Source organism: Poecile atricapillus, chromosome 1 (genome assembly GCF_030490865.1).
Source record: "Poecile atricapillus isolate bPoeAtr1 chromosome 1, bPoeAtr1.hap1, whole genome shotgun sequence".
Taxonomy (NCBI): Eukaryota; Metazoa; Chordata; class Aves; order Passeriformes; family Paridae; genus Poecile; species Poecile atricapillus.
In genome coordinates, this window is record NC_081249.1 from 148,999,842 (window position 1) to 149,056,120 (window position 56,279).

Genomic DNA, 56,279 nt, shown 5'->3' on the forward strand with positions numbered 1-56,279 from the left:
ATTTACTGTAGGTATTTGTGAATTTATTTGGAAAATATTTTCACTACATGAATGTGACCAGTTTGTTGTGAATATTTATTATCTGACATCTACATTAATTCAGTGTTGATTAGTCATTTGACAGTTTCTCTACTGAGTTACTTTGCATCTTACAAAGACATTTCACATTCAAAGTATTGTGAAAAATCAGACTCAACATACATTTTGCTGCTACTTAAGCTTTTGCTTAAATTCTCTATGGCAAATGAAAGTAAACCTTGATTATTTCAGAGCTCAGATAAACACCAGTGGCACTTTTCTTATTGCTCAGGCAGCTCAAGTAATTGCAATCTTCTGACCCAGATTCTCCTGCAGACTCAGGTCAGTACAACCTTCTTCACTTGGTCTTTTACACTGCTGTGTAAAGTCCCCATGGGCTGTGAAGGACTTGTCACAGTCCACTCCAGAAATGGCTTCATTGCAACAAAACACATTTATTAAATCCTATGGGGTCTTTCCATGTAGCGCCTCGAGAGGTAAGAATTCTTTCACATTCTTTGTAACTAAAGAACACAGTCAACCACTATTAATCCTAAGAAGGTATTACTTGAAATCAGGTATTTACATATGATACATACAGTTAAAGATAATAGCTTTATTTGTCTATCTTTGTGTGACCTTCTGGTTTCCGTAAAGCCAGTGACAGACATTAACACTTACTAAATTAAATAGGCCTTCAAATTGTTGTATTTAATCATTCATGCTTGATAATTTTGGCTCATCTTGTCAGTGCTTCTGTGTTTTCCAAACTGTAAACACTACAATTCTTTCATTACAAGGTGGTGTGAGGGTCATGTAATTGTTTAGAAAATACTTTTAGATAATAAAATGAAAGACAATTACAGAAGTGCAAGACATTTTTAATGTGATTCCTCTAAATGTTGGTCATGGAGAGAGACTATGCTATAATAATAATTTTTCATGGACAATTTCTTGAATAAACTTTAATTGAATGTACTTTGAATTTTAATTTAGTTGTTCATATCTGAAAAAAAGTTTGTATTGAGGGACTGTAGATGGGATATCCAGTGGTGGTATCCAGATAGCTGTGAAGGATTTCCCCTGAAGATAGAACAACAGACTGTGTAGGGATGATCCTCCTTGTTTCCAAGGTGGCCACAGTCCTTACTGCCAGCCAGCACTGCTGGCTTATTGCTGTGCAGTTAAGAAACCTTTCTCTTGGAACATGAATGTGAAATCAGGAATGCCTTGGGGTTGCTTTCTAGATGTCAGAGGAATCAATAGGGAGGGCCGAGTAAGGAATTAGGCAGCAAGGGGAGGGAGCAGAGTACTGAAGGAGAACACTCTGGTGTTTGCATTTTCAGTGGAAGGCTTCCAGAAAAGAATAACTGAGAGAGACAAAGGCATCTTGGCTTTCGAAGTCCGAAGTATCTCAGGATACCAAAGGGCGCTCAGGCACCCTGAAAACAAATTGTCTACAAACAAAATGAAATCTGGAGCTATTGATTACTTAATTTCTGAAATTTTGTCAGCACGAGCATCAGAGAATAAATATATCAGTGCTCTTGTAAAGTCACTAAATGTTTTGTATTTATGAATGAAATCTCTTCTTCTGATGTTCTCAGTTGATATATTCACTGCCTTTCATTGTCATATCGGAAGATTATGCTATTTTGATGAAAAGAACATTTATGAATCAATCTGCATATCGTACATCTGCAGGGCATCAGAGCATCTCACTGAGATTATTTTCACACACAGGCAAACATGTGATTTCACTTGTTTTAGTTGTTTTACTATTTTTTACACAGCTACAGCAGCAATTGTTCCCTCTGACTTACTTTTTATCTATAACCACTGGGTATTCTCCTCCTGGATAATGCTGCTGCTTTGTTTTAATAGTCTTTACAAGTCAGAAGAGGGACTGAAGAAGATACCAGAGCAACTTATGTTCTCTTGGCAGATTTTTTTCTGTGTGAGGATATCTATGGCCGTTTTAGAAGCTATTCAGGTGACTCATTTTATTTAGTAGACAAAGAATAATGTGGCAGAAAATTTTACTGAAATTTTAAATTTTAATTAAACCTTAATGTACATTTGCATATTAAGACTTTCACTGGGAGTCTTTCTGTGACCCTGCAGTCGTTTACGCTCAGATTGTCCCCATATATTTCTTCATGCCCTTGAGTCTGAATGTGTCCAGTGTTGGGGGGATTTTCATAGGACATTCTCATGAGGAACTGACATCCAGAAGTTGACTCTCCAGTTATTAAACATTAATACACAATGTTCAATACATTTATAGCTCACTTATATAGCATTTGTATACCTCTTCTCATGGATACTTTATGCAATACCACTCCCACACCACCACTTCCAGTGCTGCCTCAAATCCAGTTTTGGTTGCCAGTCCCAGACAATATACTGCCTTTGAGAATGAACACAAAGATGTGTAGTTGTCAGTGTTTGATGACTTTTCCTTATACACACCTCTGTTTCCATCTTGTTTTTCCCCATGCAGTTTAGTTCCCTTATTACAAATACCAGTTTTTCCCAGCCTTTTTGTTTCTCCACATACAGAAACTCAGAAGAACTGCAGCAGACTCCTAGAACATTTTGTCCTGGGTCAGTTTCATCCAAGCACTTGATATTGCTGGGCAGTTTGGAGGTGTAATTTGAGAGGACCACCCTCAAATTTCTTGAGTGGATGAGGAGACATGAGACATTCCCATCTGCCTCTGTGTGAGAGACAAACTCAGATCAGAAAAAAAAAAGCTGGCAGTTAGTGTGTCTTGTCAAGTTACCCTATTGGAGCCTATCAGTGTCAGCTTGTGCACAGAAATAGAAGCCACTTGGTAAACTAAATCTGTTAAAACAAAACAGATAAAAAGTAAGGGGCAAAATTAAGCTCCTAAACCCACTATTCCTCAATTTTAGCTCTAGTCTATTTTGGACCAAGCATTGTTTTTCAATGTTTCCATTAATTGAACAGCTGTGTAGTTTATTAAGCTAAGAAATGTAGTTGAGGATTTAAACAGTTTAAAAGCTGCAAGTAGTGGAAACATTGCAAACTGGGAAAAGCAGAAGAGAAAAACCAAAAAGAAATTAAATGGAAACAAGACACGTATACCACACATTTTCTGCTTCTATACTGAATAGCTTTCCCTTATTGCTTTCTTTTTGTTTGAAGAATTGCAGTCCATCTGGCAGAGAGGTGCATCTTCTCTTTTTGTGGCTGATGTAGTATGAAAAACAATTCTAAGCCAACATCAATATTTTATGAAGTTGAGCTAAGACAGCGTGTGCCCCCATGGCTTCAACTCTTGTTGCTTTTACCAGGATATGTGTAACATATTTTAGAATGTTTTATGGCCAGTGATTTTATTTAAATAAAAGCCTGTGCAGTTATTGATGCTTGGCCTGAGCTGTTTTTTTGGGAGTTGTGCTCACTGAAGGGGAGAGAAGACCAATAGGCAGCTATTGGCAAGGAAACAGAAACAAGGAATCCTACTCAGGTTGTTATTGAAAAGGACGCACACTTGGGCCTCTGGAGGCTGTGCCCAGCTGACCACACTGGGGATAGAGACAGCAGCTATATATAGGTGTGGCCTGGGGCTGCAGGGGACCACACACAGGCACAGTGGGGCTCCTCAGAAGCCAAATAAAGCTGCTGCTGCCTGTGTGAATCAGCTGGTGAGTCAGCAAAGCCTTTGCCAGGAGAGCAGCAGGCACAGAAAAAGGGATGCTAACTGGGTTTCCTGAGTAATAGTTTTTTGTTGTGCCTTTTGGGTTGCAGAAAGTGAAGAAATGTACATAGTCTGCTGTTTCACAGAGTGATTTCACATTTAACCTGGAAAGTTCTTCAAAACATGAGAAAAAAGAAATGACTGAGAAATGTTGCAGAGCTATTAGGAATGTCTGAAGGTATTTGAATAGTGCCAGACATGCAAGGTTAGATGTGTTTGGTTTTTGAAATTCGGAAACTCTTGTCAGAGAGACATAGGAGAATTGACTGGAGTGTTCTGGAAGTATTTACATCCAGGGCAGACGAAAAAAGCTGACAGCTAAGAACAGATTTAGGGGAGAAAGTTGGTTTTGGGGAAAGCAGCATTTTTCCCCAAGGCAGATGGTCATGATGCTGTTTTTTCTCTATGGTCAACTGGTCATTGCAGAAGGCCAGTAGTGCTCTCCATGTAGTTGTGCCTGGGTTTGGCAGGCGCAGAAGAGGAGGAGCTTGCCTTGATACATGCGAGGTAAAGAGGAAGCAAGGCCAGGTATGTGGGGCATAGCAGCTTCTGAATCCTGGGTGTGAAGAACAGGAGGTGCACATCTCACTGGGGAGTACAGTCTCCTGGAGCCAGGGGAAGGGTGGGCAAGCAAGCAAGCCTACTGATCTGAAGCAGGATTATGACCAAAACTGATAAATACTGATGTGAATGAGTGGGTTCTTAAATATGTCTGTGAGAGTAGGGAACACCGTTTCACTCTCTCTCATGCACACATCTTCCCAAAGTATCCCATGCACATCTCTGCATGGAATAAAAACATACCCAAGACAAATCAGAAGAGCACTATGCATCTTCTTAACTGTGCTTGCTCAGTCTTCTGATTTGATGGCATGTATGCGGCTCCTTTGCAATATAACTTAGAACCTTTGTTCTTTTTGATTTAGCAATACTGAAATAATTTCCCAGCTTACACTACCTCAGCTGCTGAGAGGTGGAAGTGATGTTGGTAACCAGTATTCACCTCCTCAGAGACAACCAAAAGACCATAAAAGTAGAGCCACTCCTTATGCAAACATCTGCTGCCCTAGCAGACCTCTCATCTATTTTGTTCTCACAGCTTTGATTCTAACAGGAACTCAGAAATTAATAAAAAAATAAATTATTCATTTTCATGGTGATCCACAAAAATAATAAGAAAAAGAAGAGCTGTGCTTTTGTACTTAAATGTTTGACCACAACAGCTGTCCTGCCAACCTGAGGGAGCTAGTCTAGATTCCATGGCTGTAAACAGCAGTGATTCCCCTGGCCCTTGATCCCCTTTTTCCTCTTTGCTGCTCCTGGGAAAGCAGCTAGAGAGCAGGCAATCATGGCTGGCAGCAGTCACATGTTCTCAGCTATTACTTTGCCAGTAAAAGAAATTGGCCAGGAGACAAGACTCCTGCTTGTACACCTTTATTAGGATTCACCTCCTGGGGTGGGGAGGCCCACAGATTTGCTTGCACCATGGCTGTTCCCACACTGGCAGCTCCAAGGAGGAGGCATAATTCAGCTTCGTAGCACACACTGCAAAGCTGGGTCTTCTGTCCTTATGAAAATAGTCAGGCAGCCTGTTGTTCTGGCTTGTTGTCTAGGGGGGGTCAGTCCTTTCCAGTCCTCTGTAGGTCATGGTGATGCAAGAAAATGGTTTCTAAGCAGGTTTAGGTGATGCAGGGAGATGATCTTCCATCATAGCTTGCTAGAATATGTTTCTTTGTCTTTTTATTCCTCTGTTAGCTCGTTGGTTTTGTGTCTTGCATGCCTTAGTTTGCATATTACTCAGTTGCACAGCTTCATGGGAGTTGCTTTGTTAGGTGGCCCAGCCCCCATGGGAGCAGCTTTGTTACATAGTAGCAGGGAAGTAAGGGAAAGGGTTACAGGAATGTCTCATAAGAACTCTTAGAACACTTCAAAAACTGGTTAGTAATTAACATTGCTAATAACCATCGGAGTAAACAAGGGGTACAACAAAAAAGGTTTACAAATGGGATAAGACCATTAACTGTACATAACTAAACACAGTATTTTAACCGGGGTGGATTTCTTGAGAGATTTTATCCATGACACCAGGATGCCCATCTGCTTCCCCTAGCTCACAGGACCCACTGTGAATGAGCAGCGTAACACATGGGCACAGCTTGTCTTCTGCCTCCTCAATCAGAGTGGCAAATAATAGCCCACAAAGGACAGAGAATCACAAAACCTCCTCTCTCACCTCTTTTCCTTGGTCTGGGCAGAGAGGGTTCACTGAGGACATACACAGTAACGGGCAAAAGCACCAAAAGCAGTGGACAGAGTCCCCATGTACCTCTACCCCATGGTAGAGGCAGCCAGCATGCATGAGGTACATGGCCCTGGATCCTCCTGGACAGATACACACAGTTTAACAGAAAGCTAATTATTTTGCTCTTCCTGTGGCAGTGGTTGCAGACAGATAGAATTGTCCTGCTTATGAGTCGTGTCATTAGCAAGTATTTGAGTGTTAGCAGCCATGTACTGAGAACCTTTGCAACCTCATTAAAATAGACCTAGGACTTGCATCAACATTTGGGTTTACTGGAAGCACAAGAGCTTTAGTTGGCTGCAAAGTGGTAAATTAATTCAAAGCTACACCACCTTTCAGCTGCACAGTGTCATTCACAAACAATATTGTAAATAACACTCTTCCTATGTTCTTTATGAGCAAATGTGTGATATTATTTTAACTGAAAATTTGGGAAGCCTGCCCAACATGAAGCAGCAAACCATTTCTGTCTGAAATAGATTATTCTTTAAAGCTCTGAAGATTGAAAAGAGATTTCTTTTCTCTTGAACAGCTGGTACTAACAACATAGATGGCAAAAAATTACTTCTTTATTTTTAGAAGAAAATTATTACTAAATAGTCTATAGGCTTGAAAAAATAGAACCGAGGTCTCCAAATATTTGAATTCTCTGACCTGAATTATATAACTTTTCTTAATTCTGGTAAATGCTTTAATAGCATTATTATTACTTAAACAAAATTCTTAATATTTTGAGGTTTTCTGCCTGCTGACTTGTAAAAGGGATGATGTTTTATTTGGCTTTGAGATTTTAAAGAACACAACAAAAGCCTTGGACAAATTCTGCAGAGCAGTTCTTGATTCCTAAGCCTGAGTTGGAAAAGGTGTGGGAAGTGGATGACAGTTGAACAAACAGCTCTTAAATTGTTATTTTGCATGAGGAAGTAGAAAAGAGCAGTTAAAGGTGGCAGGGGTTTGCAGCTGAAATTGTGAGGTAGGAGAGGTCTGAGACAATGGACACAGATATGGGAATACTGACAATGGATTCACACTGTTCGTTGTCCTTGGACTAGAAATCCAGTTGTCAGCTGTCTATGGACAGTCTACCTGAACTGCTGTTTAAACTGGAGATTCAGAGGTGCCACAGCTGTTTGCAAGCAGAGCCGGCCCAGGTCCCCAGGGTGGGTTAGCTCCCACCAGCACCACATAAGCACCACACAGCTGTGGTCCATGCTCTGGGGTTTGATGAATATCACTTAGCGACTGCATGGCACAGATTAAATCCAGTTCTCCTGCACAATATGTATCCGCCTAACCATGGGGCTCTTATTTCTTCAGCTTACTTCCATTGCACTTTGCTTTCCCTAACAAGGCAGCCACACTGGCCCCCAGACAGTGCTTACTTTGCTATATACTGCATCATCTCCAGAGCAAAAGTGCCTGTGGAGGAAAAACTAGGCATAAATTAATTTTATACCATTTATTTTGAAGATGCATATTTACATGTTTTATGTATAGATGAAGTGAACTTTATAAGGGATTTAATCCAATTGCCCATGGTCCAGCTCTTGGAAAAAGCTGAAGTGAGTGGCTGAAGCATGCATTAAGGATCTGCATTTACGTCGTTTGCAGTTGCTGGCCTCAGTCGTATCTGAAGAAGAGCATGTGTTCCAGACACCATCAAAGGCAGCAAACTGCTGAAAAAATCCTGCCAAAGCAATGGCTGAAGCAATCAGAGCTTTCAGCTTCTTACAACTCCATTTAACTGTGTGCTTAGGAGCAACTCATTAAGTAGCAAGCAACCATGTGAGGGGATGCCAAGGATTAAAGGAATCCTGTCATGAGATAGTGGTGACATTTGCCTGCTGCTTTCCAAGTGGCAGTGCTTGCCAAGCCCGGGGGAAGCCAGTGACAGCCCACAGTAGCAGCATCAATTTAAGCAGCAGATTGGCAGGAACGGTGCCTGCTTTGAATATGAGGGCTTGAGCCATGCCCATGGTAGGTCCAATCTGTGAATCCTGTCAGGAGAAAGAGTGTTACAGAAACCAATTATCTTTTACACACATTTTCACATGTGTGTACACATCCAGGTGGATCTAGCTCAAACACATCTCTTGCTCTGATACATCAGTGCCTGCAGTGGCAGGCACAAAGTGCAGGGGCTGTTGTGCTACCATCTCAGAAGTGATCACAGGGAGCAGTTCTCTCCTGCTTCACAAGTTCCTGTTGTGACCTGTTGGAAACACAGAGCATCTCTGAATTTCCCACCTGTGGGAAGCTGGAAAGCATTCAAGACACCAGCAGACTCACCAGGACATCATCTGCCCTCTGGGTGGCTTCCCTGAGCTCTCTGAACCCCAGGAATTCCAGGCTTCACCACCTCTTCACCTGTGTGACTTTGCAGAAGCACACTGATGTCTGTGGAGTCCATTGGCAATTCTAACAGTCCTGCAGGCATGGTAATCATCTCTCATCCTGGAGGAATGAGAGCACTGAAATGGACTTCAGCACAATGACGAATATTCTGCAAGCGGTTTCTTTTTTTTGGTTTTTCTTTGGTTGGTTGGGTGATTGGTTTTTTGTTTTTGTTTTATTTCCTGAAGTACTATGCTACTACTACACAGAAAAGCCTTGCTGAATTTATGAGCAATATGCCTTACTGAGGTTTCTTAGTTAGCCTCAGGAAAGTGGAGCTTTTTTAGTGTTCTTCTTGAGATGTACTGCTCCAGAGAAACAACCTGGAAAGGCCATGAATGCTATGCAACTACTCATATCAAAGACTAAGACTTCAATTAATAAATCCTTATTAACATCTCTAATTCTAATAACTTTCCAACATTCATAGAAATCCCAAGCGTTCTCCTCCTGTTACTGTTTTTATGTACTCTCAGTTATTTTTAGAAATTTCAAATGCTCAGTCCCAAAGTCCCAACGTTGTGTAAAAAGTCCTTGTTCTTGCTTTGTGCAGCAGAAGGTATTAATTTAGCTAAGAGCAAGAAATCTTGTGAAGAACTGTAGGTTGGAAAACAAAACCAAATTGCATGGTTGCTCTGAAAAGGGTAACAAGGTCTTTGGAGATTATACTACCACCTAGAGAGTGAATGCAGCTACTTGAAATAATATCTACATACAACTAAAAACTCTATTTTTCTTCCTGGTATCTCTTTTTTCTCTAACTTCTCTATCCTGTTTCTTACATCTTTGCCTTGTATTCTCAATGTAAAGATGTGCCCAGTGATGATATGAAATTCTATAAGCTAAATTAGTTGCTAGAGAGAAAACAAGGGGAACTAGTTTCCAACTTAAACTGCTCTTTCTGTTCTGAAGCTTCTAAAGCCCTTGTTTTGTTTTTTTAGCTGGTTGATACAGATGTCTTGAGCTTTAGTTAGATTTTTCTGCATATATGAAACAGAGATAAGAAAAAAGAGCACATTTTTCCTGTAAGAGCGAGAAAGAATTTTCTCTCCCTCTGTAGCAGCATTAGCATAGATAAGTACTTGGGTTTTAAAGAAACCCCAGAGTATTGCTTTGGTTGCTCAGATAAGAATTATTTATCTTCTTATTTAATAACAAAAATCAATGTATAGTGTTAGTCTAGAGAGCACTATCTCCTGGAAGTGGGAGACAACTCATCTTCTGGGTGAAAGGCAAAACTAATGTGGCTTCCAGAGTAATAATTGCCTTTAATTTTACATAAGAGAGAAGGCAGTTTGTGATTTGTTTTTCCATTTGCCATAAATTTCATTTGATTGAGAATGGCTCATGGTCACTTGTCCCAAGCTAGCACTGAATTTGTATAGTTACTCACAACAGCACTCCAGCTGACGAATTGAAGCTGTATTTCAGCTGCACTTCAGTAGTGGCTTTTATTCCCATTCAGGAATTAAGCCCATCTGTCTTCATGCAGCACTTCAGTGAGGGCACAAGATGACTGGAGGATCAAGATAAATACCCTGTACATCCAATCTCTTTTCAAACACTTCTGAGTGCAATGGCAACACATCCCTCTTTGGTTGCAAATTCACCAACTAGGCATCTAAACACACACAATGGCAAACACATACCTTTTTTCAATGATGTTTTACTTACCTTTATTAAACACAAATTGGTCCAGCCTTGCTTTGGACTCAGGTAACATTTTATGATGAAGGCTCAGTAACATTGCTGTTCTTATTTCAACCATTTCAGGACTCTATTGACCATATTTCACAGAATCACAGAATGGTCAGTTGGAAGTGGGTCATCTGGCTCACCGGTCATCCTAAAACATATTGCACAGGATTGTATCCAGGTGGTTCTTGAATATCTCCAGTGAGGAGACTCCACATTCTCCCTGGACAATCTGTTTCAGTGCTTAATCACCCATACATGAAAGAAGTTCTTCCTCATGTTCTGGTGGAACTGCCTGTGCATCAATTTCTGCCCATTGCCTCTTGTCCTATTGCTTGGCACCACCAAGAAGAGCCTGGATCCATCCTCTGATACCCTCCCTTCAGATACTGACAGACCTTGATGAGGTCCCCTCGCAGCCATCTCTTCTTGAGGCTGAACAGGCCCAGCTCCCTCAGCCTTTCCTCCTAAGAGATGCTCCAGTCCCCTCATCATCTTCAGAGTCCTCCACTGGATCAGTTCCAGTAACTCCCTGTCTCTATGTTACTGAGGAGCCCAGAACTGGACACAGCACTCCAAGTGAGCCTCACAGGGCTGAGCAGAGGGGCAGGATCCCCTCCCTTGACCTGCTGCCAATGCTCTTCCTAAGGCAGCCCAGGATCCCATTGGCCTTCTTGGCCACCAGGGCACTGCTGGCTCAGGGACAGTTTGGTGTCCACCAGCACTCCCAGCTCCTTCTCCACAGAGCTGCTTCCCAGCAGCTCAGCCCCAGCCTGTGCTGGTGCCTGGGGTTATTCCTGCCAGGGGCAGGACCCTGCACTTGCTGCTGTTGATTTCAGACAGTTCTTCTCTGCCCATCTCTCCAGCCTGCTGAGGTTCTTCTGCGGGGCTGCACAGCCCTCTGGGGTGTCAGTCACTCCTCCCAGCTTTGTGTCCCCAGTGAACTTGCTGAGGAGGCATCTCCCCTTCATCCAAGTTATCACCGAATAAGTTAAACAATTTCCAGTAAACAGGGAAGGATTATGAGGTTTGTTATGAAGTTCATTCAGCAGTCCAAGATTGCAGTGCCTAGTGATTGCATCACACAGATTTAGAGCTGAAAATTACTCCTTAACATGAGCTTCTAAAGCCTTTTAAACTTCAAATATTCTTATAGCTCAAGTTTGTCACAGTCACAAGCTCCTGTTGTTTATAAAATTATAAAACTAATAAATATTAAATAATGCCATTTCAAGAAGAAAAAGTTACAAAAGAAAAATTTGGAGGCTAGAATTGCTTTCTAATTCTGCCTTCAGTTCAAGGAAAGAGAAATCTTTTTCCTCCTATCCTGAACAGTTTTATCTCTGATGTGAAAGTGTGCTTGTACTGAATGTACAATAGATGGGAATCCTTTCAGAAAATATCAGGAGGAGACAAAAAATGACCTGAAATTGAACTCCTCAAATAAGAAGCAAAACAATTTGTTAGATGCCAAGAAGTCTACATGGAGTCAGTAGTTCATTTGTCTCCTGTGCTTGTTTTTAAAGATAGGAAAAATGGGATCTCTTCAACCATCACTCCCACAGTATAAAAACAGATACAAAGCTAGAAGTGTTCTTAATTGCCACACAAGTGGGGGCTCTCCATCATTTATTACATCTTCACAACTCAGATATAATGGGGTCGTATTTGAAACTCATACTCATCCAAGTGTTTGATCTCATTACTTTTCATTTCTGTTATGAATGCCTAGAAAAACTCTGACAAGGAAGTTTTGCCAAGTTCTGCAATCCCAGGGCATGAGGGACTTCATGCCTAGCATCTTGAACTCTCTGCTACATCCTATAGTCGTGAATTGTGCTGCTGAGTCTGCCCCAGGCCCAGTGATCTTTGTGCCTTTTAAATATGCCCAGTTATTCATCACTTTCTAGTGTCCTACAGGTTCACACCTAACTCCGTAACTGATTTACATGCAATTTCAACATCAGATACTCAATAACTCCTCCTTGCCTCCAATTATCAAGATCCCTCTGCCTTAACGATAACAGTTGCAATTCTCATGCCAGAATTTCCCATTGCTTTTGTTATAGGTAGAATGAGTTGCATCTTGCTGTACGTACTACTTCTATCAACCTTTCTAAAAAGCTGGACTTAGATTAGCTCACCTAGCCACCAAGTATCTTACAAATACTGTCTTACACAGTCTACTCCAGTCAATTTCTCTTCCTCCTTCAACCCATATTCTTCTTCATGATTCAATACGCTTTCTTTAAAATACATGTATACATGGTACAAGCCCATGAGCACATGCAAGACTAGAATTAGCTGCAGAGCAGTACGTTTACATGTTAGTAAGCAATCATGCCTTCCATTGTGAAAAAGGACTTGGGATAAATTCAAGGTTTGATCAGATTTACAAGGTTTCATATTGATCTAGTAGCAATCTATTTTGTAGTACTAGAAATAAATTTACAGGAGAGATGCACCTTATAAAGGGGGAAATAGAATAACACAGCAATTTCATTATGAGTACAGACCAAAAGAATCCCTGTGAAATATGTTTTGAAACTTTGGTTTGGAGGTGTTTGGCTTTTGGAACCTATGAAAGGACAGTACACAGCAAAAAGCAACCATTATGGAGTCTGACCTGTCTGATGGGCAAGTTTCTGGAGGATATTCTGTTCCTGACAAGCTCAGCAATAAAGCATGGAAATGACATCAAGTCGTACCCCTGCAGATGGCAGCAGTACTTCAAATTTCAGTGCCACAGCACTGGATGTGGTAGAAGCTGAGTCAGATTCCCATAGTGAAGGTACTGTTGACTATCAGGCTCCTAAAATGGTGTGTTGCTACTCATCAGGAGGTTACTGATGATTTTTTTTGGTTGGAAGAGGAAAATTTTAATATTTGCCAAGTAGCAGAAAGATGTTCCAGAGCCTTGTGGAATCCCTCTTGGTTCCAAGCATAATCAGCTCTTACCCTTATCTCAAGTACTGCAGGTGTTATTTTAAAACCAATTTATATTCTTCAAGCTAGCAACAGCATTCGACTTTGTTGGCTTGGAGGAGCATGGCACAGTAATAACTGTATTGAAGTAATACTTCAATAATAAATTCAGCTGTAGCAAGATGTTGCTAAAAGAAATCCTTTCAGTGGAAGATAGCTAGCCCTAACAACTGCAGCATGAGGCAGGATGATCAAACAGACCAAGATATCTCTCTATTCATAGCATACAGGAAGGGTTTGAAGTGCTATAATTCAGCCACCTAGAACTTTCTGTGCTCTGCATGGATCCTAAGGGTTTGAATTTCAATGTAAACAACTCCCCCTCACATCCCCCAAGATTAATTGTTAACATTAAAGCATTGGCATTATTTTTTTTTTTAATGTTAATGAAACATTAACATGAAAGAAATTCACTCAAAGCATCTAACTAATTGGGGTTTTGAGTAATGTGAGAGGTTTGTGTAGAGCCATATCCTTATCTACTGCCAGCACAAGCAAAGGAAGACCAACAGTACATGCTGGGATATCCCTTTTAGCAAGGTCCAAAACAGGTATCTACTCTTGTGTCTGTTGGGTTGTTTGGAAAGAAGGACATGTAAAGAACTGTATTTTCCCTACAAATCTGACAAGCAGCTGCCCGAAAGCCCTCGATCTACATAAAATACTACTAGCTCGGCTCCACACCTGCATCTTCCCAGTCCAAGCCTGAAAGTTCTGCTGAACATTTAAGCCTGAGAAAAAGTCTAACTCCCAACATTCCTACTTCCCAGTGACTGGCAGAGACTTCAGCTGAATGACATAGTCTCAGCCACAGGAGTCTGTCAGGCAGAGACCCAACATCCTTGTCCATGTGCCCATCCTGGCAGCCAACAAAGAGAAAGATGCCAGCAAGTAAAAATAACACAAATTTCTGCAGCGGTTCTGGAGAACCAAGAACTCCTGTATGAATTACCTATAAGGCATGATGTGAAAAACAGTTCAAATGACCTGAAGGTACTGGTAGTTATCCATATATCCAAGCTTTCCAAGTCCCAGCAGCCTGTGAAGCACATCTTGGCAACAACCACTTCACCCGCCTAAATTGCCATTGGCAGCTTTCATGGCTGTCTGTTGCTATTAGAGAAGAAAAGGCTGTTTCAGTTGGAAGGGACTACAACAATATTAGTTTTCATTCAGCTACAGATAATGAAGGCCCTGCAGAGAAGTACAAAACAGAAGAAATTAGGCTTCAACTCTGCATCCCTGACAAAATATCCCTACTTATTTAGAATATGAAATAGTTTCCCTTCTTTTTTCCAGCTCTGTTGACCTAAGCTGACATCTTCAGCTTTTATGATTACATAGGCTCTTCTTTCCTCTGATGTGCCTCTCATTTTTCTCCTTCTGTCTTACTAGAAATAATTCAATGAAATAAATAATTTATATGTAATTATGACAGTAGATCTCTCATCATTTGAAATTTAATAAAAATTCATCTGTAGTTTTTATTCCCTACATTTACCTCTACATCATTTCTGCAGTTCCTAACACTAAATTTTAAGCTACAAACAATCCAGAAATATAATGAGCAATCAACATCATACAAGTAAACCTATTCAGGCAAGCCTACAGTTTGTTTCACAGGAGTTCCTCTAACTTTAAGGCAAGGATTAGGAGATAATTGCATTTATTATTTTATATCTATTCAAGATTTTGGCTGTAAGCTTTGGTTTTTCATCTACCTCTGCTACCACTAGCAATAAGCTATTGTTTTCACAAATGCATTGCTTTATGTTACCTGGTGTCTTTTCATTTCAAGCACAAAGTCTTTGCACAGTAAGCATGATGTCATGGCTCATTCTTGGTGGATGGTTGTCTCTTTCAACATCATTACCAGGGTCTGTGCCATTTCCCAGCTTAAATCAAAGGCAATGAACAGGAAATAATTTAATAGATGTTTAAGTAAAACATGGACTGTGAAGTCTGAACCTTAGATTGTTGTGTGGATTTCTGTAGGACAATTTCAAAATTGGATGGGATGGATTTTGTGGGTTATTTAAAAGATTTTGTATGAGGCTGTAAATTATGCCCACTGCTAAGATTTGTTCAATAAACAAATAAGCAATTGCTAGCCTAGTTTAGACTCAGCACTTCTGTGTTCCATCTCCTACCCTATACTGTTTATAACATTGCTGGGTGTTTTGTAAGACTAAGCTTCAATAGGAGGGGAAACTACCCCTGTAAAGCCTTGGGATTCATCAAATGAAAGGTGCTATGTAAGTTGCTACTGGTTTTCCTGTTTAATATACTGTGAATTGATGAAAGAAAACAAGAGAGTGATGGTTACCTCTCAACATAATATAAAATTTGCCTTAGGTTGAGACACTATTTACTGGGCACTTTTTTCACCCAAAGTGAAAAACAAATGATGGCATTTTCTGTTTTCATAACAACCCAGGAGAGCACTGACTCTGACAGGCTGCTACTCCCTGATGGCTATATAGCTAAGGAGAAGTAACATGAGAAACAACTCTGCTGAAAATAACTCCAGCCATCATCACTGAAGCACATGGACTCTTTCCTGCCATAAGTCTGTTTCCCCTACAGCAAAATCCCTCTTATTCCCCTCCCATGGTGGTACTTTGTTGCTCAGGCTCCCTTTAGCATTGTCACTTCTGGTTTTTTCTTTATTCCACTGTGTAAACCACAGGACAAAGGGGAAGGGAAGAACTGTCAAAACCAATGTGCCATTCTGCTCTGAACTAATGAGAAAAGGGGATATTAATAAAGAAAACTGAAGCTTAGGTGCTTAGGTGTTCTGGGGATTGAATTCTGAACTCTGTTTCTGGAATATTTCCATTCTGGAGTCAGTGAGAGAGAACAAGTACTGTACTGTAGCCACCTGCAGTGATGAAAAGACAGACAGAAATAAAATAAAATAAAATAAAATAAAATAAAATAAAATAAAATAAAATAAAATAAAATAAAATAAAATAAAATAAAATAAAATAAAATAAAATAAAATAAAATAAAATAAAATAAAATAAAATAATAAAATAAAATAAAATAAAATAAAATAAAATAAAATAAAATAAAATAAAATAAAATAGTCAAGAAGAGACAATAGCATTGGAGATCTACCTGGGATTAGTAGCACAACCCATGGAAGACCTCACCAAGATACATCTGCAACAGCTCATTCCAGGCAAACCTATGTCCTGTCCACACTGTCAGTCTGCAAGTATAGAACCAGATGAACTCCTGGTTATGCTAAGGAGTGGAAACTTTCTCCACACGGACACTTGGATAGTCTAGTATCAGTGAGGGTAGCTGATAGGATAATTGTTTCATAATCATCCGAACTTTAACATACACTAAAATTATTAGAACAAAAAGCAAAAGGGTTAGTATCAACAAAATGACAACAGGGTGAAGCTCTTGGTTGAGAATTCCAGTAGCTGTTGGTTACCATCCAGACAGAGTGTCCCACCATTAGTGTTCTCCATCTTTCTTCACCTGCTCCAGCACACAATATATTTCTTCCGTGTTGTGATGGACAGTAATAAAACAGGTTTTTTCTCCATTTTTTGGGGCTTGTTTTAGCAAACATCTCAGGTCCTTGTGTTATGACAGTTTCTGTAGCAGTGTAAGGTTCATACCAAGGGAAGTAGGCTATAAACCTTGAATCACAGTATAATTATTTTGAAGATACTATCAAATTTTACAGCCCAATGAAAATCACATCTTGTAATAGGCAAATCTGTAAGCACAAATACTAGAGTGATTGCTTGTATCTACAGTAATATCTACAAACACAAAACCACAAGTGTTTCTCCTGCACGTACATCCTTTACCAATATGCACAAGTATGGTTTCCAGGTTTTTATTAGGATGAAGTTAAAAATAAAAAATAATTTTTCTCAGTATCAAGGCAAATGTCTTGAGCTTTGATGGTGTTACTTTCACAACTGAATCCTTTTTGCACTCATACAATGCAAGAATTGACATCAGTAGTCTGCCATTTGGTTCCATCTTTTTGGGCCCATACTCCATGCTCCAGAGGACAATTCCATTGTGATTAATCCTAATGCAATGGTTGGCTATATTTTATATACTGAAGTATTGTGGGTTGGTAAAACAAAAACTGTGGCTGTGTTGCTGATGGGATCATAGGTTGAATAATCTAGATACCACCAGGATTGGGATTCCTTTTCAAATTGAATAATATTGTCCCAAATTACCTTTTGAATTTAAACAGGCAAGATACCTTCTTCACCTTCCCTTGTGACTGGAGTTGTCACTAACTGCATCCACAATTGAGCTTGGATACAACCAAGAGCTAAAGTAACATTTATCTGTGATAAATTGAGGATATTTTTCATTATTCCCTGACACTGAGTAAATATGGCCATTAGAAACCATTGATTAATTCCCCAAATTGAAAGGGAAGCTTGTAGATGGCGTTTCAATTTTTTTTTAGGCCACTAGTTATTGTGACAAGTTTGCTCATTAATACCTCAGAGTTTATGTCATTTAGAGCTCCCAGTCCTGTTCCCAGAATGCCAGTCACATCCATTCTGGTTTGCCTGGAAGAAGGGAGGGCTTGTTTATGCAACCATGCTGTCTGTCCTGCATTGGAGGCTTTCAGGAGCAAGTTGGTTGGACTGTGAAACATTATTCTGCATTAACAGTTCAACTTACTTGAGGGACCATGTTGGGTTGAATAACAGCTGCTGTTAACTTGTGTTTTTGATTAAGTAGGGACAAATGTTATAGATGTGAGGAGACAATTTGACAGGAGGCTGAGTTGTTAAATATGGCTCTTCAACAAGAATTTCAAATTGAAGGCCCAAGCTCATTGAAGAGCTGGGGTCTGTCCAAAGACACACCACAGGCATTGGATGGGATATTTTCAAGGTATGCCAGCACTCATGCTTAAATGAGCAGGTATGTATATTTTTTCTCCCTTTGTCACAGTTTACAACAGTTATTTCCTCAGCATAGCTTGCAACTGTTGTCAGGCATTTACTGCTACTTTGAATTAGGTATCCTATCGAGGTGATGGCACCTGTCAGTCCCTTTAGAGATGGGATGTGTTGATTTTCACTCTTACCCCTGACGATCCACTCTAGCTTATAAAAGAGGATATTATGTTGCAGTGCCATTGCAAATAAATTAGACCAGGCATAGATATGTCTACAAGCACATATTCGTCTATCAATGGCCACCCCATTGTAGATAAATTTCACAGTTTGTGTTCTACAATTAGGAAATCAAATGACAATTCTACAGCCTGTTTTCTCCATAAGCAAAATGCAAGCACACGCTGTGTAAAAGTAAAATTGTAACAGTATTTCTTATTGTTACTTGGTTTAGTAAAATCAGTGTGGTATATTTTAATTTCTGTGGGTTTTTCATGAGTAGATCCATTGATTGCTCTGCACCCAATTTTCATTTCTTCCCCAGGCATTGCTTGGAGTACTGATATTTCAGAAATACCATGGCTGTCATGAGTTCCTTTTCCATCCCACTCACTTGTGAGTTATAATTAATCTCCATGTACAACAGCAAGGTTCAGATTTGCCCTACTTTTGTGTGGAGTACCAACTCTTGCAGTGTATTTAACATCAGCTTGGGACCATGGCCATTCTGGATCTTGACAATGAGCCAAGAGGAATTGCATTGTCATATTATGAATATAATAATACAATAAATCCATTTTACTGATTTACTATCTTCAAAATTTAGGTTTCCAGATAACTATGCACAGCAAAAATAGTATTACAGCCAAAACTAATGACAGGACTCCTTGTAGACATTCAGGTTTGGTGTAGGCTAATCCAACTGCCAGCACCCATGAGGGACTCACACTAAAAGTTTATGGAATAACTCTCTGTATTAATAGAAAATTGTGACAGGTAAAGATTTGAGGATAGTCAGTGTTAGTATCTGACTGCACAAACATATTCAAAGTAATACAGGCAAGCTCTGATCCCCACTGAGAGTGTTCAGCACACACAGATGATGGATTTTATCTGATAAGCACCCCTATGGGTGAGGAGACAGGTTCAGTCTGTCAGCCAATCCCAGCAGTTACAATAGAGTCTACCCTGAAATTTTCCCATTCTCCACTTGGTATTATCCTATTTCTTTATGTTTAGGTGGAGCTTGAGTGACTCTAGTCACACATACATTTGTTACTGATTGATGTAAAATTCTGTTGCTTCTCTCCTAGAGAGTCAACAAAATATCGAGCACATGCTCAGTGAGGGGTAACTTTGGGCTGGAGATGCGTGTTAATATTGCAGTTAGGGTCTAATGAACCAAGTTCGTCTGAGGAGAGCGATTTCTTCACAGCTGTTGGCTCAGCAGCAAGACATCTTGTCTTCTCTCGCCCGGCTGACAGGTGCTATGCAGTTCATGAGTTTAAACGCACCATCCAGCTCCCCTCCCTGCAAGGCTCTCTATGGAGCCTGGCCATGGTATCACCACTATGCTCCACCCTCCGTTCCACTCCCCTCAGCAGGTGCTGTGGTTGCAGATTCTGTCTCTGGGGAATCATTATGGAATAGGTTCCAAGCATGCCAACCACATTCCATACGGAGAGTATCAATTGTATTTTATCCTACAATTTCTATACCATTGTAACTTATGGAAGGATATGAATATAGCTGCTAGACTTTCTCTGATTTTACTTCCAGTCATCTTTCCACAGCCACAAAATCCAGGACCTCCTACAAAGTAAAGCTCTGCTGTGATAAAGAAATGTAACAACAGCTGCCTGAGATGAAAAGCTGCCCCCTTTTCAGCCCACAAGAATGGATAAGGCAGACAGGGAGCTTACTTAGATTATTGGGTGGTTATTCTGCAGTAGTTATTATATTGTGAAAGTGAGAAGACCTGGGTACCAGGAGTAATAAGAAATTCCAGATGCATCAAAAAGAGCCATAAGAGGAAACCAAAATAGCCTCCACTGCCTCTGAACAAAGAGTCTCTCGGTTCTGAGAGAAAGAAAAAAGCTGGCAAGTGTGCCCAGCAGTAGTGAAAGATCTGAAGATATTCCTCTGAAACCACCTGTCAGTATGGGAAAGAGTGATTAAACACAGCTCGATCTGAGACAGGCTTTTTAAAAACCTGGGCAGTCAAATTTTGCAGACTGGTGTATATGTGGCTGTTCACAGCTATATCTGTATTACCCTGACTGCTATTCAGCATAGGTTATCTGGATGCAGCCCTAAAACGCACTGCACTCAGAGTCAAGAAATAAAGCAGAACTGGGCTATTATTCGGGGAATAACTTTCTAACTGATGTTTTCAGAGTTTTTAAAAGTGCCTCCTTATGCTCAAATTAGAGTTGCCTCTCTGCATGAATGAATGTCTGTGTTTTGCCACAGGTACTTTGAAAACTATTGATGGAAGGGAAATTGCTATACTGGTAGACTGGTTGGGGGTTGTTTTTAAATGGCTGTTAAGAATTTAAATTGCTTGGTGCAGAGACTGTATGCAAAAATTGTATTTTGGCTGATGAGTTAGCCCAGAAACTGAATTTACAGCCAAAGTATAAACCTGCTTCAGGAATAAGAAAGAAAAATCCCGTAAGTTATTTACAGTGCATATTTCCAAGCCAAGAAACACAGATGAGCCTGATACAGGCCATCTGGCATGCTACAGGAATTGTAAACATTATTACAGAAAACTGTGCACCTGGGGGACAGTCGAACAGTTTTGAAGGGGCAAATGGCTTCCCACCAAATACAGACTTAAAAATCCCATTGCTGGACTGTTTGCCTGATCCCCATCTGAATTTTCTCAAAGTTGATGGGCTAAAGGCTACAGAATGAACACATATTCATTGAAATGGGAACAGCTTTGAATCCATGTGCTTTCTAGGTGTGATAATGGTCAAAGCTGGAAATCTGATGAGGACCTAATTTGTGCTTTTGAAGCTGTTATCTGTCAAATCTGAGACAGCAGGGTGTGGCTGAACTACAGAGCTAAATTGATACTGAGTAGTCATATTTTCCATATTTTCCTTGCACCAGCACTCCTAGGATTTCTCAGAAGGAAGCAATGGGGGCACATAGGAAAGAGTGAACAGGCTGGGAAACAACTGGAGTGATGGAACAGAAATTATTTCTGAGTGAAACTACTTAGCATGCCAAAGTGACAGCTAATATTTAACTAGTCTGAAACTTATTTAAGAGAAATCTGGTGTTGGCATGGCTGTAATATCTTTGACAGAAATATGCACTTGATGGGGATTTCTTGGGGAGAAATGATTACTACACAACTAGGGGATAAATACACTTCTGCCTTGAACAAAATATAATCAAACTCATGCAAGGATATACAAATGTATTGTAAATACTGCAATTTTGCATCTTACAATCAACATGCCCATAAATAGGAAAAACTGAGAAGGTGGCCTGGTGCAGTGCAGGCACGAGTGTGCTGCTGGAGACCCACTGAGACACCCACTGTCCCACCAGGGGACAGAGTCACAGAGGGAAGACTGGAAAAGACTGGTGTTGCAGCCTGCAACCTCAGGATCTTGTCCAGGGAAGCAGCAGGGTTCTGGGGACCAGCATGAAACACCAACGAGACGGGCTCCCGTTCATGAAACCATTTATTCAGCATGAGAACAAACTCAGGTCCAGAACAGAGAGCCCCGAACAGAGGCACAGCAGGGGTTTTTGAGGGACAGAACCGAGGGTTTACACCTTTGAGGGTGGAGTTCAGGGTCAGGGACCATTAGAAACACAGCAAGGGAGAACCCCCCAGGGACTCAAACCCAATCAGAACTCCTGGGCCGCCCTTCACAAGGGGTTTGGGGTGGGACAATGTAACTCTTTGTCTCCCTGAGGCCGCTGCAACATCTGCTCCTTTTTTTTTTTTTTTTTTTTTTTTTTTATTTTCAAATTTTAATTAGGAGCTTAAAATGTTTCCAAACATACACCTTAAAATCTCACCTCTTCCACAGAGCACCCACTTTGCTTTGTGGTACACCAATAGCTCAATAACAAAACACATTAAGCAAACAGAAAAAACAAAATTGAAAACAAACACTTAAATCTCGGACTACGCCGGGCAAATTAAATGGTGATGGTACTTAATACAAACATAATGGTTTTTTAGTTCAGTCTCTTCCACTTTAGGATTCTCTCTTTGGAAGGGTGCAGCTCTTAGATCTCCTCTTACGAGGGGCAGAATTCTTCGATCTCCAGCTTCGGCTCCGGCTCCCATGTGGGCGTCACCCCTTTAGATGATCTCGGTGTAACACTGGCTTTGGGAGCTCGGTTACAGTTTCGATTTCCCCGGAGGAGGTGTTGCCCACGATGGAGAAGGCACAGCCCCCAGGGGTGGAGCACCAAACAAAGGGATGGGGCCAAGCAGGAGTTACTGGGAGGTTCAGGAAGGGAAGGTTTGGGACCGGAAAAGAAGGAGCAAGGCGGGAAACCAGGGATCCCAGGCAGCGTGGCCGGCGCCATCTTGGGATGGGGGGGGAGGCCGGGACAGGCTTTCCCGGACAGGGAACGGGGAATATGGAAAGACAGGGGTGAAGGAGGACACGGAACGGCGGGCAGACGGCAGCAACCCCGAGCCATCTTAGCTTTTTTCACCCTTTGTCCTGCCCTTAGGAACAGAGGAAAGGGGAAGGTACAGGAAGGTATACACCAAAAAAAGGAACTCCACAGAAGAAAAAAACAGTCCACCGGAAGATCCATACCGTCCATAATCGTCCATAATGTTGATATAATCGTCCATAATGTTGATATCGTCCATAATCGTCCATAGTGTTAATAGAATCGTCCATAATACGTCTCGTTGGGTGATGTTAGGTGCTTGTCCCAGCGTCTGGTCTCGGCTCCCACACCTCTGTAAGCCCCTTTCTTCCCCATGCCCGAGGCACTCGCAACCCAGTCTCCCTGCCAGGTACTCTCGAGTCCTCCTTTCCAAGGCGGGGGTCTCGCCGGCTCTCAAGCCATCAGCCGGGGACTTACGAGGTGTCCATGGAGCCGGGTCCTGCTGTTCTCCTGGTGCTTCGCTGCATGCCCGCATTCTCCACCATTTGTTGCAGCCTGCAACCTCAGGATCTTGTCCAGGGAAGCAGCAGGGTTCTGGGGACCAGCATGAAACACCAACGAGACGGGCTCCCGTTCATGAAACCATTTATTCAGCATGAGAACAAACTCAGGTCCAGAACAGAGAGCCCCGAACAGAGGCACAGCAGGGGTTTTTGAGGGACAGAACCGAGGGTTTACACCTTTGAGGGTGGAGTTCAGGGTCAGGGACCATTAGAAACACAGCAAGGGAGAACCCCCCAGGGACTCAAACCCAATCAGAACTCCTGGGCCGCCCTTCACAAGGGGTTTGGGGTGGGACAATGTAACTCTTTGTCTCCCTGAGGCCGCTGCAACAGACTGGGAGGGAATGTGGTGCTGAAAAAGCTCTGGCCAGACAGCACAGAAGACAGAAGCTGTGGGAGTCCAAGGCCCCCAGGAGTTCTGCTGCCCACAGCTCATAGCTGCTCAGCCATGCCTCAGCATGTGGCTGTCCCAAGGCTCCTTGGGAGATGCAGTAGTATTTATCACAGCTGTGGGCTCCTTCTGCTCTTTACCTTTCCCAGTTTCTCCTGTAAATTCTCTTGTTCTCCATATCCTTGCCTGGTCTAGAGATTCCCCTATCGCTGCATTTTCTTTGCTCTTATCTCTACCTGCCAGCCATTGATCTAAACTTTTTGGGAATAGAATAATAAAATATAATTTCAGCTGGAGTGGATTTCCAGAGGTCATCAGCTTTAACCTCTTGCTCAAAGCAGAGCTATTTATGGTCACGTTGCTCAAAGACTTCATCTCTAACATGGGAGATTGGACCACATGGCCAAAGAAGCAGCACAATTATTTGATCACTCTTATTGCTAAGAATATCAGAATTTCCTGTGAAATAGTTACTTTGTTTGGTATTTTTTAAAGTTGGATGAACCATTTTATAGAACCTTACATTAATTTGGACAACTTACGTATACAGTATAGGAAGCAGGGGAAAAATATGGCATATCATCGTTTTTGCAAGTTTAGCATAGTTGCTTTAAAACTTGCAGAAGATTTTAGATATAAGGTGAGGCTTCATTTAAATTCTTTTCAGAACCCTAGAAAGAGATCAGAAACATGGGAGGGTTTTTTGTCTCAAAGTGCATTCTTCAGCAGAGTATAGTGCCTTAGGCTGTGCCAGACCTTCAGTAAGGAGCAGAGATGAAAACTTCCTCCTGACCTCCTTCCTTGTCCACTAGCTAGCTACAAGAAGGCAGGGAAGATGGGCAGGTCTAATGCAAGCATGTCTGGAGACTGACAAGGATGCTAACTGCAGTGTTCTCTGGGGGATGATTATGGATTGTGATGGGAATAATGAGTGCCAATTTTAACTGACATACTAGTCCTGAAGGTTCAGGTAAAGGTTTTCACACAAAGCATTTGGAATTTGATTTTGTGGAAGCACAGGTATTCCTTCCTGGTGCTGAGAAGGGTTGGCATTTTGAAGCATGGAACTGTCCGTCACTCTATGGTGCTATGCTATGGTGAATCCTAAAAAAAAAATTCAATTCCTTGCAGGGATGTTTTTAATTTACTTGCATGTTCTTGAAGCTCAGGTCACCTATTTACATGCCACTCATGTTTCTTTTCCCATTTCAGGGATTAGCTGCCCTAGGAAATCCACACATTTTTCTCCATTTGATGAAGTTTTTAAGACAAACACCAAAGACAGTCTCAAGAAGAATTAGGTACACACAGGACAGTTTTAATCAGTCAATGAAAGCTTTCAATAAGGCTGACTTTTAAAGACCTAACAACTTTTTTTTTTACTACTGAATGGCACTGTTGCCTTAGCACAGCTCCCAGGAGGAGCTGTTCCACGATCTTCCCAGGCACAGAGCTGAGGCTGACAGGTCAGTAGCTCCCAAGGTCCTCCTTTCTACCCTTTTTTAAGATGGATGCAATGTTCCCTAAGTCACCTGGGACTTCACCTCACTGCCCTGACTTTTCCAATGCCGTGGACAGTGGTTTAGCAACTACATCAGTCAATTCCCTCAGGACTCTGGGATGCATCCCATCAGGTCCCACAGACTTATTCGTGTTCTTCAGGGGCTTTTTATTCTACTTTGAGCACTTCCCTTCACAGGTTTTAACAGATAAAGTTATCACAGGCACAAAAGTGCTGATAAAAGTAAGTTCCTTGCCACCTATCCCCAGGCTCTGGGCTTTGGTGCTGCTAAGACCTTTCTTCCCTCTAATTACCAGTTTCTGGGGTATCTAATTTATGAGATCTTCCTGGGTCCCACTCATCTGAGATCCTGATTGAGTCTATTGGTTCATCCTTTTATTACTTCATTCATTCTTCTGAAATCTGAGCTACATGCTAAAGGCCTGTGTACTTGGAAATTAGTCTGAGCTCTGCATCTTACTGCAGCTAGGTTAGAGGAGTACACAAGCGATAAATATTTAGCAGCTCATAGCTATTTCAGCTTCTGCTGTCCTCGGTGGTAGGTTGTCAGCGTTCATCCCTCAGACTCTTCCAGAGTAAGGTGACTCCCAGCAACAAGAATGCTGCAGAGATCATCCACATCAAGAAGCATTTGCTGAAGTTTCTTTCCCCTGCTAAGGGCTTGTCTGTGAGTGGAAATTTACTACGCTTGGACGTTCTGAAATGGCTCTTGGTGTGAATCTAGGCTTGCAATAGCTCTAGGCTTATACCAAAGCAGTTATTCCCTAATGCCTGTCCTGATTATTTTAAGCACAGATGAACTGTAGCAGTAGCTCAGGCAGAAGCAGCAGTGAGTGTGCTGGAGTAAACAGGCTGCAGACAGCTGCTGGTGTTTCACAGAGGAGGTCACAGAGCCCTGCTTTGAAGTTGGACTGCTTTAAATGTTAGCTGCTGCCTGGAGCACTGTTTACAGTAATGCTCCCTCCTCTGAGGTGAACTGCTGTTAGCAACAATGGAAAATTTGAGTTGAAGGAAAACTTAAATATTATTAGACACAGCTAAAGAAAAACCATTAAAGGAAATTACAGTAGCACTTTTAGAGAAACACTGTTATTTGGCAGTGATATTTGTAAAGATTAGTAACTACTTAGATTAAATTATGTGACGTCAACTATTTATTTCAAGGGCAAGGATTATTTTCCAAGTGTAGTTTAACTACATACATTGTCAAAACAATGTTTATCTGATGTAAATTGCATCTTTAATGGCTTCTCCCTAGTCTATCCCTTTTCCCCCTTTCTAGATTGATGTCTCTAAGTCCAGATGCCTCCTTGGCAAGGAAGGGCTACAAAGCAGAAGGCAAAAAACCAATATCTCTGGAGTCTGCTGAGCCTTCCTATCTCGCAGAGCTCTGAATTCAAGGGGTAGTCACTTGTCTGGGGCCCCCAAACAGCCAGCAGCTGCTAATGGGCTGTCATATGTGATATTTCAGAATTTATCTTCTTGAAATACAGGCACTGAGAATCTTCATCTTCCCCACACTCTGAGGGCTTCCCCTACAACTTAAGTACTCTCTGCCTTTTGATGCCAGACTTTGTTTGGACCCTCACACTGAATTGTAGTTCTGCTCTCCCTGATTGATTATCCCACTATTGGCTCTGCCCTCATGCTGCAGTGAATTTATACTTTCGAAGGCTTATTGCAACAAAACAGTTTTAAAGATGTGGAGTTTGAAGGTATTAAATTAAAAAGCTGCCTTCTTTCAGCTGAGCCTTCAATAAAGAAGCATACTTTAGAGATCAGAGTCAAAAGAGAAAGTTGTGCTTCTACAGGAAGGAAAGGGATGAAAGGTTATACCTGAAAACTTGGAGCAGGAAACAAAGAACTTTGAAGTCCATGAGGCAGTTTGGAGGCCACAAAAAAGTCCCATGATGGACAGTATCACCCTGCATTTGGACATAGGTTGTGACACCACAACTTGCTTTCTTACTATGAGTGTTATCCAAACAAAGGGAGATTTAAAATCCTCTTTCCCCAAGGGAGTATTCAATTTTCACCAAGTAAGACACTTAATTACAGATGAAACCCAAGTCACACTGTTATTTTTAGAATCTTTCACTATTCAGAAATACTGAACAAATTCCAGAACAAGACCTCCTAATAAACACACAATTTTGTTTGAACTTCTCACATTTCTGAAGACAGCTTAAGCAGATTCAAGCCCAGACCTACACACTTATATGTGTACAGACCCTACATACAAGCAGGGAAAAAAAAAATCAATATTCCTCTATTAGGATACTAAAAACCATATATCTTGAGAGTTTCTCCTATGTGGTGTGCTGTAAATTCTCCAGTAAGTAACACAGATGAATCCTACAGAATTATCCTAGACATGTAAAGCTTCGTTTCCATGGTTGAGCAGAGAGCTTTTCTAGAGTCAGGTAAGGAATACGTAGAAGTACAAGTGGACTACAGGTTGCTCAAGTTTAAAGTGCCCTGTGACAAAGGGCTTTGGCATCTCTTTTGCCCTTTAATTAGAGAAGGGTGGAAATGGTATTTCTGTGGCACTACAAAGCCTGGAGTTTTTTGTTAGTGCCTGGCCTGTTCTCAGCTGCTGACCCTATCTGGCAATAGAAGTTTGATGCAAATAAGCTATGCTTGTGCCAGCTCTATACTGTTTGATGATTTTGATCATCTGATCTAGCACACATTGGCTAGAATAAGTCAAATCTAAGCCAGAATGATGATTTGGAGAGGCTTATCTTCAGTGAACCAAGACTGTAGTCACAGCTCGCCCTGTTTGCAGCTGAAGCTGCTTCTACCTGCCTTTAACCACTGGCAGCTTTGCTTCCTGAGTCACAAGAACCCACTATCCCTTCTGATATGCCAAAGCCACACGTTTTCTTCCTAGCCTGATCCAGCTGGGGTGATCCAATGTTAAACACATTTGTACTAGCCCAGGTCATTTTGGCTGAAGTTGGTGAGGGGAGAGTATTATGGGTAGATACCAAAGGAAAGTATGGATAGGAAAAATAGATATAGAAGTGGTTTTGTTTATCTAAGACCTAATATGCTATTTAGAAGAAGAGCTGCTGAAACAGCAAGAAAAACAGAAAGAGTTGCTGAGTGAGTGTTCAAGGTCTAAGCTGTGTTGCACAGAAAAAAGAGCAAGACTTAATGTAACTATTACATTACCTCTACTTTTACAGTTGATAGATTATTTGCACCTTAGCTATGGAGCTTACAGGACAAAATGGAACCACTGTAATATAAGGTTACAGAAGGCAGATCTGTGACATTGCATGTTACAGAGACAGAGAAATCGTACAGTTTTTCTGGATCTCCCACTATCATCCCCTTGTACTCAGAATTCAATACAGTTATACAGAAGACAGGAGATCTTCTACCCAAACTGGCAGGACATACTACTAGAATGAGAAGAGCTATTTTGGAAGATTGACTCTGAATGAACTCAGGCATGGCATGATCTAAAGGGGACTAAAAGTAACTATGTACCACCCAACACAACTATAGTGTTGCTACTAGCACAAAACAGGCAGAAGAAAATTAAAATTTAGAATTTAAAATTTTCAGATTTTAATAATCTAATACACTTATCAAGTAGGATAAGATGCTTCTTCAATCTACCAGATAAAACTGCAACTAAGACAAAAATTAGATCAAACGCATCAGGTTCCTCTCCATGTGAATTCTTTAAATCAAGACAAGATCTTTGTGGAAGGTATACCAAGTTCTGGTAGAAGTTGTAGGCTGTCCAGAATAATTGTTTCATAAGAATCATCAGACTATCATGCATAAAGCATGACAAGATTATCACAAGTCTTCCATCTAAACAGTTTCATTGGGTGGGTTTTGGCTTATTTTTTGAAGTCCTTTAAGCCAGGGTGAGGATTTAATTGCAGAGCCACAGAAAATCTCCAAATGTCACAGCCCTGGGGACTTGCTCTATGTGATGTATGCATATCAGATAAACCAGGTACATGTCTCTGAAACAGAAGCAAGAATATTAATTGAACTAGTATAAGGAGCAAGCGTATTAATTTTCACTCTGCATCCAGTGTTTCTCTCCCTTTACAATTACCACAGGAATTAGTACAGATCAGGCCCTTTTTCAGCAAGGGATTGAAGACTTAATACAAAATTGGTATCCCATTTCCATAGCAGCAGCCCAAGTTTATTCTGATAGAGAACTCAAATCCCTTGTCAGGGAGGGGATGGCAGCAGGGCAGTAACAAACGCTTCCCCGGCCCCCAAAAGGGATACAGCCAAGCTGCATCTGAGCAAGGGCCAGGTACCCATGGCCAGCAGTAGCAGGATCACTTAAACCCCAGGACAGCACACAGACACCTCAGCAAGGTCTAAACCCCTATGCCTTGAATTGCTGCTGTAATTGCAGCTCCAGGGCCAAAGGGTGGCTGGTGGATGGGTGGGGGCCCACGTGAGGCTAACCAGGGTAATCAGAGCCTGCTGACCTGCTCAGGGCCATGTCCAAGTCACAGCCACTTCCAGCTCCTGTGGGAAGAAAAAAACACATTTAGGTCTGAAGGCAGTTAAACACCTTTAACTCAAGTTTACTCTTTAGTGCAGCTCAGGTATAAAAAACATTTCTGAGGTGTCCCTATACAGATGCACTTCTGGAGGTTATTGGTGTGCTGAACCTCACAAGTGAAGAAAAATGAGAAATTAATGCCACATTTGAAAGCTGAAAATACTTAGACATCACTTTTCTTCTACAGATTTGGTCTTCATGTACCTGTCTCCCTGGCCAAGGTTATAATCTGCCACAGACTCAAAAAGTACTGAGCACAGGGAAAAAAATGTCATCCAAAGGTAGGCAGCTGGCCCTGAGATGTCAAAGGCAAGTTTCCAGCTGCCTGGATAAGATTCTCCAGTCTTTTAAAAAGCCATCCAGCACTATGGAGCATATGTTGGTGTTTGTGCGGTGTCCAGTGCATGACAGCTTGATGGAAAAATGCTTGATGTTGGTTGAAAAAATCAGAGATTTATCTATGAGCAGTTTTATCAGTTTAGTCTTAACTTGGAAAAGGAATTATAGCTCTGTGTAAGGCACTATGTTGACTTTTCTGGTTGAGTCTTTATTGAGCGAGTGTTTTTCTGGGCTGAAATACTGCTGCATTGACAAGTTGACTTGAAACATAGCCCATCTGCCTCAGCAACCTCAAGGGAATTTGCTGTAGCTTGAAGCTAATCTTTGCTCACTTCTTTGAATGGTGAAGATGAGCTGACCCTCATTTTCTGCCTTGGAGACAGATGCTGTATAGTAGTGCTGGATAGAATTTGCTGTAGTGCATTACATAATATCTGCAACAAAAAGGTACAGCCCCTCAAGTGTATAACCAACAATTATGCTAACAATAACTGATAACAGAGAAATTATAATGAAATACAGGTAAGCCATATAGGTATGTAATCATGTATAATGCATATTTATTAATTTATCTCTGATAATATATATGGGTAATAATTATATAGATCAATGACACTATTCTATATAACAAGGTATAGATATAATTCCCATATTCCCTGTCAAGGTATATTTTATATTTAGTCAGAGAGCTAAAGATCTCTGTATCAAGAGAGATATAGATCTGTATGTACAAAAATTGTATTCGGGATCTTCTTCCGAGTAGTGGGTGGCAGCTTGCAATGAGAATGCTACAGAAGATATCCTTTATACAAGAATTTCTATCTCTTTTTGCCTGTATAAATAATCTTGTCTGTTCCTAGGAAAAGAATTAGAAATTACTCATTTTATCTGACCAAACAAATTTACACTATGGAGGTCATTCCATCTTATTTGGGCAAATCTACCACACCATCTTTTTATAAGGCCTGTATGCTGAATAAGAAAGTCAGGAGTCTGGTGGTTGGTGGGTTTCATAGATTCTAGCAGCTCATTCACTTTAGTTATACTAAATCTGGTAAAGTCACTATATGACTACATTTCTGAAGAAGAATGACATATGACACTACTCTGGCAGTTCTACCTTGGGCCATGGCAATCATAAAGGGTTTTTAAACTATCTAGAAAGTCTTGTAAAGGTTGATATGAAATTTTATGCTCTCACTGGCTTGTTTATTTCACCAAGCCAAATGATTCAAGCTAGATTTAAACCACCTTGTGCTTGCAAGGCATTCTGTCTAATAATCTAGCTGGAGGCATAACATTAACTATAAAACAACTTTGAGACAATCACAAAACATCATAAAGGATATTGGAAAGCTTCATGTAAGGACTGATACATCATCTCTGGCTATCAGAAACCTTTTGGAATTTGATAGTATAAATGGCTATGGCTCCACCTTTGGAGGAAACAGGAACATAGGAACCTCTCTCCTGCAGCATTTTGCTTGCAAAGGAGGTAATTAGATTGCAAGAAATTGGGTTGTACTAAGTCTTATTAAGACTGTCGAGAGACTGGCAAGCAAGGCAAACTTCAGTTTCTTGGGCACAGCAAGAAACATCTTGTGCTGCAAAGTCACTGACCTGATTTCAGGTGTGGATTGCTAAAAGTGAATTGGCTTTTGACAGCTCCCCTTGATGTGAGCATGGTGCGGGTTGCAGGAGGTGGAGGTGGTTGCTAATTGCCCTCTCACAGCGCTCTTGGCAAACCTGCACTGTCTCTGTGTCAGCAGAGACAGCGTCAGCTGGAGCGGCAGATTCTTGTCTCCAGCTTCGGACAGGGTTATATACAGGTGGCAGAATCCCAAAATGCTCTTTTGCCAATTTAGTAGACCAGTAAGGATTCATGGTAATGTTGTTTCTAGAAAAAGAAGATACAAGGAAAGATGGAGGACAGGCTTGCACAGGCAAATTCCTCTTTATTAATTTTTTTTTTTTCATAGTGGTAGCTCAAAGAAATCTCAGTCAAGAGAAGTAAACTCCCTTTTCAGACATGCAGGTGTACTCCTTCAGCTAGAAGCCTGAACTAAAGGTGTCAGCTGATTGATTGCCTCATGGGCTGGATATTGTGTACACAAACATATTCAGAATTTCCTTTAAAAGGAAACTTTTCAGTTACTGAAAAGATAACCTTTTAGGTATACACTCACTGCCAAGTGGCACAGAGTTCCCTTCCTAAAGCTGCAAACTAGATTAAATAGGGACTGAAAGCTGTGGATCTCTTATCCCTTATTTAGGTAATTGAATTATAGATGCATGCACCTATATCCATCTACCTCCATGTAGTAACATCATGCTCAAGTAGTAATACTGTTTAAAAATGTTACTTGTGTAGATAAAGCAAGTCTAATCTTGCTCCTTGATTTTGATTGCAGTGGGAGAATATAGCAACTTGCTACTGCAAATTGCATCATCCCTAACTAATATCAGGTAAAACAACCATTACTCTTTGGTTTAAATATTTGCTCTGAGAGAAATTCAGAAGAGGTCCCTAACAAGAACCAATTAACTAAGTACCTCTAATGAGTTTCAGTAACATCCTAAGAATTAGAAGGGCCTACTATCCCATAGGAAAGAAGACGGAGAAGAATCTTTCGGCAAAGCATAAATCTCATTTTAAATGAGATCATAAACATGCTGACTAGCTAACCTAATTTTACCCCTGCATATAATACTGTGTGTTCTTCCTTGCTTACAAAATTTAAACTCCTATTCATGTCATCAACAGCAGTATTTAGTTTATTTCTAAAGCAAGAGAAGCCATTTTTTGCTACCAGTGTTGCAAGATAATTTTGCAGGATAATATGATAATATTTAAAACAATAGGAAACTAATAAGTCTATGGAATAAACACTTCAGGGGTAAGTAAAATGTTCACAATTTAGTCAGTCAGATCTGTAAATCTGCATGGAAAACACAGATTCTAACCTGTGCTCTGAGGGAACTGGGAGGGGAGGCAAGAGAAGAGAAGTTTTAAAATTGCCAAATGAAACTGACACTTGTATGCATCTCTTCAACTCTGTTATTGTGGCCATTGGTAAACTAAAATCATGTATGATACTTAGGAAAAAACAATATTGAGTTAATTCAGTTTTTTCATTTATCAGACTCAAACTGTGGCTGCTTTTTCAAGTACTTTTAACAAGCTTAGAAATTTTGATTTTTGTGATAACATACTTTATACTTTTTCAGATTTGGCTTTTACTTATTATAATTGTTCTGCTTTCCCCCCCATGCTTCTATCTTATTTAGTCCACAAATATTATCAATCTGCCTTTCTTCCCCTACTTCCTTTTCTAAGTGTAAACAGATGCACTACATCTTAGCTTGATGATCATCTCTGCTTTTATTTTCTTCTGCTTTGAGATAGCACTTACGGGATGAATAAGAACCTGTCTGGAGAATTATGTCATTTAATTAACAAATAAGGTTACTAAATTCCTCGTGTGATTGCAAAAGACAGGGAAAGGCAGAGAAAGCAGAAATAAAAGCCTTGTATGGAGCCATGCAGCCCTTGTGAGACATTACCATCACATCTGGTGACGTGCCCTCTCGTGGTCACGCTGCTACCAGAGCAGCACCTGGCTCCAATTAACAGCAGGCTACTGTTCAGCTTGTGCTGGAGTTTGGTAAGACTGGTTTCAAAACGTGTCAGAGCCCTAAAGTATGAGCTGGCTGGACACGACAATGCTACAAGCAGAGAGGCAGTTAGGAAAAAAGTGTAGCTGTGTGTTGGACTGTCTGCACAGTTTTGGAGTACAGTTTTTGTGGCGGTATTCTGGAAATACAGATCAACTTTCCCTACTGGGAAATACAAAGAAATTGATCAGATGGTGTGATGCCCGGTGTTAGGTATTGAATCATGAAGCTCAATAAGCAGACTTGGAAGACCTAAGAAATAATGACAAGATTTAATTTATTTCCAAATGCCAGATGTCATTTCTGATCTACAGTTGAATATAGATCAGAAATCCAGATTTAGTCTGCAGGTATATATTGTTAATTAGTTCCACAATAGATTCTGATTGAAATTGTTGAGGTATTCTTGTTTTCTAGGATAAGGTACTCTGATTTAATTAGGAATATGCAAGTATGTTACACTTTGTATTTGAATAGATACTGCATTAATTTTAGAGACTGAATCAAAAATTGTCCATACAAGATGAAATAGCTACTTCCATTTAGTTTGAGCTAGGCATCACAACCCTCAGTCACTGCAATTTCTGCAGAAAGCAGCATTACAGCTGCTATTACACTACTACTTAAAATGCATTTTAATCCCCTAAAAATATCATAAAATATTTTCATTCTCTGTGCTTACACATACCAATAGAAGAAGATATACCACACAGAAGAGAGGACAGATTTATTTGCCATGTAATATCTCCAAAGGTGATCACTGTGATGTAGATAATTTCACAGAGCACCTTCCGTGCCCATTATTCAGGAACTTGGCCTCTGTGGCCAGTGCCGTCACATAAAGGAAGTTGCAGCGGTTGAAACGCAGTTGCCTTTACAGTAGAAAGTGTGCTAAAGGTTATTAAATGACAAATACACAGATACTCACAAAACACAAAGTCAAACTCTGTAACTTCATTTTTGTCCATCCCATGTGAATTTCTTCCAGGAGAACCATATAATTATTGTAAACAGTGTCCCAGTCTGGGCACAAGAGCAGTAGCCCTCCTGCAGTCTCACTCTTAGTTAAAGCAGGAAGACTTCCACTCAGTGTAAAATCCACAACAGCACAATGCCATTTTCTGCCTATTATTACCCAAGATATATGGGTAATAAGATTTATTATTATTGCTTGAGTTCTTTAGCCAATGTTTGTCTGCCAGATTTCTCTCATTTTTTTTCCCCAGAGCTTATCTCCAATCTTCAAAATTACTTTGATTTCTGATTCTTCCATCCAGTGTGGTTTTTTTTCCCCATCAGGATTTAAGCTGGGTCATTGCATCAAGCCATGTACCATCTCCACATAAATGTATATTAAATTATTCAAAAATGATCACAGTCTGGGGAACCCCTAGCCACTGCTGCTGGAGAGCATGACCTTGCTGCCTCAGTAAAGCAGTAACTCCTTGAGTCAGTCTCAGCACAGCCTTTTTTGTTCTCTTTACAAAGTGTTTTCTGCAGGCACATGCTCGCCACACGCGCACCAGTGCTGCAGCAGCCTGCTGACCCTGCAGCTTAGGGAGCCTTGTCTGTATTTGCTGCTGCCCAGTTGCCTGAAGGGCAGGAGAAAAGGGTCTAATGCATCTCTTTTTCCATGTCAGTGCCTCTGGAAAATTCCCCCAAAGCAATCCTATGGCTATTTTTAGCAGCTGTGAAGCTTCTTATGTCTTTACAGTTCAAGATAGCCAAGAAAAAATTCCTTACTTCAAGGCTGAAGTAAGAAAAATTATCCTAATATAAATTGTCTACTAAACCAAACTTGCATTTTTCACAAATATATCAGTAGAACAGCTTGCTGTCAGGGGCTGGATGACTGCAATTACTAAATACTTCTAAAGAAAAATGTCCTTCTATAGTTTCATTACTATGGATACTTTTTCAATATAGTAAAACAGTTTCGACTTACAAATCAACCAACAAGATTTAAATAGATGGATTTAAAATAAGACTGGAAGATAAGTGCATAAAATCCGGGTCATAATTCATATATCTTTGATTATGCACTTTAAAGATGGGAAGTGCTCATTGAAGCTAATGAATATTTTGGTTCTTTATCAACTTGTGGATCAGAGCCTTGATATAAACACAGCTGGTGTGTGTTCAACGACATCTTCTACTGCTTTGCCAGTTAGGATGTTATTTAATGAGATCTTCTAAGGATGTTTATCAAGTTCGCTTGAGTTTGGCAGGAGTATATTGCGTAAGCACTTTGCAACAGAAACATACACAAAATATGCCTAAAGCTTTAAAACCTCATCCCAAAAAAATGCAATTTAAACATGAAGTTGTATGTTACATATTTCATAAAACATCATCATACTTATAAATTGCACATGAAATTTGTGGGAAATGGTCCGTCTTTGTCAAAGAAGTAATTAAGATTTGTATTTAGTTTCACATCATAGTACATCTATTTGATTTGATTGTAAAATTCTCTTACTACACACTAATATTTGAGATCTATCTAAGTTGTCCATGCGTAACTTCAAAGGGAACAGTGGCCCTGCCTAAGATATTGCCATGCTGTACCATGTGCTGCAGTGAAATGGATGGCTAATCCATAAATAGTTTAGTGCTTTTTCAAAAGAAAATAAATTAACACAAATACTTACGAAATTTCTGAAAAAAGTATGGAATTTTCTGGATCTCAGGGTTAGGCAATACAACAGAAGTATGAAAAATATTTTGGATTGGGGTTTAAGTGGCTTTAGTCTGTTATTGTCACAGGGTAAATACCATTTGATATTTATTTTAGGAGCACACAAAACAAAGGATAGGGAGGTGCTGCCACTGGTAGAATCAGCTGATGAGAAGTTTCCTGTGCTTAGGGGTTTCTGGCATCCTGTACAAACTTGCTGCCTGTCACCTTGATGCTGCCTCACAAAGGCACGGATACTTATTTAGGTTAGCGATGTTAAGGTGAAGGAACTAATGCATCAAGGGTGATGAATAAAACTCTCTGAATGCTCTGACTGGGTGACCTGTGAAGAAGAAAGCTCACTGATAGCTGAGATATAAAGTGAGGAACTAAGGCCATTTCTGATGGGAGCACTAATTTTAATTAGTCTCTGAATTCTAAGCCTCATATGCTGATGTTCACATTCTTCATGTGTCTAGGTGAATTGACTAAACTCCCTGTTTAGTCCCACAGCCCTTGTAAGGCAAATAAGGAGAAGGGAGTAACAATTTTTAGGGTCAAGAGACAGTATTAAATTATTTCTAATATTACTAGTGGCAGTTAGTGTTGGTTCTATTCATCTGAATGAGAACTTTGACTTTCAGGGAAACACGGGAAGGTTGTGCTGTGTGTGTTTGAAAATCCCACCGACAGTGACTGTTCAGAGTGAGAAATTACTTATATGTGTGCTGTATCTCTGCCTCTGCATTACTCTCTTCTCTGGAAATGCAGCTCCAGTTACATTGCCTACAAATCTGGACTGGAAGTGATGTTTGTAAATTAAATTAATACCTCACCATCCACAAATAAGTCTCCCTTAAGAAAATATTGCATAGCCTCATCACGATAAAATGTAGTGTAGCTGTTCTTTCTGTTTTCAACTGGCCACTGCAACTTCTGAAAAGACACTAATGAATGGCTCAGAAAAGAGGAAAATTAAGTTTTATCATGCAAGAGGTGAAATATGGGAAACATTTCAATAAGGCAGCATTCCCTTGGCAACTTCTGAGCTTTTCTGTGTAATGTGGAGCACCAAAGTGATATTTTCAGCACATGCACAGGAAGCTATATGCGGTGGGACAGCAGACAGGCACAGATACAATCCGAGTTTAGCATCTCATAGTCATCGTTCTTATAAAGTATTAATTCCTTTATTCTCAGAGCGAATGGCTGTCTGAAGCTTGCTCGTTTGCTTCCATAATTAGGAGCTTTCTCTTCGAGACAAATCCCGGCCGAGGTTGACGTGGCGCTGAAGTTTTCCCTCTGGCCACTAGATGCTCGCACAGCCCCACAGCTCTGGATGCTCCCGGACACCAGGCAGGAGCTGGCTTTTTACATTAAAAACAAAACAAAGCAAGGGCCTTAAGCTAGATGAATACCAGAGGGAAATTTAAAAAAATAATAATCAGGAATTTCCAGAATGAAGTTGTGCTTGTATCTTGATTTGGTCCGTGTGTGCACACATGATGACACTCATTAAATTAATAATCACGATAATGCACATAAAATGTTTGTTGCTTATTTTTCTTCACTTCAGCACATATATTCTGCATTATTTATTGTATAAACCATACATGCTCTGCTTTCAATATAGAATTTTGTGCATCTCTTCTTACCAGCTTCTGCCTCATTTTCTGCCCGTGGTTAATAAACTTTTGAGCTTTCTGGATAGCACCTAGAAGGCCAGATGATCATATTCTGATCTTCTGGATAAGAAGCTGAGCCACAGAGGGTAAACCCAGCATTTCTCAGTGCAACTATTAAATCTCATATCCAGGATAAGAAATCAGTCCTACAAACTTTGGTGCTCTAGAGCACGCACCCTGTGTTCAAAGCCCGAGCTGGTTTTGGTTCCTGCAAGGGCTCGGTCCCTTTGCAGGATACATCCCGGATTTGGGATCTGGAAGGAACAGGAATGTTTATCCCTCCGTGATGCTGAACAGACAGGGTGCAATCTGTTTCTCCAGAGAAGCCCTCAGTGGTCTTGGGTAGCCGCTTCCAGCTTTTGTTGACGCCCATAGCCTGGCCTGTGTGTTCGGGTCCTTCTGCAGCCAGTGAATTATAGGGCACATTCCCGACACAAAGGCTGCTCTCCTTACCTGCTTTACAGCTCTCTCCGGACCAGGGGCATGCCAGACGGAGGAATCCGAGTGCGGTGCCAGCCCTGTGCTACACCACGGTCACAGCACCGAGGGGCACTGTTGCCTTTGCTTAAAGCACCAGCCCTGGAAACGACGGCTCGCTGTGTAAAGGATCTCTGGCTCCAGCCCTGGCCCTACTCAAACAAGCTGCCCTGATCCATCAGACTGCACTGCCCCGATTTCCAGCCATATGTCACAATTAGAGAAGTAAAGCCTGGTACCTGGGCTTTTTGCTGAGATTACCTCTTACTAACAGCTGCTAAATTGCTTCCAAGAGTTACCTGCTGGGGACTAACAGAGACCGAGCCACTTCGCGTTCAGTGGGCATGATTCAACTGATCTGAATAAAGGAAGAGGTAACAAACAACATCTCATTTCCAGGCTCTCATACATTCATTTCTCAGAGACACCAAACCTTGAATTTAAAAAAAAACCAACAACCTGTTTTATCCACATATTTTCAAACTCCTTCCATGAATGCTGCAGACAACTTCAGGAATGAGATCCTGATCTTGGTTGCTGTGATTGTAAAGTGAAAAAACCACCAGTAGCTTCAACAGATTTTTATCAGATTAGTTCCATTTGTGCTGAACTACCACAAAACTGGGAAGGTCCTGGTCACTGCACCAGAAACAAGATTACAGAAGGCTTTTCCATTTACTGGCATTTCTGCCAGTTTGTACTTCTGGTATGAATATTCTTTTAAAATAGCTCTCTGAAGGCAATTAAGGAAAACAAAAAAATAAGGAGAATAAAGAGACTGTCATTAGTAATCCAAGAAGGGTTTCATTTCTGAGAAAGGATTAACAATGAAGACAAAGAGCAGAATGAGAAGGCAATTGCTGTTGTCATTATCAGCAATTTCTTCAAATTAAGTTGGCAAGTCTTGTATTCAGTGTGCAATATTCATTGTGAATTGGCATTTGAATAGATTTATAAGATTTAAAAGTAAGTCTTTAGAGCAAAGCAGCAGCAGTATGGTCTTGGATTATGACCTTGGGTAAATTCCATCAGGACTTCAGTGCAGCTATAGCTATATAGCTATATGTAATATATGACTTGATCCTGGGGAGATCCTGTATCTTTTCACTGTTCTCCTGATCCCTCAGGGAAAAGTTAAGCACACAAAATTTTTTGCAGACCAGCCAAAACTTTGCTTTCTGTTTTGCAGATCTATGTAGAAAGAACATAGCAAACCTCTGCAAAATTAAATGAGCAGCCCGGTTTAGAGTGAAGGAAACATTAATAATAATATTAGAGTGAAAGAAATTGAGCTGGGAATTTCCTTCTTTGCAACAGTGCAGAGCTTCACCACATAACGGTGAGTTGTGATAAGGATGGCTGAAGGACCTGAGCTAATTTATATCATAATGGGATTTGCTTGGTGGGGAGCCCACTCCCATGAGAGGAAGGAAATGTCACCGAACATGTGGGATTTCTAAACAAAAAATAGTAGCCAATGGACTCTGGTGCAATATTAACCTCATTACCGTCAGCTCATATCATCAAGCAAGTATCATCAAGGAGATGGGAAATGTCAGGGTATGGCCTGCACCCATCCTTCATGATCGAAGATACTGCCCCAAAACAATGAGCTGGTGGCTCCTCAAATCTGCCTTTCCCTGGCTTTGCCAAGAATGCATTGGAATACCTTGATTTCACCTAATGCAGAATGAGAAAACTGCATAAAGCATCCCAGGCTGTGGGATTAGTTTAAATCATGTCATCAAGGGACCTGATGTCTTTGTCCCTGTCCTTTAATGTCTTCCAGCTTTGCTTAGCCAAGGCCACCGCGTTCACAAAACAAAACGAGACCTTGCTATTGTCATGCAGCCTCACACTTGCTCCTTGCAGTGCTTCTCTTGGCATTTCCCACCATTCTTTCTTGTCCTGCATCTCTGCTGCTCCTGCCTCTTTTTTCCCCTCTGCTTTCCCTGCTTTCTCTCCTGCTTTTGTCTGCTGCTCCCCACTGTGCCTGTGTTAATCCTTTTGTGGTGTCCCTCCTGTTGGTGCGAGCACCGCTCCTCCTTCAGCCTCCTGTGCTCTTCCTGCCGCCTCTGGCTGTGCATGCAGCCCCTTCCCCTCTCCTATCTGCCGCTCTGCCATGCACAGCTGCTGCTCTTCTCCCCCCTCCACCGCTCCCGCTGCCGCTGCTGCTGCTCCAAAAACAGTTCTGACCAGCCCCGCTTCCAAACAATGAGGCTTTGACCTCTTTCCCCTGGGAGAAGATTTCACAGCCAAACACGTCTCACTGGCAGGAGCTTTTCCTGATATTCAGCCTGTTTCCTTCTCCCATTGCTCCTACTTAAATCTCTTTATATTGAACTCACAGCTCATGCCCCAGGCTAGGTGTTTTACCCCTCCCGTTCTGCCTGTTGCAAAGAAGGGCTGGATACAGAGAGTGTGGCCAAAAGGAGCAGGGACACCCTCCTGATAGGCAGCGCTGTCTGTCCAAGTAAGCAAGCTCCTGTTGTACCCAGAAGGAGCAGAACAAACACTCTTACCACATGAAAAATAGGCCTTACAAAAATTCACCAAGGGCCAAAGCTTGATCGGTTTTTATTCATCTGAAGGAAAGACACTCGTACGGACAGCTGTGTCAACAGCCTGTGAGCCAGGGCTGAGTGAATCTGAGCTCCTGAAGGGGAGCAGGGATCTGAAATAGGTGAATAAGGCCCAAGCAGAGTACCTTTGGATGTGGAGGGAGAAGTTTGAACCCGGGAGGCAGAGGAGAAAAACACTGAGTGCAAAAGCAGGAGACACCGAGTTTAATTAGTGAAAGAAAAAAAAAAAGGGGGGGTGGGGGTGGGGGGAAGAAATAGAACAGACCGTATGGAAGGGAGAGGGGTGGGAGGGGGGTTCAAGCAGCTGGATGTGGGCTGAGGTGCACTAGGTGACCTGCAGTGGGATGACAAAGGTTGAGTGGGGCTAAAGGTGAACGCATCCCACACACACAGTGAGGTCAACAAATTGTGGAATGACTGAACACAACTGTGAAGAGACTTGTGGTTTAAGGGTGAAGACTGTCTTTTAACAAAGGATCAGAAAAGTGCTCAGTCAAAGAGGAGATTAAGACTGATACTAAAGCTCCACTTAGAAACTTAAGAGTTTCTATGGCAGCCAACTGATGTCTGTAAAACAGTCTCCATGGCTGGTGTGAAACAGAGGTGGTCATCTACCCACACAGCCACTGAGACTCCTCCTTGCCAGGCTCAACACACATGCCAGGGATAGAGAATGCAGTTTTACTGTGTAGAGCGTGCCAATTGAACTACTGAAGAAAGGTGGAGATTTTCTGTTCCTTCCTTCCCTCTCAGCTGCGCCTTCTGGACACTTACTGTTCACACCTTTCATCAATGGATCTCACTCACTAAACTATCACAAACATATTCGTTTCTTTTTTGTGATCAGTTTTCTGCTGGCTTAGTGAATTGGTGCATAGCAAGGGTTCAGAGAGAATGATTTTTAAAGAACAAACCACAGCTGCTTGGGAACAGGATAATGGAGATGGAGGGAAGATGGAGCATTATTTTTCCTCATCAGAGGCAAGACTGGAACCTAGCTGAGTGTACCCAGCGCTATAACCTGAGTGAGCATCTTCCTTTTCTCAGGTGTTTTAAAATGTGCCAACCGATGTGTTCCCATTAGCACGTTGCAAGGGCTGCTCATTTTCCTAGTCTAGACAGGCCTTTCAAGCAGACGTGCAGATCTGCCCTCAGGCGTTTCGTCAGGGCAATCCTCAAAAGCACCTTTCAGAGGCTCAACAGACAACTTCCAATGGCAATTTGGAATCTTATTCTTCCTGGTTAAAATAGCTTATTTTGGCCACTCCAAAAGCTAAATTATTAATACCAGATGAATTAATAGCAGTGAAAACTGCTCATTAGAAATTATAATGGCACTGAACACCATAACAGATCCCCTATAGTGTAAATCAACCTCGTCCCATTTATTTAATGAAGCTACAACTGCTTACAGCAGCCAAGGACATGCCCTAACATTTTCATGCTTTTGCATGTACCTAACATACCATTGCAAACTTCTCCTTCAATTTTTCTGCCATTCTTATAATTTTTCCCTTAGAGAGCTTCTTTAGACATAGCAAAGACTGCTTGGTAATTTTTATGTCTAGCCTTCTATTTCCCTTGCTACTCTCCCCCACAGTAATTTGTGTGAGGAAAAGGTAAATCAGAGCCACATGTTCCTTTTAAAAGCCCGAGATAAAGGACAGCAGCAATATTGTTTGCTGTGAATTCATTGGGATTAGGCAAAATGCTGTTAACTACGGAGAAGATCACAGTATCAGCACCTTCCTCTGTTTTGCATGTTATTTCTTGGGGCAAGCTCAATTTCTCCTCTCCATGTAAGAGGCAGCTGAGGGTGGTACATCATGTCCTGGACTTCCTAGGCAGTGGGCCCATCGCCCTCCAACAAGCTGGCACAATTACACATGCCATATTCAGCCAACCAAACAAGTTGTGCCTAGCCAAGGCACTAGGTGAAGGTGTGAAGTACATACAAATATTTTAAAATTCTTGGTTACTCCCATAACAAAAAGAGCTAGCCAAAATCAGAGTTTAGTTTATTAATTTAAAAAAAAAAAAAAAAAAAAAAAAAAAAAAAGAGGGGGATTACATTGTGATTTTTTTCCAAGTAAACTGTAACAGTCATATAAATATGAAAACGTGACCTTTTTCTTTTGAAATGCCACCATTGTAGTGTGTGTGTATGTTCTAATCTACTTTGTCTCTTGTAGCGGAGAGGGAGACGTGTATCACTTGCATGACTGGTTACATCGCAACAAGGGAGATACAGTCCAGTCAGTTTCTGCAGCTCTAGAACAAAGATGGGCATAATTACTGGATCAAAGGAAAAACTCCTTTATTAATAACACATCTAGGGTCTGACAGTCTGCCAGGCCACAGCACAAAGAATCATGATCTATTCCAATGAAGTCAAGAACATCACTGTGGAATTACACTTACAGGAGTGCAGACTAAAAGCCTTATTCTGTTTTATCTGTTCCCATTTACTCAAATTAGCACTTCCCTGAGGACTGATTAATCCACCTATCTCCAGTTGAAGAGTGCAAAGCTGACTATTTGAACACAAATTTAATGCTTCCCACCAGATATTTTTAGGAACTGTTCATTTCATGCCACGCTTCCTTAATTCTGCATCTATGTTGGAGTTACATATGTGCATAAAAGGTGTGTGTGTGTCCTGTGTTGACACGCATGCTGGAAATAAATTAAATCTACAGATTTTTTTAGCATTTCAGGTAATGCTCTTGCACTAAAGCTACTGGCCAATGCTTGTTTGTAACACAGTTGCTTAAAATCAGTGTTTTTCAGAGTGTTTCAATAACTAGTTATCAATAACATTTAATGAACAGTCAGCAGTCCTGGACTAGTCAACTGTACAACCTGTGGCTTGTCTTCAAAGTCTTCAGTCTTCAAAGATGACTCTTCTGCCACATTAGGAGTGTTGGAGGGCATTATTGGTACAGGTACTGGAATAATTTTGCCCAAATCAGTGCTGTTATATTAATCTCAAAGAATCAGGGGATGTTTTCTCTCACTTCATTTTGAGCTCTGAGATGTGCAGTGCTTTCCTGAAGCTTCTAGCATTGAATCTCAGCAAATGATACCTGGATGTGTTTGCTTTGAAGACAGAAGAAATTCTTACACACAGTGGGACCTCTTAATACTTCTCTAGGGCACTTCCATCACCTACCATAACTTTGCTCAGAGCCACGGTTTGCTGTAGGCCTTGTCTGATGGAAGGTGCTGTACCTGAGGTATGTAAACATGAAACTTACCAACACAAATATCCCCCTTCCAGCTGAAAACTAACCACAACTGCAGTGCAAAACCCCTGCCAATACTCCATCCAGCTTGCTGGTGTGAATGAGGATAGGGACACATCAATTCACAGCACAAACTGCTGGGCTGGGAACAGAAGGGTGCCAGCAGCAGCTGTACAGTGCTTACCTGTCCAGCAGTCACCCAGCACAACCCAACACAGATGTGAGGTGGCTGCCTTTCCTCCTCCTCCCAGGACCAGTCTCAGGTTACTCCATGCTGGCTGTGGGCAGGAGTATGTCTCTGCACTGCAAGTTTCATACGCTTTGATGATTTAATGTGTCTGTACCCTGAGGACAGGACTAGCTATTCCTGGTTTTCAGTCACAACCTCTGATCTTATTGAAACTTGGTTGCCTCTCCTTTGCTCATTTCCTTTCCACCTTGCTGGCTTAATCCAGGCTTTGGTCAGGTGAGATGGCTCTGGGAAGCTTTCCCACTGTGAGATAGCTACTCCATTACCTCTGTTACTGTACATTTGTTTAATTAATTGCTCATTTTGTTCCTGAGCTGTTGTGCTGGCCCAGTGCACTTACGGTATGCATGAGTGCCTAAAAGGTGACGAGGCTCCTAGGGATGACTCTGTCCCTTTCATTTATTTATGGAAGTTGAGCACATGATCCCTTATAAATTGCAGGCACCACTTGCTCAGCCTGACTGCAGATACAGTGCCACAGGCTTCAGCCCCACTCAGTTGGCACTGACAGCAAGCAAAGAAGGCAGCAAGGACCATGCTGCACAGAGCAGGACTGATCAGCCCAGATCAGGGAAGCAATTAAACTCTATGTGGCATTTGAACTGTGGACCTGGAGGTGCACAAAATAGCCCTTGGCCACTCTAAGATCTCTTTTTTAAGTGCTGTGACTGCTTAACAGAGGTAATTGTAAGAGCATAAATCAAGGGTTCTGTTATTCCTCAAGAGGCCAACATTTATCACAGCAGACTTTAAAATTAATTTGAAGTATAGAAATTATGAGAATTTACATAGCAAATGACTTATTGTCAACCAGCAATGTGGCAGAAGCTTCAGTAACAGCAGCTGAGAGGAGCAGCCTCATCAATATACAGGCTTATATTTAAGCACTGAACTAAGGCAGAAGTTGACAGATGTTCCTTCTGGTTGGAGTGCTGGTTAAACAGCCCAAACCAATGGTTCTTATCCCTGAGCTGCTCTTTCAGATGTGCCGTGGCCACTCAGGGTCACCATCCATCCTCACAAACAGCTACAATGAAGAAGGAGGAGGGGGTGGCACATGGTGGGAAGGAGAGGGCTTGTCTTGGGGTGACTTGATCCAGCAGTGCTTCTAAAAGCCATCCTTGTCAGACTGGGCTCCAGCAGCCTGAAGCCCTGGGATCTTTGCTTCTTTTCTGCCTAGAGACAGCTTTGAAAAGTTGCTCAGGTGTCAAACTGGGTGTTGCCAGGCACACTTCATTCACCTTCCCAATCTCTGGTGTGTGAGCAGGGAGTGTGTACAGTGGGATATTGTAGGATATGCTGCACCTGTGTAAAACATAGTCAATAAACATTTCACTAATGTATACTTGGAGGATGGGATGAGGGAAGGTGACAAGCAGTTGTCCTCCATAGCAGATCCATGTGTCAACGGAGTCCACTGAGGCATAAAACTTTCCTTGCCAGGTTACCTCAAGTCCAGTGCAGAGAATTTATTGTCCTGGATCCAGGCCCAAGGAGTGCAGCTCCGGCTCTGCTGCTATTTGAGTAGTCTGGGACCAGCAATTTACCTGTAGTTCACTTTTCACCATCTGTTAAACATCTTAAGACAATTGTGCTGAATGTCAAACATGTTGGGTTCTGTATCAGCTGGGTTATAATTAATGAGTGGCTATGATGTGGCTGTTGGAAGACTTCCACAGAAAGTGGAACTTCTTTTATCCACAACTCCACTCCCCCTATTCATTTTGTGCACTTTCCCTGTGGGTACATGTAGCTGAATCACTGAGTGCTGATCTGGATTTCCTTGTTCATAAGCACTGCTTTTTTCTAGTACAAAAAGGAGATGCAAGTTGTTGACTTCATGTAATTTCTCTGAGGTGCTCAGACACCGAGTTGCTGTGCACACTCTTGATAGATGAGATTAGATAAAGGAATGAGATCAAATAGCAGTTTTCTGTTACTACCTTCCAGACAGCTGAGATGCAGCTAATATGATGGGCATCCTGGGAACACCTAAGAAAGATAGGTCATTTGGAATCAACTAAATAGTTTTCTCCTCCTAGAGCTGCAACTATGCAGCCACTATCCCCCATCCCATTCAACTCTTCCCTCTTCCTGAGATGCAGCAGTCTGGCTCTATCAGTATAATATTTCTGGCTCTTTTTTCCTTCTCGCAGTGACTGTTGAAAAACTGGATTTAAAGAGAAGTATGTAGCAAAAAAGCAAATTTTTATTTCTGAAACTTTAAAAATACATTAGCAAAAATGCTATCCTTTTTTAAAATTAGCAAGGATGATTATTATAATTGCAAGATATTTGACTGGAGAACTAGAAAATTTGCAAAGTATACTTCTGCTATACTTCTGCATTGAACTTGACAATGTTTTGTGAACTAATCCTATGCCTTGGAAAGGCTTGGATGTATATTTTGTTCAAATTAATGGATTCCACAGAGCACAAGTTGTCAGTAGCCTGTTAGCAATAAGTAAGTTCGGAAGAGTACTGCTCTATTGGGATTTAAATCTTTATCTCATCAGTAATACTTGGCATCTAATTTTGATCAATGGTTAGAAAACCATTACTTCCAGGAAAACCTTCACAAAAGCTGTCACTGAAATTACTTTTTTTCTGAAATGCTTGGAAGCATTTTTGGGACAGATGTGAGGAAAAGATGGAGAATCTAGTGCTCCTGCATGAATACAAAATATTAGAGAAGCATTTCAAACAATTTCATCCAGAGACATCCCAGGTCATCTTCCTCCTCTTTCCTGTTCCCCCTGTGTTCCCCTTGTTCCCCAGTAAAACCCGTGACGCTGTCTCCCATGGCATTCTCCTGGATGCACTGGAGCCCATGGGTTGGAGAGGTGGGTTGAGAGCTGGCTGGATGGCCAGGCCCAGAGTGATAGTTAATGGTGCTACATCCAGCTGGTGTCTGGTAAACAGTGGTGATACCAGGGCTCAGTACCAGCCCTGTTTAGTACCTTTATCAACCACCTGAAGGAGGAGACTGAGCATCCCTTCAGTCATTTTGCAGGTGGCACCAAGTTGGGCAGTAGTGTTGATCAGTTGAAGGGTCACAGGGCCCTGCAGAGGGATCTGGACAGGCTGGATCACTGGGCTGAGACCAATGGTATGAGGTTCAACAGAGCCAAGTGCCAGGTCCTGCACTTGGGTCACAGCAACCCCAGGCGGTGCCACAGGCTGGGGGAAGAGTGCCTGGAAAGCTGCCCAGCAGAAGAGCAGCCAGCTGTGCTGGTTGATCCTCTTTGCAGAAGTGGTTGATTACAAAGGCTCCTGCTGCTTTCCTGAAGAAGGACACCCTGTGTGCCACAAACTTCTCTTGGAGTTCCTTCTTGACTGGAGTCTCTCTGATTTGCAGTTTAGCACATAATAGATGTCATGCCAGCAGCAGAGCAAAGAAACATTCCCCTGCTGAGCAAACACAGCACCAATGTCATTAGCCATTTGAAGAAATTGCCAGTCAGGGTAGCCGTACAACTCTAGACTGTGACACTTCTGAGGCTGTATTGTTGTCTCTGCCATTCAGAGCTGCAGTGCCAAAGGATAAAAATATCTCTAATATCATGTCATCCAGCCCTTTTCAGGGATGCTCAACACTGAACTGAGCAAGAGGAGATTTCTAGAGTCTCTCATCTTCTGTGGTATCACTGCTTCAGAAATCCTAGAGTCCTTTCCTCTGGAGGAAGTGTCTGGCTATCCTTAGCATCACTGAATGATCCCTTTGTGAACTTGTGTCCAGGCCTTGGACCAGTGCCTGGTTTTCAAATCCCATATACTTTCTGCTACAAGGGGTGTCCCTTTCTACCCTGGAATCTCTGTTCCACCACAGGCTGAGACTACAGAGGTTTTGGCCAGAAACTTCTCCATTACCTCTCCAGTAAGAGTCAGTTCTTCCAATGAGACCTGGTCCCCAGAAGTTCCCGATGTGGCGGTGTGCATTCCATATTCCACTTCAATTATTCACACGGGACTGCTCTGTCCTACTTGCTACTCAGACAGCCTCTCTCTCTCTCACTTTTCTTTTAAATAAGACATGCTCTCCTTTAACCACAGAGAAAGGTCTCACTCAGGAGATTACATATATTTACTCCAAGTGGGGTTCTTGATCCTACCCTTTTAAAAAGGAATTCTCCTGTATCAGCTGCAACCCCAAAGACAGTTTTAATGGAGCACACTAGGAGACATTTTCACTATTTGAATTGATTTGTCAATTAAACAAGAGCAAACCTAGAGGTCTCTGTCCCTCAGACTTTGGGGACCTTGGGGCTTGCACTTGAGCTTTGAGGCATTCATGTTCTGTATGTTTACTATACAGTGTTTTCTGTTTTAGGAACACGAGGCCCCTGTCCTTGTAAAGCTGCTTTTTGTGCTGAAGGATTTGCTGTCCTTGACCCTGAGAATCCAAACCAAGCTGTTCCAAGTCTGGTCATCAGGGAACTGCTGGTTCCTTGTGACCTGTCAGAAGCACTTTGCTCTTGTGCTCACACACCTCAGAGAAGATCAATGATTGGCATCACTGCACAGGAACCCTGAGAACAGCAGCCAGCCCTGTGCAGCACAGCTGGGCTTACTAAATGTCCAAATGGTCAGACAGAGTCTTCCTGGACTACAAAAAATTATGTGATAGACTTATTAGAGATGACATTTAGAAAGGATCTTCCATTGTAGTCCCAGAAAGTCTCAGATTTCACCTATAAAAGTGGTGCTCTGACTGGCAGCTCAAGGGCCACACTTTGCCCACAGAAAATTCCTTTGCTTTGCTGGAAATGGGGAACATCTGCTTGTACTGCCCGTATGGCCCAGCAGCTGAATGACCCCTATGGTGCCTGTACATAATCAATTATTAAGAGTCAGGGCCTGCCACTCTTGTAACCACATGACCAGCAAGACAGGTTGTGGGGAGAGGGCTGAACAGGGATTTAGCCAGGATCACCTGGAAATGCTCTATTGTCCCACCCATGGCTAGCATGTGTGGGGGAGCACACAGTTTGTTTTGCACTAGACTTCTGGGTCAGACAGGGTCAGAAAGACAGTAGATCATACAGCTTTTAACTGCCTTCAAGTCCTACAGAACTTTGTAGGAGATAGAAGAGCAGACTGGCATCAGCTGTAATAGTGCTGATAGCACTGGCTGGCTTTTTTTTTCTGTGTAGTAAGGGATTGTTTGCACTGTCTAAGAGCAGCTACTGTACATAAGCTGAAAAAAAAAGGTGCATTTTAATACACCAAGCCCAGACACAGTAAGTCCTGGTTTTGCCAAACATCTTCACAGCTGCTTTATAGGAACTCGCTTTTGAGTTCCTGAGCCCCAATTAGATAGCCAACGCCCCAGAGCAGCTGATAGCTGGAATGAGATTTACAGCAGCAGGGTGCTGAGCAGGGGAATACCGGAGGAAAGCAGGAAGGCTGGGGCGAGTGTGGAGCCTTATTGTTCCCTAAAACATAAGTATTTGAGTGGCCTTGAGTTGGGTACCTGCTGCTTACAATGGGTATTTATGGCCACTGAGTTATTTCCTAAGAGTAGTCATCCCTTTGGACACAAGTAACTGGCTCATCAGGCACGTACTTGACATTATAACCAACCTAATCACTGGAGCAAAGCACAAGATAGAGCAGCTGTAACCCCTTTCATTCAAAAGCAAGGCTGGAGGATGAGAGAGCCACATGCCTGGTGTGTCATTGCCGGCGGATAGCTACACACCAGGGAAACATCAAGAAATAAAGAGGCATCCTTGAATCCTGGTCCTTCACATCTTCACAGCTCCTGCAAACTCTGTTATGTTAAGCGTGGTGTAGCAAGCGCCTGGCAGTGACTCAGAGTGCGTGAAAGCCATCGTGCCTAGTAGGCTGTGTGAAGTCCTTATTCACATCCCTTCCAGGACACCTGTAAGTCAGTCACACTGTGAACAAAGGCACACGTAAGAAAAATGAAACTCTTGGAACAACTTTTCCTAAATTTCCATCTCCTCAAAGTCTGTGTGTACAGTCAGCCTTGCTAGGTTATACATGAGTAGCACAGACTCATTTGTAACACTCTGTACTCTTTGTAACCCTTTGTACTGCACACCTGCCTGACCACACAACCACACAACCTCCTTGCACCTCCGCTCTGGCCATCTCTGGCTGTTCCAGTTGAATCACAGCACCAGCTTTGCTAACTGTATGTTTTCACTGTGGTTGCGTGAGGGAGTATCTGTTCTAGCAATGCCAAATACCTGGCAGCCAAAAACCAAGCCACAAAAAGGGCAAGAGTTTGCTTTAAAACTACGTTTTTAAGAAGTAATAACTGTGTAGTAGGATTCATTCTACCTGACTTCTTGCATTTCAGTATTGAGACTTCCTTCCAAGCTTTTCTCCTCCATCAACGTGGTTAGAAATAATATTTTGGTCCATGCTCTGGGTGTGCCAGAAACCACTAGATATCTAGAGGCTCACAATGGATTGTTTGAATTGTCAGTGTTGTTCAGCTGTTCATAAGACTATCTGGCATTTGAACCCAGGGCATGAAAAAATCTGAGGTGGGTAGAAAATGCTGTCAGACAGGAATGGTAGCTGACTTTGCTAAGGTGTAAAGTGCAGTGAAGGATGAGTGGTGCCAGCTGCCTGCATGGTCCCTTGCCTGCCACGGATTTCCTGTGTGGCCTTGGGCAAGTCACATGGCTTCCTTGGGCTTCAGTTCCCTATCCTTGCAAAAGGTAGAGCATCTGCTCACTGCAGGGGTGCTGGGGAGACACCTATTACAAGGGAGATGTGACAAGGCAGTTCGGTTCCAGTTTATTCTACAGGGTCAAAGTAATAGAGAGCCTCCAAAGTATTGGTTAGCCTCCATTCAGAAATGGAAACTGTTTATCACGTTAAAACTGTTCCAGGAAACCAAGATAAGATACTTCCCTTCCTCCCTCTCTACCCCCACTCCCCCTCAAAAAAAAAAAAAAAAGTGCTACAACTTGATACTGCTAAAACACCTTATAAAATATCACTTGTCTTTTTCATCAGCCTTCCCTTCAGGTCTTTGCACTTCAAGGGAAACAGCTCCACAGTTCTGCAGCGCTGCCTTGATTCAGGTGAGATGTGTTAGTGATGCCTTCAAACAGTGTGCCTGGTCTCCTTGCAGAAAAGAGAGGCCAGGCTCTGCCGGTGAGACTGCCTGACAAACCCCAGCTCAGGAAGTCAGTGTCAGAACAGAGCCAGGGACCCTGTGCCTCGTACCACCCCTCTGGCTCGGGCTGCCTCGGAGCTCACCTTACCTCCTGGCAGCTTCTTTCACTTCTCCCCCTGGATCTGTAACGAAGCTGAGTAACAAACACTATAAAGATGGAGCTAAAGGAGAACAAGACCATGTTTTGTAACCAGCCCTCCAAAACTTTTGTGGGTTAACAACACGGTTCCACTTTTGACTCATCTCTAGAAATGAGCCTCCTTTCTTTCTGCCAGAAAAGGTGACCTGCCAGCCAGTCTGACGCAAGGTAATTTGTCCTGTTTATCTGATGACTTCGATAAGGCATAGAGATTACTGCTCTTCCTTCATCCTAAAGTACCAAGTTGTTTATATGCTGTAATCCCCGGCGACTTTTTTTTTTTTTACAGTGAGAGCTTGAATGTGACAATAATTTGAAGAAAAATCTTGGTTGTAAACCTAAAAAAGCACTTTCAGTATGTTCTTGGTGTATTTTCTTCCAGCTTGCACATTATCCCTAGTCCTGGCCCCTCTCAGCAGTCACGAGATAAGCTTCGAAGAAACAAGGTTGTTGATTGACGGCTCATTAGAAGTTGCAAGAGCAACAAAAGGGAGCCTGCAGCAGCCGGAGCTCACCGCCCGCCTGCCTGGGAGGACGCTGGTCAGCGCTGGCCTGAGAGGAACAAAGACCGCGGGAGACACTGGAGGAAAACAACATGAAATTTTCATGGTGTGCGAGAAAGGCCAGGTGTAATGGATCAGGGCCAAAGCCTCCCCTGCCCCCACGGCCCCGCCGCATAGATTGACTTTCTATATTTAGGCACTCACGGAGAGCATAGGTTGTGCCACACGGCACGTACACGCGTGCACAAATCCAGGCTACCCTGACTTCTCCATGCCAGACCGAATTTATCTGTCAGTCCATTCAGAAATGAAAGGCTCCAAGTACATACAGTGTTAATATCTGTACATATTAGATGTCAGGACTCCAGCCTTAGATAAGGTCACACACTGAGCCAAACTCACCCCTGCAGTGTAAGCCGGACAAGGCTCACGAGGAATGATTTTGGCTTAATGTGACTGCCTGGAGTTGTGTTTGTTTTTACAAATCTTGTTTACCCTTGGTGTAAGCGTTTCCTCATGGTTAGGAGACTTCTACCAGGCACATGCCAATCCACCTTCAACCCACAAACTGGGGTGTCTGTTTCTCTAGTTTCCCACAGGGGTTCTTCAAGCCCCCTGACTCAAGTGCTGAAGGGCACTTGCTCATCAGACATGCTGGCTGGTGACAGCCTTCCCTCAATCCTCTAAGAGCTACACAGTAGAGACATATTCATAACAAATTGATGCAAAGAAAATTACCCTTTGCCCTTTGTATACAGTGTCATCTGACAATAGTTACAAGTGAGTTTTAGTTAAAATTTTTCAGTGGAATTTTTTGCTCAAATTCCCTCTTTTCCATGTTGAAGAGAATTCTGTTTGAGGTGTAGGTATCAATGGTAGGTAATCAAGGTGTGCCTGAGGTCAAAAATCATATTTTAATTCTAGTAGGTCACTTAGACTTCTTCAGTAAGTGCTCTAAAAAGAAAAGTTATCTGTCCTATCTAATAGTTATCTAACTTCCAGATATGTGCTTTCATGAATAGTCAAATACAGGGCTTTAAATTTACCTCTTGTAAGCTTTTAAACAAGCACAAATTCACTATGCAATTGGACCAAAATGCCTGGATCGTGCTTTTTTTTTTGCATGTTAATAAATTAAATACATGCAGAAATGTTTGTAGGATACTCCTAATTGTGGAACACCCTGGAAAAACACTAGACTCAAAGAGAAAATTAGATTGTAGAGGCGGTGTGCAACAAGGTGCTGCTATATTATTTAACTTTAGAAACTTGCATGCTGCTGGAATTTAGGTAACACTTCTGGTTGTATTAAGACTTTACAGCCTGAGGAAAGCCAGTATTTTGTGAAATGGATAAAATGACACCAAGGATGCCATGGAATTTACTGATAAAACCTAAATATATTATCTCTGTTCTTCAGTGAGCATATCTTAATATCAGATTCCCTAAACTTAGTAGTGTTACATGGGATAAACACAGATATAATCTGAAGCTTGACTTTAAATTAAGAAAATTACCTTTCCTGTAAGACACAATAACAATTTTTATATCTTTAATACGCTTTCTGTTCAATTCTTGAAAAGTTATGAGGGTAATGTTTAAAACTGAATCTTTATTTTAGCAATGGAAAGTTTGAGTCCTGAGCCAGGCAAGGTGATTTGCCTAAGATTGCCTATGGATTCATTTTGAGCCATCTTTCATTCCTTTGTTCTGCCTTCTGCTCATGCCAGGTCTAATTTTGCTTTCATTTAAGAATGAATTTACTTGTAGTTGGCTCTTTGGAAAAACTTCCAAAGTGTTATCTGCTGTAAACCACAATAAATTACTAAGGATTGAAGCTCACATACAGAAATCTGCTGATTACAGTAGAAGTTTGGGGATGGGGAAAGGGAGCTCTGAGAGAATCACCTAGCACACAGCCGCAGCAGAAAGCCCGTACAAAATTGCTATCGCAGCACAAAAAGGCAGGAGATGTAACCTTTCTCCTATATTGTAACCCAGCCCTTCCCGGAGCGGCCGCAGTGAATGGAAAGGAAATATTGAGGGGGGCTGCGCATTCTTCGGGCGCGGGGCTCGCTCGGGCCCTGCGCCGCACAAAGGCGAGCGCGGCTCTGGGGGACCCCGCGCGGGACCTGCCACATCCCCCCATTGTGATGGCCCTTCCAAAACAGCCCCAAACACAATGGTGTGACTCAGCAGTTCGGAGCTGCAGGCCACACAGCCGGCTCTGTAAAGGTGGTGCTGCTTGTGAGGGAAGGAGGGAAGATCCCAGCGCTGCTTCTGGAGCTCACTCGGGGCCAGCCTCGGGCGGAGGAGTCTCCTGCCAGGACAGCCACAGACCCATCAGCCGTGGGAGATGCTGAAAGAGCAGGCGGTCAGGGAAAACGCGCAGAGAAATGACACGATTGTCAAACCTGCCCCGTGGTTTTGGAAAGCAAGCCGGCACCTCGGACTGATAGCACAAATCATTAGGCAGGCAGATGAGGCAGCTTTCTCGGCTTTGCTGTCAATAAAGTAGGTCAGGCACTGGCTCGCCTGCCTCTCAGTTACCATAACAATACTATTTGTAACACACTTCGACGACAAGAAGCACCAAAGCCAGAAACTACAGCTTGTAACTCTGGCGGTGCCGGGGGCCAGTCGCTGGTCCCCTTCCTTGGCAGGAGAGGGCAAGAGAAAGACAACTGGAAAATGAGCCCAGGTGGTGGCAGAAAGCAAAGAGACTGGCAGAGCAGCAAAGCAGATCAGAGGAAAAAAAGACGAGAGGGGAGACAACATTAACAAATAAGCAGAGAGGTTAAAAAGCAGCAGAAAACTTTTACAAAAGAAAGGGGGAAAAGAATACGAAAGTCGATTTAACCAGAAACAGTCCTTCTGGCTAGTCCCCCTCGAAGGGGAGCGACGACTTAGGTCAGAAGAGGGGCTGTGCGGCACCAGGGGGGAAGACAGGGTGCTTCCCCAGGGAGAACGAGCCAGCCCTGATGCACAGATACAGGGACGCCTGCCCGCCTGCTCACAGCCTTCCCCTGCCCCTTGCCTTGCAGCCGCTGCCAGCTGGGATCCTCGTCTCCCAGCTCCTGCCTGCCTCTGCTCACCCTGGCCTCTCCAGCCTCCGCTCCCGCCGCTCCTCTGAAGGCACCAGCGACCCTCTCTCTATGGGAAATGTTCAGGAGAGCTTTAATTGCCCCGAGCTTGCCTGATCTCTTTTCAACCATCCCATTTTTATTCCCTGCTTGTTTTCCCCCTAAGTTTGCTTCTAATCAGAACTTCAAGATTTTAAATTCTGAGGCAGTGGTAAGGTGGGACTTCTGTACCCTTACAAGGTACAGATGGACATTTGAAAAGCCAACCATTAGGGGTTTGGGACTTTTCAATAAAGCAGTCCTTTGAACCACTGTGTTATTTGTTGAATTGCAGATTGGGTTTTTTCCGTGTTTTTTTTTGTTTTTTTTTTTAAGCTATTATGTTTAAGTCTCACTTTAAAGAGCAGACAACACTTGTTGCTTCATTGTTTTCGTGGGGTTTTTTTTTTGGTTTTTTTTTTTTTTGGTTGGGTTTTTTTTTTGTTTGTTTGTTACAAACTGCTCCATTTTCACTGAGCACCCCCAAAATTTTTCTTTTCCTTTTTCCCTTTTCCCTTTTCCCTTTTCCCTTTTCCCTTTCCTTTCCCTTCCTTTCCTTTCCTTTCCTTTCCTTTCCTTTCCTTTCCTTTCCTTTCCTTTCCTTTCCTTTCCTTTCCTTTCCTTTCCTTTCCTTTCCTTTCCTTTCCTTTCCTTTCCTTTCCTTTCCTTTCCTTTCCTTTCCTTTCCTTTCCTTTCCTTTCCTTTCCTTTCCTTTCCTTTCCTTTCCTTTCCTTTCCTTTCCTTTTCCTTTCCTTTCCTTTCCTTTCCTTTCC

General features: G+C 42.0%; 1 long non-coding RNA gene across 1 annotated transcript; it reads left to right on the forward strand.

The window, feature by feature from the left end:
- The first annotated feature begins 401 nt into the window (after window positions 1-401).
- Window positions 402-53,844, forward strand: LOC131585068 (uncharacterized). Its single transcript, XR_009278855.1, has 3 exons — window positions 402-515; window positions 51,580-51,647; window positions 52,264-53,844. It is a non-coding gene; the product is annotated as an uncharacterized LOC131585068 (long non-coding RNA).
- Window positions 53,845-56,279: the final 2,435 nt, after the last annotated feature.